Genomic DNA, 72,089 nt, shown 5'->3' with positions numbered 1-72,089 from the left:
AAAACTGATATTTTTTGTTTTTTCTAATCTACTTCAATGTACCCACCTTGGTACCACTGTAGGATCTAAAATAGTTCAAATAATACAATTTCTGTTGTACAGAATACAAATACAAATAATACAATTTCTGTTGTCAGAACTCTACTTGAGATCATTTTTCTCCCTCCCTCGCTCTTGCATGAATCTTAGAGGAATGCAAATTTGATTGTGAGTTGTATCAGTTATTGCCCTAGGTTATCATGTTAATCGAAGGAAGGCTCTGTTGAAAAGAAAGTTGCAGGGAAATACATTAATTAGGTATGTTGCATGTATAATACTTCAGGTGCTTGTATTACACTTACTAAAGACAATGAAGATGTAATAAGATATCCAGGCTTTGCTGTGGAGGCTGGTTTGTATTCATTGGGTATGGGCATTATTATGTTCAGATCCAAAATACATAATATTTTAAAGTCTGTCTCACAATTCAAAGAAGCATTTTTACTTAAATTGGACTGAATGCGGGTTGCAAAAGATCAATGATCTTCATCATCAAATAATATTATAGTCCTATGGGTATCTCTCTCATACATCTAACAGCAGTTCGTGTGCATGCATGTCCATATAAAGAGATCTTTCAAATGATACAGGGAGAAAGGGTTAAGCCCTTTGAATAATGCCTAGTTTTTAAGGACTGTAAAATATTGGGGGCAGGTCCATCCCACCCATGAGGAAGGCTGAGGCACCCACTTTGGACACTAGAAGTCCAAGACATGGTACCATCACCGTCAACTCAACCACCACACTGCCTCTACTGCCAGCAGAGAAGCAGTGCTAGCAGTAGAGCCAGCATTGGACAGTATCTCATATAATCTCACTAGGCAACAACAACTACAACAAAATCAATGCTTGGACACAGAGGTTTAAACCATGGACCGGTGCCTGGAACAAAGATGGAAACCTGCAAGCACAATTAGGAGAGGAGCAACATCACATGCATGGCATCAGGCAGAGCCAGAGCGGAGCCAAACAGGGAAACCATGTGGCTTCAATGGTGAGTGACTCCTCCTCTTCCTCCTCCTGGCACCACCACCAATGGGAGGCTGATTTGGCCCTCCTTCCCCGCCATGGCAGCAGGAGGAGAAAGAGGCAGCCACTGGAACTGTACCGCACTTGGCTCCGTGCTTTGCCTCTGCACTTTTTGGACGTGGGTGGGGGAACGGCCTTCACCCAAAAAATATTGGGTTGGGGCAAAGAGGCTCGGCCTCTAGGAGCTGGTGTTCCTAGTATGGAAAGAGGAGGGCAAAAGTTAAGTGTGGATAAACCCTTAGCCTAGGGATTACCCAGCATAAAATGAAAAGGAATGAATGAGGTATAGTGGTTGTGCTTTACTATGAATATGTTGACTTGTGCTTAAGAATTCTTTGCCCTGAAATCACTCTGAAGCTTGGAATACTTTCCCCTTATCCCAAGATTTTATTTCCATTTTGAAATTAGAGAAATAGGTTCTACAATGTCTTTCATATTCTTAGCTCCAGTCCGTTTCAATTTCTCCGTCCATACTTATGCATCAATTTGCAATTTTTTTAAAAGCCCTCACAGAAACCATTTTAGTTTGCATTTATCCCAAGATACACATTTTAGTCTGCAATTTTGCCTGATGCACACAGATTTGCAAGCCATTTCCCCTAATGCAATACACTTCTGTATGCTATTTTCACCATATTCAGTTTAATATACACTTACCCCTAATATATACAGTTTTGTACACATTTTCCACTAGAAAGCTGCATCGCAAAATTAGAAGAGTGAATTTTGAAGGATGACTGTGTTTTGGTTCATGTATTCTTATGAGAGGTGTGGATTAGGTTAGATATGTGTTAAAATGCACAATTAACTGAATTTCTCTCCCATCTCTAAATGGAATGGTCCATATTTCATCCACTGGGGCGTATGTAAGGCTGGATGATGTAGGTTTCCACAAATCACTTTTTAAGCTTTCGTATATATGATGGTGTTAAAGGAGGAGCAAAGGATAGATGCATTCTGAAACAAGAGGTACCAATATCTGTAGCCAAATATTTTTTAATCATTTTACTAGGCACCAATTAACAATCTGAATCATATTCGTTTCAGTTATGCTCCAACTGCAACTACACAAAACTATTGAAATCTAAAGCAAATTAGTTATTCAGCCTTCTGGAATACTCAGCGGTGCTAGGATAGTTGTTGCTGTTGTTATTCATAAAATCACCCTGAGCTTTATTTCCTTCTGAATTTGTGATGATGGAAAACCTTAAAAAGATGGGAAGCACTTAAAAGTTCATGAATTTAGAATTTACCAAAGAGAAGATGGTGACCATAAATTCAATCAGGCTCAGATTATTCATTGTTGCTGTGATTTACGCTCGCTGAAGCTCCCAGAACAGCATGTTGCGCCTATCAAGCACACAATATAAAAATGCCTGCCAAAGTATGAAATATCTGCCTTTTTAAAATGCTCAAAATCTTTGCATGCCAATAAATGTATTAGCTGAATATCTACCAGTAAATGCAAAGCAGAATCTGCTCCCGGAACAACAAGAAGACTCATTTGTTTAGAGGCTTATTAAAAAGAAGCAGCACCAAGCCACTCGGGATTTCTCTCAAGGAGCCCCATTGAAATGTGGGGCTTTGCAAAAGCACATCAGGAGTCAGCTCTCATTTGTTTTCATGGGAGGCACTCCTTATGGATCATGCCCATTATGTTTAAAAGCATGACACTTCACGTAAATGCAAAGCAAAACTTCCCACAATAATCAAATTTGTTTGGAGGTACATTAAGATGCCCAGCTCATCCAATGAGAATGACTCACAAAGAACTCGGAATGAAATAAGACTTTTACAAAATCATTGCTTTGTTCACCTCTTTTGCCTCCAATTTGTCTCAGTGGCAGTTTTGCAGGAAATGTTGCTGGTGGTTTTTGCATTTTTAAAATATTTAAAAACATGGGGGGTCGTGAACCAAATGAGATGTGGGTGTGGGTGAGTGGGTCCCCATGCCTAAGAAAGAAGTTTCTGGCACTGACCTGTCTCCAGAGTGTTCTGATTTTAACATACTTCTGCTGCCTGCAGAATGATGTTCAAGGAGAGAAAGGAAGGCTCCCCCCCCCTTTTGAATGAAAATTGTTCATGAGCGCCGCTGCTCAGTTGGATTTACTATCCTTCGACACCTGTTACCAGGCACCAAAGAAACTAGTCAGACTGACAGGCCCTATGGAGCATTTCAACTCAAGAATGACAGGACAGAAATGCCTGGAGGACCTCATTTTGAAGAATGAAAGCCTCCTTGGTATAGAGGAGAAAGTGAGCAAGAAAGAAGGGGGGGAAATTATGAAGTGGTTAAGAAAGCCGAGGTACAGCTTGTGAAAGAGAGTCATAATTTAAAACAATGCAAGGATAATGCCTGCATGATGGTTAGCTGACGTAAATGAGGCAGTTATTGTATCCTGAGAAGAGAGCAAAAACTGTTCATTTGACTGACTAAAAGGAAGAGGGAGCATTTAAGCAAGAGATAAACTGAGGCTCCTTTCAGAATTTGTTGCCATGTTTGCCCCACAGAACAAAAGAGTATTATTATTTATTAGCATTTTTAATTGCTTAATATGCTTCTTATACAGTGGTACCTCGGGTTACAGACGCTTCAGGTTACAGACCCCGCTAACCCAGAAATAGTACCTCGGGTTAAGACCTTTGCCTCAGGATGAGAACAGAAGTCGCACAGCGGCAGCACGGTGGCAGCAGGAGGCCCCATTAGCAAAGAGGTACCTCAGGTTAAGAACGGACCTCCAGAATGAATTAAGTTCTTAACCCGAGGTACCACTGTATGCCCCCCCCCCAAAAAAAGCGCATTTATTTAAGAAATTTTATAACTTGCTTAATCAGTACACTCCAAGGCTGAAATTCTAACTGACAGTTGTTGCCTGGTGTGGCTGAACTAAGTGGAAGGTAGGGGAGGGGGGCAGAATGTTGTGCCAGCCTGGTACAGCAACTGGGCCCACTACACTGTCTCATGATAACAACTGGGCTGCTTTGGGATCCAGCGGATCAGGTAGTTCTATTAATTTCAATACTAGAACTTATTTGAATACCACCCAGGAAGCACAGGACATACCAACTTTCCAGGCATTCTGGCCCTTTTGCGTTGCTTCAAGGCTGTAACATGAGAACCGGTGGTATGTTGCCACTGAGAAACAATTTTCTAGTGGCAATCAGGGAAGATGCAGGATGGATGTTGAATTGCTTCCCCTCTTTCTCTGATACCAGTATACAGGAGTTTATGATCTCTCCCCTCATCTGCCGCTTTCATATTTCTGGCGCTAAAATTGACAGACGTATTGCGTGTTGAGGTCCCCAGGGCCACCCCAAATAACTCACACATCACACAGAAATTTTGTTTAAGGTTTTTGGCATAATTTTGGCCACAACTTTAATAAACTACAAAAATGTGAGTGGTTGCTTAGGCATTGGTTGCGACTATCTGCCCCCCAGTGGGGGACAGACTGACATTCCTCAAGCCTGCGAAAGTCAGAAAAGGGGAATACATTTGGGGATAGTGACGGAGCAGGGAACCTGCCCTCAGCCCTCCCCAAATGCAACCAGGGGCTCTTGCGTGGCCCCAGCCCCTCGACAGGGTTCGGACAAAAGCAATGGTGAGCCCCTGTATTCCTTTAATGGAATCCCTTGCAGCAGCAGCATTAGAGGGGCAGGCACAGCCACTCCATGCCCCTCAACCTACCAAACCATAAACCAATGCCTAACCTCAACCTTACAAGTTGTGACGATTTGCTACGCAGTAGGCAAAAACCAAATGGCCCCAGCCAATTAGCCAAATGTACAAAATTCCTACCAGGCCCCTGCCCCAAGAGCAGACGACCCCATGACAGGCATAGCAAGGTCAAAGCGAACATCCCTAAATATAGGGGGGGCAATCCGATGCATGGGGCGAAAAGAGGAAGCTCTACGCCTCGTGCAGGGAGTTTTAACATTTCTGACTGTCAATCAACAAATGGCAACATTAACTTCTTCCCAACAACAAGGGAAGCCCAATCACAACAGTGGCCAACAATCAATTAGCCCACCCCACAACTTTGGAGTGTTCTGTCGGGCCCCACCGCAACACACGCTTTCAATGAAGGAGAACACGCTTTAGTAGCAGCTGCAAAAGGTAGTTATGCAGATTATTATTCAATTGACACCCAAATCATTTTGGCAATAAAAGGGCAATGTTTGCGTGACAAAATCCTCCAAACAGAGCTAATATAAACATTAGTGGCTTGAGATACAACAAGGTCATCCTCACCACCCACTGTGTTTCAAGTGGCTTTTGTATGTTTCTGAGTGGTGGTGAGGATGGCTTCACTTGTTGCACCTTTCCTTATCTGTTTCCCCATGCTTCTGAATACCAGTTGCTGGAAATTTGGGGAGTAGAGAGTGACCCTGTGCTGAAATTCTGCTTACGGGTTTCCCACTGGCACCAGGTCATGAGAACAGGATGTTGGGCAAGATGAGCCATTGGCTTAATACAGCAAGACTCATATTATTATGAGGGGAAACACATCAAACTGGAGTGTTTCTCAAAAGCTGCAGTCTATAAATGAATTTTGGCCAATGTCATGTGTACTTAGCTTCAAATCCCAATGATGGGAGCACCCTGGAGCCCGAGTAAACAGTAATGTGTACACAGTCATTGATGGCACCAAATATTCTTTTTTGTAAATTGCTCTTTAGGATGTCTTATTGTGTGTATCAGTCTTTTGCTTCCACTAGAATGCATTGCCAAAGGAAATCAATGTGTCACCCATTATTAGGGCTTTAAAACTATTGTTACTCAGTAACTTAAAACTGCTCTGTGCTTGTAGTTTTATTGGTTTTATGCCAGCTCAGAAAATGGTCCCTCTCAGATATTTTGCAATATTATTACTCTATCTACCAGCTCCTGTAGGTTGGCTTTTTGCCTCACTCCTCATGCCCAAGCAGAAAAGAATTCTTCCATGGTTTCTTGCATTAAAGCATTTTAAAAATGCAATCATTTGTTGGAAAGTTTTGTTTTTAGTCAGCAACAAAGCACAGTTACAGCCCTTACTTACCATCAACGATCATTTCTAATTATTTAGTATTGTTATCATAAATTCTCATTATATCACTTGACTATTTGAATATGGAACAACCAAACATACCAACTAACCATGAAGCTACATAAAGGCAAAAATTCAATAGGTAAAGTTTTCTAACATGAAGATAAATTTTCCTGAAAGTTGAATTTCTGCCGAATTTCTTTGCCATACCAGGGCCTACCAGAAAACAATGCAATTCCACTTTCTCATCACCAGGTAGCAAACACATTAAGAGGAATATACAAGTTGGGGTGACTTTGGCTGGGGGGAAACTTGATCATCCACATCCACCCACAATTTTATCGCTGCATTAATGAGGATCTGATGCACATATGACTATATACAGCATGAAATTGGCTGCAGAAAGGTTTTTATACAAGCAAAGGCTGTATAAAAGTACTCTAAAAAAAAGATTGCAGCAACCTAGCTATGAGGTATACGAGCAGTAAAATCCTACTGAATTCCGTGGTATTTAAGCATGTGTACGTATGCACTTGGATGGTTTAGAAGCTTAGAAAACAGCTCTCCTTCCTGCATTCTTGAATCACCCAAGAGTAATTCAAATCAATCTTGAAACTTCAGTGTAAACAAAGGGCTGCTTAAAGTACATTAGGGATATACTTTCCAAGTGAACACACATTAGGCATGCTTGCATGGTTTGTGTGGTGCTTTCAAGCACCATTCCACACAGATCTGAAGTGAAAGGAGGGATTGCAAGAGAGATAAAGAGAGAAGTTGTCAAAGGAAATACAAGTTTTGCAGTGATCCTGTCTGACTTCACCACTTGAATCTTCAGCAGTATACAAAGGAAAATAGGCATTCTCCTGTCAAGCTGGGGTGTTAAGAGATCTCCCAGGCACCTTAAAAAGGAGCACTTCACTAGAGATGCCCATTTGTTATTAGCCTACCACCAAAGACCCAGCATAACATCCATGGATTTTCCAGGCAAGGATTAACTTCTATTCTGATAAGAGAAACAAACTCCACAGCTAGGCCTCAATATGGAGAGTTCCTTCATGATTTTCTTCAAGGAAAGTGTTATGTACTGAAGTTCTCACCCTGGGCCAGCAGGGGGATACTGTAGATAGTTCAGGTCTACATATGCAAACAAGGGATCGAAAGCAATGTTCAGTGATTGGATAGTTACAGAAAATGGTTACTGTTGCCTTCTAGTGGAGCTCTATATAAGCAGGCTGGCTGAACCCTTCAGTTCAGTTCTGTTCTGGCCTGTGAATAAACAAGAGCTGTTTGAAGAATCGCTGTGTCGTCTGATATGTTCACCCACAACTTAACAGAAAGTTAGATAGGCAATTGAATAATCATATTTGTACTGTCTTAAGACAGTCTTCTCAAGTCTGCATTATTTTTCATAACTTACATTATGGATTCATAATAGTCATGATGTAGGCAGAAGTGTGGTACTATGGTAGGGTGACAGTGATTACCTGACTTCCTGGCTGCAGAGTTGCGACTGTTTACTAAGAGGGTGACATTTGACAAGCACACTGATTGAGCCAGTATGATGCTCCTGCAGATGCATAACACTAATCCCTGCTGCTGCACACCAAGGAATGCATATGGTACAGCTGCCCATTTGAGATGAAAAGGAATAAAAGAATCTACCTTATACCAAGTCAGACCATTGGTCTATCTAGCTCAGTATGCTCTACACTGACTGGCAACAGGACAGTAAGGATTCAGGCTAGGAAATGATGGAGACTGAACCTGGGACCTTCTGCATATGAAGCAGAAGTTGTACCACCTTGCTTTGGCCCATTCCCCAAGAAAGGCTGATTGGGATTAGATTGTCTCTGACAGCAATGCCAGCCTAGCCATTCACTCAGAGCAATCTGCCAGCCTCAAGAAGGATTATCAGGTTCCTGGGTGTTCCTGTAGAACAGTTTGTTTCTATGCTCATGCCAGTAGAACTCTGTATACATGGACATGGCATCACATATATTACTTTCTCCACATAGTTAAATCTCTGCAGCTACCAGGGCTGCTCTTTGTACAACAATTTACAAAAGTCTCTGGACTAGTAGATCCCACAGTGCACCTGTGTTGCTTTTGAGGCTGCTGCTACCCACTTTTAAGAGATACTCAAAACTCATGTCTGAATACCTTTCAGAGAAATAGTTCAGAAAAAGATCTGAATACTTTTAAAGTGCAATCCTTTGCTGCCATCAGTAGGACCTACTTCCTAGGTCCAGATATGTTCAGGATTGCAGCTAGGAACCGTGTTGCTCTTTTTGCTTCAAGCAGCAGTGAGATTCCCCAAACCTATCTCTCTGCTGCTTATCCATACATTCCATACCAACTGCTATTAAACACGGCTATTCGTATTTACATATATTTCCCGTTAAACTGCCACTGCCAATGAGTGTGGCATGGAGGACATAGTTTAGATCTACGAACAGCAACTTCAGCTTCTTTCCAGCCAGCTATTACTTAAGAAGGAGCAAGGATTAAATATGCCCCCAAATAATAAGCTCGTCTAAAATGTTCCTCCCATTTTCATTATGCAATGCATTGCACCAAGCAAATTAACAGCCTTAAAAGGAATACTTCTTCTGCCACTGTTGGATGCAGCACTAAGTTCACTTATCCACATATCATCAAAGAAAGCAGAGAGCAGCATAAAGAATCTAACGGGAGCAGCCTGTTTAAGCTTTTTTCTATCCATAAAAGGTTTCCTGAAGAAACGATTATCAGTATTTGGCATGAACTGAATAGTTTATAATAACTGAGTGCTGATACAACATCTTGTAAAGTTTGTAAATTACGTCCTTCAAAGGCGGTGGTCTTTGAGTTAACTGTAAGTGTTGCTATGACAGTAGCATACTGAGCACAGGAAAAATGAAGCTATAAACAGCGTCATTGCTAATTTTTGCACTTTACCTAATATGGGTAAAGGCACATCATTTGTCTTCTAGCTGCCAAGCTGTAATGTCACACAGGCTCTGTTTTCAAATGCATATTAAGAGAGTCCACTGCAGTGTCAAATTTCTTAGCATACTGTATCTGCTGTTTTGTCCTCCAGAAAACAACTTTTAGACTGTAGTCCTAAACTCATTTACTAGAGAGAAAGTTCCATGGAACATAGTGTGACTGGCTAATGATTTCTGGTATGATACAAACAAAATAAAAATAATTATGCATTGGTAATTCTGTTTTTCATAACATGCTCTTGGAACAGGAATGGGGCACCTGTTTCCATCCCAAGGGCTACTTTTCCTTGTGGGTAACCTTCTAGGGAACACAGTCAAGTGCCAAATACAAAAGAGGGCAGCGCAAAAGATGTGACTCTTACCTTTGTGTAATAGGCTGCATCCCAGGTATAAAAAAGTCAGAAGTGTTTACACACACATCTCTATATTCCATCTAGGCAAGAGGCACCATCACATTTCAAAGACACATTCCAGCTAGGCAAAAGCACAAAATGCAAAACGGTGTTTTCCTATGCACTCTTAGACCCCAAACAACAAAGCATATCAATCAGATTTAATATGACCAAGTCACTTACACTGATACACACACAGATAATCAGCTTCAGTGATTAATTTTATTTCCCGAGCACTAGGCTCTATTTCACTCACCCCAAATTCAGAAATGTGTGTGTCTTCCAAGAAATAAATTCATCAACATATGACATCTTCTGTCCCAGTATAAAGGTGGCCTTCCTTTACTACGAACCATGGTAAAATACCCACACACCCCTGAGATTGTGGAGCAAAGCATAAGCTTCCATCTCTTTATAAAACTAGCACCACAGATTAGATCTAGTATCTGTAATGACATCAGATAACTGGGACCTGTCAAAGTTTAAAGGTCACTTAACTGCCAATCAACTGATTGGAATTTACAGCAACATTCAATTGGCTGGTTGGTGTACAACAACCTCCTTTGAAACCACACCTACAGCACCAATCAGCTGACTGGCACTGGAATCATGCCTTTGAAGAGGTTTGCTGTAGAAAGAAAATGCTTTGTTTTAAAGTGGATGAATTGCTTCCCTTGACATAGGAAGAGGTTTGGATTTAAAAGAGGTGGGGTTTCAAATCCAAACTGCAATGGGGAAACTTTTCTCCTCTCTGCACAGGAAGTGGTTTGCATTCAGAGCATTGGGTGGGTGGGGTATTTCCCTCTGCTGCACCAGAGAAGACATTGGGGAAGGAACATGTGATGTTGTGGGTGGGGATACTTAGAGCAAGCTCACTCCTTGAAGCCATGCTGTCAGACAGGGTGACTAATAACACTTGTTTCAGTGTTCTTATATATCCAAATGATGGAAATGAATCACTGTAAAATTCAGTCTTAAATCAGGGGGTGTTTATGATGTTAGTGACTGCTCACCAGTGTTGCTAGGAACCATTTTTTAAATTTTATCTTATTACATATGTCATTATCTCTCTGCCTCACCTTTCATGGGCTGATCGATCATACTCCTAAAGTGAAACCTTGATGTATGAATACAGTCAAATATGGAGATTAAAGCAAGTGTTGTGGACACAGCAAAGGAGGATCCGGTTTTTGAAAATTAGTGTTATGGTGACCTTGAATGGTCTCTTAGCTTAACCTACCTCACAGGGTTGTTGTTGTGAGAATAAATGGAGAAGAGCAATGCACACCACTTTAAGTTCCTCAGAAGAAAAGTAGGATATAAATGTAATCCATACTTGAATAAATACTTGAAGGTGGAACAAACAAATTCTTTGGCAGTGGGGGGGGGGTTCACTCAGTGCTGTAAGGAAAGGACTGCTAAAATGGTCTGATCATTTTCTTTTGTTAAATACATAGTTCTGGCTAGGTCTGCTAAATGCCCTCTTTCATATATAAGCTACGGGCAATATGCTGCTGTGGAAACTAAATGTGAAAGTGTTGCAAAATGGGTCGTGTCTTTCTTCCCCCTCCCCCAGCAAGGGGCAAATTCAATGAGATGTTTCTGTATTTGAAACAGAATGATAGACAGGTGAGTCTGCAGCCAATCTGAGAAAGAGGCCAGAGCTGTGGGTTTTATGGGCTATTTAAAGGATCCCAGTGCCACCCCCCCTCACAAAAGCAAACTCCTAATGGAGAATCAGTGTGTTGGGGTGGTCAGAGTGCTATATCTCCACTTTTGGTCAACCTCTATAATTGTAAATGAACACAAGTATTGTAAAATGCCATTAAGCCTCCAGACATCTTTCAAAGGTAAAAAGTGCTTGAGTACATGCTGCACCCTTGGAGTGATCACTGTTTAGAAGATTGGGACATCAACTCAGAAGCATCATTGGAAACACTAATATCTGGTCACTTTGTTTCTCAGTTTATAATGGGATCTGTGAAGGTCATGCCAGGCACTTCCCAAAGTGGATGGCATTCAATATCACCACTATGCAGACGTTCCTAATACACAAGGGTCCATTATGTCTTTTCAACCTTAACTTCAGATATAAGGGCAATAAATTAAGTAGCAAACCATCAGAATCAAACACTAGATCAAGCAAGGGAAAGGAAAGAAATGGCTGATGTTTCCATCTCTTAGAAAGGGAAAGAGAAAAAGAATCTCCAATTCAGAAGGTTGGATAGAATTTATTTTTCCTTCCATGTCCAACTCTGTACTGAACAGCTTGCCTCCATTCCAATAAATAGAAAATTAATTACGGATGGAGTGATGACTTTCTTTTTCCAATTTACAGCTAGTGCGGGGGGGGGGAGGGGAGTGTATTCTTTGGTGATTACAGAGTGGAGAGCAAAAGGGAAAGGAGAGCATGCAGTCCAAAATGTCTGTTTTGCTGGGATATGATTGATATCCTACCACGGAAGAAATTATTTAGCTCTTAGACCGCTGTGAAGTGTCAGAAATTGTCTGTGGATTTTCTCTGGCCTTACTTACCCTAGAATATTAACTATCCTCCTGAAATGTTAACCGAACCAATTTAAGTCATTCTATAGCCTTTGTATGTCAGTCTGATGAGCTGCTTGCATTCTTGATCCTGAACCTATTATTCTGCCCTTTCATTATAATATCACTTGTTATTGCAGTGACTTCTTTGAATGAACGGAAGAATTTGGGTCTGCAGGAGTGCCGCAGCATAGCTCATAATTGAAAATGCTTCCCTAGACTTTGGATTTTGATCAGGCTAAACTACACAAGGGCAATAGTCAAGTTAGCTTAATAATAGCCAGAGGAAATGCCTCTAATCTAATTGGTCACAGGGCATCTATCACCACAGCCAATTTCTTTAGAATTAAAAAGGTGCTTGTGGGTACAGTAGGCTCTTGGAAGGTGTCCAGGGATTTGGGGTGTATGTGTTTGCATGCAGGGAAGGGAGGAGTTGGAGCAGGGAAGAACTCTCCATCTACAGGCAGCGAGCACGCTGAAGTAATTTCTGAAGCACACTGATAAGTGGTGCCTTTGAATTTGCATTAAAGAGCTCAATAGTTGCTACCTGGGAGAACAGCTCACGCTTCTAAACTGACTTGTGTCCTGTAGAGATTAAGGACACAGGCCTGCAGGAGATTAGCACGTCACTTGGTTTAAGTGACACCCAATCCATTTTATTGACATCAGCTCTATCCTGCAAAACAAGCACTTTTTGAGGGAAACATAATGAAAATTTTGTGTGGCTTTATGGGCTGGCGTATAATGGCTTTTCACAGGCTGTTGCAAGCTGCTGTTGGCAGGGCCTGTAAATGAAACCAACAGCACTTGTTATAGGTGCCAGTCTGGCACATGCCACTGCATACTAATAGGGCCGAGAGAATGCCCCAAGAAGCATTACATTGCTTTTTAATTTTACTGAAGTCATGCTGTGGACTGTGGACATTAAGCTTCATTCATTGCATTGGGCAGACTATTACTTCATATTGCTGCAATTCTTATTTCTCCCTAGGATTCGATGGCAAGGCCACACATGCCTCTGATTTGATTTCTAATTGTTAGATTTTTCAATAACCTGCCTTTGGGACTCGAGGCTGCAGAATGGGAATCAGCTGATAGGTGTAGAGTTCCCTTGTATTTCCTTTAATGCCCTTGTAATCATACAGACTAGCATAGATGGCCACTCGCTGCTATGGTGCTGCATCCTGGCAATGGGAAGAATGGCTGAATTGAATCTGGGTTCTGGGCTTGGGAGATCTGACATTTCTGCAAAACACAAATGCCAGTTACCTGGACTCCATTATTCCGAGGAAATAAGCTTTTGCTAACACCTTGGGAAACAAATTTGCCATTATTTCCCTTGTTTTTGATCTGTAGGAAAAAAGACACCACATGTATTGAGGTTGATACAATACATGAAGGCTGGGCTATATTGGCATGGAATGAAAGCTGAAAGCTAACACACAAGAAATTGTCGTACGAATAAGGAAAACAAAACAAAATACCCCACCATTAACCTGTTCCATTTCACATACTGTTAGCTGCAGCTAAAACTTCAGAAATGTGTTCCACCAGAGTAAACAAAGTATAAATCCTGCTGCTTTTTATGCTAAGTGTTTTCACTTGAGCGACAATAAAAAAATTATTTTAAAAAAGAGGTTAGGAGCTGAATTTAAATTGAGGTATCCTTCATGCATTTGTTATTAATGGAGTAGGAGTATGATTGATTTATCTTCATTTTCAAGGAAATAGAACAATTTTGTTTTTGCTCCTCCAGCCCTTGATTTGAAATGAATAATAAGGTGTTAAATATAAAACAAGCTGTACAACAGGTTTTTTGATCCTGAGGCTTCATGCATAACCAGGGACTGGGGCAGGGGGAATTAAAGGTGAACCTACCTAATTCACACATTCTGGAAAAATACAGGAACCAAAACACAGCCATCCTCCAAATTTCACATTTCCCTGATTTTTTCAATGCAGTTTCCAAGCCAAGCAATGAGTAAAATAAATAATAATAACAATTGCATATGCTAGGGTACCCCACCCTAGCAGACAATGCATACAACAATGTGTATATTCGAAATCCACACTAAAATATTTATTAATTTTCAGTGGGACTGAAAAACATGTAATTCACCGAACATGGGTGGAAATGAGTAAAACTAAGTTTAAGAATAGGGAAAATGTGTGCGAGAGAAAATGAAATGGACTGATTTGCCTATTGCGAGGCAGAACACATGAGCAAAAGTGGTCATATTCCCCAGGTGTGGTAAAGCAGTGGCAGGGAATGTAGTCTGAGCTATTTGCAAATGTCATGATCAAATGGTACCACTTGGAATCTGACTGAGACTCAAGAGATGGTTGAAGGGAGGCCCAACTTGACCTTTGCCATCATCAAGGAAACTAAGGGATACTGCAGGGCTGGACTCCTAGCTCTCAGAAAGAACATTATGGAACATGAGGATGGTTGAATCTGTTCAATTGTGTTTCTCATCCCACCCCCCTTACTAATCTTCAGTTCTCCACATTTCTGCATCAGTCTGAGGTGTGTTTCTTTTACGTTCTCACAAAATCTGTCAGCAGTTTTCCTGGTATACACACTTCTGCAAGTATTTTCCACTAATACAATGCATTTTGTATGTTATTTTCATCCATTTTGTATGCTGTTTTCAGGAATATGGGCATTTTATGCACTGTTTTCTCCAAGTGACACATTTTTGTACATATTACATAGTTAAAGTAGTGCATCACATCGTTAGAAGATGTGTGAATTTTGAAGAATAACTTGCCTTTCAGTCCATATATCCTTTTGGAAAGTGTGGATTCAGTAGTTTCACATTAAAATTTCTACCCAACCTCTACCCTCCCACCACCCATTTGCAATAACCTTTCCCTATGTGAACCTGACCTTTCTCTATCTTTTCCTGCATTTTTGGACTGCAGCCTGCTGGCTGTAATTGGTTTGAAGGTTGCATGTTTTATCCAATGATGGCTATTGTAATTTGCTGTGTTGGGTTATTTCATTTCCACTGGAGTAGTTGCAATGGACAGTTGTAATGGACGTGATAAACATTTTACTATGGTATAGCAACTGAATAAGTGTGCAGACAATACCCAGTTAGATTGCCGATGCAGATTACTTTGTGAGCTCTTTTTATAGATTCTCATACTATGTTCCACTCCTGCAGGCGGGAATGAAGAGTCTTGCGATCTGGCTGGGTAAGGTCAGGCAACTCTTCTGGTTGGGGTTCTACTGCAGAATTTTTACAATCCCACTTACAAAAGGAGTCTAATCCAAACCAATTTGGTCAGTTTCAATCCAAACGAAGACATGAGATGCTCAGAGGAAAACGGTGCCGCTCTCTTTGTTCTGTTAATGATCACAATGAAAAGAAGACTGCATGCTGTGAGCAGCATACACTTTTAATGCTATTGCTGTCATGAATTTTGTGAGTTCAAAATAATTGCCTAAACAGCTGCTTCAAGAAGCACTTATTTCAAAAAACAAATGACAAGCCCTGGATGTCTGGCTTGCTGCAGAGAATGGAAAGGTGGCATTCAGAAGGAAGCAGCGAATATAAGACAATGAAGCTGCACTAAGAGTAAAGGGAGAAGCACATATTCAGATTCTGTGGGGAAATACAATGAGGTCCAATAATCACCATGCATGTCACTGGGATAAGGAGTGCATGGGTCAATGTGATCTGAATTCCTAGCCAAAAGGGCAGACACAGCACTAAACAGTAACAATAAAGTGTTGCTTCACGTTGTAAAAAAGAGAGACAGAAAGAATAGAAAGTAGGGAAACCATTAGTGTAACATTGTGACTACTTTTGGCTCAGCTAGGTATAGCTACCACCCAAAAATTACAGTGGTACCTCGGATTACATACGCTTCAGGTTACAGACTCTGCTAACCCAGAAATAATGCTCCAGGTTAAGAACTTTGCTTCAGGATACGAACAGAAATCGTGCTCCGGTGGCATGGCGGCAGCAGGAGGCCCCATTAGCTAAAGTGGTGCTTCAGGTTAAGAACAGTTTCAGTTTAAGAACGGACCTCCGGAACGAATTAAGTACTTAACCCGAGGTACCACTGTACATAGCTCAATGCAGGGCCAACCCATACATGAGAGGACTGGTTTGGACAATGGGATCAACAACGGCAACAGATCCCGATTTTACCCCCTCCCTCCCTTTGTTCCTGATGTAGATCTCTCATCCCCTGTTCCCTGGCAGGGAGGAGGTGCTATTTTGTGATTCACCTCAGGTGCTAAATGTCTCATGCCAGCCCTGGCTCGGTGGTAAAGTTTTGTATGCAGAAGGTGCTGGGTTCAATTCTTGGCATCATCAGGTAGGGCTGGGAGGGACCTGAATCTGAGAACCTGGAGTGACACAGCCAGCCAGTATAGCCAGTACTGAACTAGCTGGGACAATGTTCCAACTTGGTATAAGGCAGCTTCTTATGTGGTCTATAACTAAAATATTCTGATGCCCCTATGGCTTAGGATCAAGTTACCTCTGTGAGTATCTTCTACAAGAAGAACCTGACCATGTATTAAGACCTTCAGAAGATAGTCTTCTTTGCATCCCACCTATATCTGCAATATATTTGGCAGAGTCAAATACACCCCTGGAACTTTCTTTTACAGGGAGGCCTGTATAGCCTCATCATTGATATCCTTCCATCAGCAGGCAAAAACCTTCCTATTTAAGCAGGCCTTTTGCCAGCTGGTCTGATTATTTCCTTGCTACTTGTTGGTTATTTCAGCTTAATTGACTGCTGGTTTTCTTATCTGCTTTATGCATTTTTTGAAATATTATACTTTGGTTTTATGTTTTATTGTGATAAGCCACCTTTGGCACTGGGTGCGAGAAAGTGAGGTATGGATATTAACATTGGTCTAGTCAGTGGCTTTCTTCTATAGGGAATGTTTCTGAACTTACACACAGAGAGTGCTTAACTGATTAACAAAGTGTAACAAAATGAAGCCCAACACTTTGTCCCCTTCAGAATCCCTTCTCCACCAGAGAAAGATGAGTAACACACTCCTGAGCTGATGCACAAAAAGGATATTTTCCTCTTGATTTCATTCTTTTCTTACATTAACTCAACAGAGGAGACCATTTCAATTCATACCTCTTTAAGTCCCTTCCATGGGCATCTTGCCTATGTGTAAAATGTACAAAAGGTCAGGACCCCAGATGATTGTCACTTAAGTTCTGACTTCTGCCCCACTGCCCTTGGAATACAACATAAAATTGGACAGTTGTGAAGAATTGCTTGCCTTCTTTCTCACTAGTCTTGGGGAAAATCTGCTTTTCCTCTTCCAATACAGCCCATGCCATCGACATTAAGAAAGATGCTTCATGTTCACATGTAAGTGACTAAAACCAATTTTAGGATCTTTATCAAGCGTTAGTGCTAATTAGACAATGCTGCTTATCTTTTATTTTTAATGCAGCATGCTGCTTCTCTTTTAATTACATGAAGCCTTTAAATAAAATACTTTAAAACAAAGGTGTCTATTGGCAAGCATTCCAGATCATCTCACTCACTAGTTTTAGCCCTTTGTCTGTACTACAAACATTTAAGGCCAGATGGGGAACATTTTTCTGTCTTGCCAGCAGTGGGCAGGGCCAGAGGCAAAAACGGCCAGGGCAACTAATGTAAATGTTGCTTTTGCACAATAGCCTAGTTTATTCTCACATATTCCTCTCCATCCTCCATCAAGGGATGTAAGAGTTCAATGGCACATATCTACTAGGCAAAAACATTCAGGGAAACATTACACAGTGCTAGAGGAAGGGGGGAGAGAAAGAGTCATGGGGAGAATGGGTATGGCTTGGGAGAACCCAGATGACCAGACAAAGAGTTCTGGATGGTCACCCTCAGGCCCTGGGCTTTAAGCTCTCCACCATGGTTTAAGGAAAGTAAGGTAAAAATAGGAATTTGTATGGTCAGATCAGAGGTCTCACTAATAGTATTTTCCTATTTTAAGTTTAATCTCCACAGCTCTTAGGTGTCCTTGGCTTGAAGCAAGGGAGCAAAATGGGAGATGGTGGTAGCTGCTTAGTAAATACTAGCACCTCAGCCTGTTTGACTTAGAAAGGAGTAAAGACAATCACCCTTTTGTCCCACTGAACATTTTATTTAATTTAAAACAACAGCAGGTAAATTGTGTTAACATGAACATGTGTGAATGCTGCAGATGCCATCTTAAACAAAGAGAGAGAGAGAGAGACAGAGACAGAAAGAGAGAGACAGAGAGAAAGGAAATTGTTCTCCTAAGATGGTGCCTCCCATCTCTCAACATTCTTCAAAATTACTGTTTTAATCATATGCGCATTTAGGCAGGTCTAACTGAATGATTAAAATGCATGTCATTAATTAAATAAGATTCCATTAATCAGGTGACAGTCCTAATAATAAACAAATGCAACCATGCATATTTGTGCAGAGACAATGCTAGCTCAAGGAAGGGGAAAACTGAGGCTCTACAGATAGTATTATCAGCTCCAGAGGTGATTATGGGAGTTTTAACTGAACTCGTTCTGTAAGTGAAGGTCTTCCCATCACTACCAGGAAGATCGCCACCTCTTTCATTCATGGTGCATGAGGCAAAGGAGGCCTGGGAACACTACTGAAACCAACAATTTACCATTTGGAATTAAAAGTTAAAACAGATTATAACCATAGGAGCAGAGTGGATCCTCAAAACACACATCTCTAGTATCAAAGCTCAGGGTAAAGAGGTATATCTTCAGCATTCACCAGGGGCTGTATAGTAAAGAAGACAGACACACCTCTGTGGGGAAGAAATGTCACAACTTAGGTGGTGCAACAGAGCATGATCTCTCCTAGGCCATCACTCACTCAAATTTTGGAGGAAGGTGGAAGTACCAAGAGGACCTTCTCTGCAGATCTCAAACCCTGTATAGTCTGCAAGGAAGGAGGCAGTCTTTCAGATATTTGGGGCCTGAGTTATTGAGGGCTTTAAACTCAATCATGAGTACCTTCAATTGAATTTTCAACAAATGCAGTCAATATTTTTGTACAGGGATTATGCAAGTTCTAAATGAAACCCCAACCAGTAATCTCACCATTGTATTTTGGATCAGCTGAAGTTTCTGAGTCATCTTCGGAAGGAAGGCCCACAGATAGAGTGATGTTGTTATATATTTATTTCTATCACACCTTTCTCCCTGACGAGATTCAATAACTAGGTAACATTGCAATAATCCAGTCTGGAAGTTACTCAAGCATGGAGTGTCATGGCAAAGTCATCTCTGTCCAAAGATCCAGTTACAGATAGGTAGCCGTGTTGGTCTGCCATAGTCAAAACAAAAAAAATTCCTTCCAGTAGCACCTTAAAGACCAACTAAGTTAGTTCTTGGTATGAGCTTTCGTGTGCATGCACACTTCTTCAGATACGAAATACGTATCTGAAGAAGTGTGCATGCACACGAAAGCTCATACCAAGAACTAACTTAGTTGGTCTTTAAGGTGCTACTGGAAGGATTTTTTTTTGTTCTGTCCAAAGAGACAGATACCTGTCTCAGCTACCTCTCCTGATTCAGATGGAAAAGAGATAGAGCTGAGTGTATTAGTGACATTTCACTGATGACATCTCCTAGTGGCTTCATAGAAAAGTTAAATAGCATGGGAGATAAGCTGGAACATTTTGGGGCACCAGAGGAAAACACCCATGGTGTCAAACAGTGGCCTCACATAACTACTTTCTGGAAATGGCCCTGGAGATAGAAACAAAACTGTTGCAGTACAGTGTTCTCAACCCCCACCTCCTTGAGTCATTCCAAAAGGATACCATGATTAATGGTATCAAAAGCTGCTGAACATCAAGGAGAATGAGCAGAGTTGCATTCCCCACATCTCTTTCCCAGTTGATGCACTGAAGCCTTTAACTGGCCCTAACTGGGCATTCAGTCAGTAATGTATTTTTGAAAGTCTCATTCAGTTCAGCCGGTTTGAGAATGCAGCACCCTTTGTGTGCATGCTGCGGAAATAAAACATGCTTAGGATAGTGTATTACTGTTGAGTTTGGCAAATTAGGCCAATAGTCAATCCCAGTTCAACTGCTATCGAAGACTGGAACAGGGCTGGGATCATCCTTGAATGGGACCTCTATCTTAAAAGCAAGCACAAGGCAGTGAAATTAGCAGTATGAGAGCTCGCTAAGCAAACTCGTGTTCTTTGATAAGGCGACCAGGTCTGTGTGCGTGTGTTGTATATCTTCAAATACAGGCAGCAGCTTCATTTCCATTTAATTGCTTCCCACAGTAGATTCTGAACAAGTAGCAGCTTCTATTTAGTATAATTACATATATTTTTGCATGCAGTTTGCACTGTGAAATCTCACAGAAATCTGTAGTTGCCAATGGAGTGCAAGTATTTAAAACCACATGCTTGAAAGAAGCAAATCAAAGTTTTTAAGCAAGTGGAAACATCTCAATTCATGTGAGAGAACCAAGCTGGAAGCTCATGTACTAGGGATCGTTTGCCCCATTAGGCATGATTGGAAGAATTGGTGAATATTCAAATTCTGGAATGTGATAAATACCTGCATTAGGTCAATGAAAATATTACAGAACAGGGTGCAAGTTTCTGAATTATCCAGAATTCTTAATCAGGCTCAATGGTAAACTGATCAATTGCAGTGGGAGAGGGGAGGGTGGTTGATGCTAAAGAAAGTAATATTTTACAACTCCTTTAAATATCAATTTTTAGATTGCTGCAACCCACACTGAGACCTTATGGTGAAGGATGGATAAGAAATTAGGCAGCAGCAGCAGCAGCTCTGCATCAAGTCACACTCTCAAGATGGAAAGGGAGACGAGGCTACAAATACTCAAAGGAGCTTTTATGTGCTAGGCAGGTATCAGGTCACACTAAGGTTCCCTGGGAACAAGAAGCATTAATAATGGCTGATGTCCAACCTCTGAAAGTACAAAAGCTGGTTGTTACCCAGGTCTGTTTCTTTCCTTTGGACATAATGCACAGGTTCCAAAGGCAGAAAACAAGAAGCCTGAGAAACTAGGCAGCAAAGGTGCAGGCTAATTTTAGGTGTTGTGCCAGGGAAATTGTAGGTGTTATGTTATGCAAAAAAAGGGAAAGGAAAACAGACAGAGAAAATTAGGTACCTTTCGTAGCAGTTGGAGGAATGCTCCCATACAGAATAAAGTGTCATTTTCAAGTGCTAAACAATTATCATTTGAGACTCTAAGTCATGGGGTGTTCAATGAAGTTAATGGACTATGCAGAATTAGATAAACTAACAGGAAGGATTCGAAACCGGCGGGACCAGAAATTCACTGAAGACTGGAGTAAATTTACGGACTACTTGAAAAGTATTTGTGAAGATCAGACGACGTTTGTAGGTTTGCCAGAAGTTTTGTGACGAGTATTATTGGAAGTATTGCAAAAATGGAGAAGGGGAAGGATGATTTGTTAAGAGATGTAAAGGCAATATGAAGTTAAGAAGTGGTTAAAACGGTGGATCATCAGAGGTGCTGATGGAAGTCTAAAAAGATTGTATAAGTGATAAGTTTTGTGGTACATTTTATAATTTATATGTTAAAATCAATAGAAAAAATAATTTAAAAAGTCACGGGGTGTTCAACATCATCTCCAGGACCATCGGTTCAAGAAATAATGGGCTGGCACACTAGGAAGACCCATGATCTCTTTCAAGATCACAACCCCACACAACACTCATATTTACTTTATTGTTGGATAGCGCTCCCTTTCGCCAAACTATCAATGGTATTGTCTGTCAGTGATGTTATTCATACATCTGGAAAGCTGTTGGGCAAAGTGGGATAAGTTCACCCCACCCTTCTTTCCAATCCTCTGTAATTCAGGCCAAATCAGCATCTTCATCCAGGATTAAATCCTGGATAGCAATGTTTTGTCTTGTTTTCACTGTTTGTTGACCTGGCATTTATGAGCAGCACAGCATAACTGACGGATTACTGACATGTCTGCCGTGAACCATAGGATTGGATGAAGGATTGGAAGGTAGGATATCATGATATGTCTAAGTTGGCTTCTCATCATGTGATGCATCAGTGTCTACTACCATATCTTCTCCTGCGCAGGGTTCTACTGATATGAGCATCCATGCACTCCATGGTGCATCTGTATCAGCAAAACCAAATGCCTTCATCTGCCCCAGTTGCAACAAATCATGTCTCTCCTGTATCAGGCCCTATAGCCACATCAGGTGCTTCAACCTTCCAACAGTTTGACTTCACACCCTAAGGCGCACTCCTCCATTGTCTCCCAAGGCAAATGGATGCCAACAGTGGCAGCACTCCAGTCTTATCTACATAAATATCTCTCTCTGCCCTACACCACATGTTTGACAGACAAACTTAAAGGCCAAAAAATTAGAATATTAAAATAAGAGAGAACTGAAGATCAATAAGTATAGGCACTCTAAAGCCTAAATGGCAAACCCAGTTACCCCACCCCAATGTGGTATACTCCTTATCATGATGCTTGCCATGAAATGGACCCTGAAAGCTCCTGGCTTCCGTCATTACAATGGTGATAGCCAGTGCTATTTTTCTAGAAAAATAGGTGCTTGAAGTTACCATGAACTCCTCCCTTGAGCTCATATAATGGCAATGGCACCCACTTGAGAGGTGTCAGAACTGAGTTCTGGCGAGTTCCAGCTGAAAAAAGGCCCCAGCTGAAAAAGCAACTTGGGAGGGGGTGAGATTGTTTTAAGGCTTGTTTAAGGCTAAAACTTATTGGCCATGCTGTTGCATCTTATTCTTGCTTTTTCCTGACTCCATATGCAGAAAGAAGTTAATGGAAATGTCTCCTTAGTCTATCATGAAAAGAAAGTGTACTACATTTGATAGGAGTAGGGGGGGGGGAAATCTTCCTTTGGCTATCTTTCACCAGCAGGTAAAGACATTTTTATTCCAGAAGGTCTTTGCCTGCTAACTATCGGTTGTAAAGTTCAGGTTTTATCTGTGGTCTCTGCCATTGATGTATTTTTAATGTTGTGTATTTAATAGACTTTTATTGTTGTATTTTTTATTGTGTTTTTTATGACTGCAATTTTTAGATTGTTGTAAGCCACTCTGAGTAGTGCACTCTGTAGGCACTACAAGGGCAATATAGAACTCTCCAAACAAATTAACAAATAGCTGGATTCTGTGCTGGTGCCCCAGATACAGCTTATGCTCTTGCCATGTCTCATAGGGAAGGAAATTCACATCTCCATGCCTTCCCAGTCTGTGGCTTTCTGGGGCTCTTGGTTTCCCTCATTATTTGTGTAGCTCCTAAAGGTAGATTTATTTAAGTGTCCATAGCAGCCTTCACCAACCTGCTTCCCTCCAGATGTTTTGAATTGTAGCTCCCATTATTCTCAGCCATATTTTCTGAGGCTGATGGACACTGCAGTCCGAAACATCTGGAAAGCACCAGGCTGAGAAAGACTAGCTGTAGAGATGGGTGAATTTCAGCTTCTCCCAGTTTCTCATTTTAAATAAATAAATAAATCTCAAGTTCAATTCTCTGCATTTGCACAACAGCTTGTGGTTATTATTTTTAAAAAGTGCTGCTGAAAATTCATCAGAATTTTGGTGCACAATTCTTCTAACATACATGCTTGTATGTAATGTTGCCTAATATACACATTTTTGAAAATCAATTTTCCCTAATAAAATACACTGTATATACTAAGATATACATTTATACATGCACAGTTTACCCTGGTATGTGTATTTTGGTACACATTACTTAGCTGGAAAACTGCATTGTAAAATTCTGACAAAGGCAAACTTCAAGGGATAGCTGCTTTTCAGTTTAAGTAAGAATTAAAAAGCTTCCTCTTTAAATGTGAATTGTATCAAATTTCTCCCTCAAGCCCAACTGGTCCATTACTAGCTGCTATGGACCAATTAACGAGATTCATCTAACAAGGGAACAAAAATGATACTCTTCATAGCATTTCTTCTACAGTTTTTTTTTTGGGGGGGTGGTCACCTTATGGTGGTTCTTGGCAGTTCGTGTAAATTATATTGAACAGAATTTTAGGTTAACTTGTTCAGATTTACATGACCCAGTATATATATATATATATATATATATATGGTTTTGGTGTCCTCGGGTGTCTTCCCGTGTAAAAGTTGGGGTGTCTAGGCGACGTTTCGACGAGGTCTCACTCGTCATCTTCAGGCTGGTGCTTTCGGCTTCTTGTTACTGGAACAGAGCAGGATCTCAGTGTTTGAGTTCCTATAAATACTGTTGAGGGGGTGTGGTGTATAGCCTCCAATGTTCTGGGCAGAGAGGAAGTTCCCAGGCTAGTGTGCCTTTTCTTCTTTTGTTCCTTAATTACTTGAGGGATATCTTGAGTGATTTCTTGAGTGATATCCTGAGTACCACTTAGGTGGGTCATTAGGTGTGGATTAGTTGCTAAAGTCTTTGTGTCTTGACCTCTTGAACTTTGTGAAGAGTTTTTCTGAGAAGATGGCTGTACTGCACTTAGTTGTGCTCTGGCTTGGCTTCGTGTATAGGGGCGAGCTGTGGTTTTGTGGCCTGTGTCAGCCAGATCTGTGTAGGGATTGCAGGGGGGTGCAGCATCCGGAGGTGCCACCATGGTTTGGCTACTGGATGGTGTCTGTAATTTATCTGTGGAGAGGGTCTGGGTTTGGGTTTGGGTCTGGTGTGGTTGATTGGTGATGGCGTTCTGTGTGCCTCTGGATCTGGTGTCAGTTTTTGTGGGGAGGGCTAATTTCCAGATGTCTGGCAAGCGGGATGTGTCGTCACGTTTGTTCATGTTGTGAGGGTGTTTCTCTATCTCGATGGCTTCCATGATTATTCTCTTGTGGTGATGTTCCATGTTAAAGAGCAATTTGGAATCTGCAAAATTAATTTCGTGTCCTGTTTCTTTCATGTGTTGGAAAAGAGAGGAAGTTTTTTCTTCTTTTTTGACGGCATTCTTGTGTTCTGCGATACGTGCATTTATTCGTCTGTTTGTTTGTCCAATGTACGTGGCTGGGCAGACTTTGCAGGGTATTTCATAGACCCTATACACGAAGCCAAGCCAGAGCACAACTAAGTGCAGTACAGCCATCTTCTCAGAAAAACTCTTCACAAAGTTCAAGAGGTCAAGACACAAAGACTTTAGCAACTAATCCACACCTAATGACCCACCTAAGTGGTACTCAGGATATCACTCAAGAAATCACTCAAGATATCCCTCAAGTAATTAAGGAACAAAAGAAGAAAAGGCACACTAGCCTGGGAACTTCCTCTCTGCCCAGAACATTGGAGGCTATACACCACACCCCCTCAACAGTATTTATAGGAACTCAAACACTGAGATCCTGCTCTGTTCCAGTAACAAGAAGCCGAAAGCACCAGCCTGAAGATGACGAGTGAGACCTCGTCGAAACGTCGCCTAGACACCCCAACTTTTACACGGGAAGACACCCGAGGACACCAAAACCTGCATTCCTGTACCCGTGAAAATCTACGAAAGCATATATATATATATATATATATATATATATATACTCAGTGAAAAAACTGCTAGGAAATATCTGGGCCTCACATCAGTTTCTGAAAGCAATGTCAGTGAAATGTTGTGTCCTCTTGTTCAGATTTTAACATTCAGTGATTATTGACCACGATCCATAATAAATGTGAAAAATCAGCATTTGTAATAGGATTTTCTTATCTCTATAAAGCATATCGGACATGCAGTAGTGCATCACAGTTTTGATTTACATCCATTTCGGTGCATGAATACAAATGTTCTAAGATTTTTTTAATGTGCTGCTAGTTCTTGCTGCTTAAAGGAGAAACAGATCCCCCCCCCCCACTATTTGTTATTAGCAATTCTACTGAAGCAGTAATCTCAACCAACACAGATCCAGAATCACGCTACACTGAAGGAGCCTAAGCATTTCTAACCACAGCCAGCAAAAGAAATATGCACTTATGCTCAGAAAATAATATGCTTCATCGGGACTGCAATTAAGCAGCAACCTAGAGTAGCACTACAGTAATTTACCCTACATGCCTTGCTAATATTTTGAATAAAGCTTTTACTTTCTGGTGGTGTAACATCTTGCCTCTCTAGTTCTTTGGGTGCCTATTAGTCTTTGTGAATACTGGTTTTGTAAGTGTGCATACCACATTATATGCAGAAGAAATTCACAGAGTGAAAATTCACTGAGTTTTCAAACCAACTTCCATTGGAACAAAACCTTCAATTTAGCAGGTTCTGTGGATCAAGTAATCCAGGTTGTGCACACACTCACACCTCCCTATCCTCCATTCAAGCAAGTAAGAAGCATTATCACAGTTCAAGGACACAGTCCAGCCAAGGAGGCTCAAACAGAGAGGCATTGTACGTCTCATTTGGACCACAGGCCTGAGGTTCCCACTTGTGATACAGAGAAACTGCACAAGTCAACTGTCTGGTGAAGATGGGAAGGCATGCAGTTGCCCTATTATACCATCCCCCCCACTGCCCCCAGAAAGTAAATAGCTTATTAAACTGCACCAACACCTTGCAAGCCCTAGAAACAGAAGGTAAAATGACACAGTGGCTGCCTATTAAGGTAAGCCTTGCAGTGCTTTGCACTTCTGATCAGGGAGGCATGTTGCTTTCTCGAAAGATTCAAAGAGAATTGAACATGTTGGTTGTAACCTAAATATCTCTAAATGGTCTGGGACCAAGTTGCTTCACAAATTGTTATCTCCTGTGATACGGGTACAGTTCAGGTCAGCAGAGGTGTTGTGAAAGCTGGCAAGATGTTGATTTAAGTGAGAAAAGGAGCTGGGAAGAAGCCTACTTTTACTGCCAGTTGGATGAAGAAGCAGGGTTACATTCTTTTTCTACATCTACAAAAGAAATTAGTCTCAACTGCTGCCGCAGCAGGAACACTGAGTAACTGGGCTGAAGAACTTTGAATGAGACAGTTTGGGAAGATTCCACTTCCCAGCTCTTTTCTCATAGAACTGTATATTTGGAGGAGGTGTTGCAGGCCATGTAGCCTCGCATCAATACATCCCTAGACCATCCCCTGGTGACTGATTTCTGCTTAGAGACCTCCAGAAAACGAGAACTCCCACCCCATGATTATTGTTTCCTTTCTCTGATTATTCCTTTTACAGTTAAGAAGTTTCTGCCAAAAGTCAACTAATCAACCCTCCTGTAAGTTATACTATTATACTTAATAGTTGTTTCCTTTGGGGAAACAGAGGACAAGTGTTCACTCACTTTAAGTGGCAGCCCTTCAGGGATTTGAAGAAAAACATGCAGTACTACCAAGTAAGAATGCATGAATTTGTTAATTTTAGTTTCACTCAGTTTCACATTGTTCGAGTCTCCACATTTCTATATCAGTTTGTGATTTTCAGAAACAAAAAATGGCCCTCATACAATTTTGTATAATATACTTTTTTCAATTTCCCCCTAAAATAAAGCATTTTTGGTGTTATTTTCACCAATACATGCATTTTTATTTACACTTTTTGGTATGCAATACTTGGCTGGAGTCAGGAGTGCCAGCTTGGTCCTACGACCATGGGTGCCCAGGGCTGTGGGTGCCATGCAGCATGCATGGCCCTGGCACCAAAATTTGTGGGTGCCTGGCCCCTTCATGGGGAATTTTGTTGGTGCATGGGCACCCATGGCCCCATAAAGCCAGCACTTATGGCTGAATTACTGCATTGGAAAATTCTGAAAAGGACGAATTTTGAAAAATGGCTCTGTTTCCATTTTTGTATTGCTTTGGAAAAAGGGAATTAGGTAGATTCACCATTAAATGCATCAGATTTCTACCCCACCTCTATTGCCAATTTAGGCACATTCACACATTCACTAACTGTTCATTTGAACAGTTTGGCCTAATTGCAGTACTTTGCTTTGTCTCTTAAATTTCATCCTAGTTTTTCATTCTGTCAAAAGCCTTTAAAAAATTTATTCCTGTTTTCTAGGGTGCTAGCTGCTCCCTTCAGCAAATACTCTTCAGCTCTTTAGTTCTTCATTCCTGCCATTGCAATAACGTGGATGAGAGGGAGGACTGGGCACAGTAGGCCTAGCTTCTGATGCTAGTAAATCATTAGCTCTCTGCTGGCTTATTTAGAATTCCCTGCAATCACAGAATGGGGATTATATCCTTTACTGCTGGGCAGCGACACAGTGCTTACATTCTCTGTTGTAGGGAAATTAGAAATACTTGTAGTCTGTGTAGCTTGACGAGAAATGTAATATTGCATATTGTGCCATGATATGTGATAAGCGCCCAAGTGAATGATGCCTGAAGGCCCCTTCAGACTGGTGTGGGGTTTTTTGTGGATGTTTTCTGCAATGTATCATTTCAACAGAAAACCAATGAGACATACACAGATTGGACACAAAGGAGTATGCCCACCCCAAAACTTTTGCAGGCAGAAACAGTATTGAAAGTGAGATTGAAGAGCACTCTCTGGCTATAATCATGAATATGGATCATGGATGAACAATAAAGAGGATGTCAAGAAGGGCAGTGATTGTCAATGTATTATTTATGTGTTTGATTTTATTTCTGGATCTCTGTTCTGGATCTCAGGATCTCAGGGTGGTTAATGAAACACATAATACAGATAAAAAATAAAACATTAATCAGACCATTAAACCAAATTCTACAGCAGCCTTAAATTATAATATCCAAGTAATCATCTTTGCTCAAATGCCTACATGAAAACATGGTTTTAAGTAGATTTCTGAAATTCATCAGTGAAGCAGGCAGTCTCTAGAGGAAAGATGTTCCACTACTTGACATGATAAAGAGAAAGACATAACTTAGGCTGGAGAGAGTAACTATCCAACCATATTCCAGAGCTTCTTTTTTTAAAAAAGAAGAAGAAGAAAGAAATATGCACACATAACAGGATATGGCTTGGACCTTGAAACCAGCTAGCATTGCCCCTGTTCTGTAGAATATAGGGTTGTCCCGTATTGATATAGTTTTGTCTTGTTCAGGTCTTCTCTCTCTCTCTCTCTCTCTCTCTCTCTCTCTCTCTCTCTCTCTCTCTCAAGTTGGGGAACCTCTCCCAATGAATGTTTTTGATAGGGTGTGTGAAAAATCAGGAAGAGCAGCTTATTTAAGCTTCCTTTCCCACTGTACCCAAGTGCCCCATGCTTCTTTCAGCTTATGTAACCATGCACGTTTGCTTGATTTGCAAGGCAGCCAATGCACCATTCCTCTGCTTTCCTAACTCTAGCACCCTACACTTTCAATAGCTTCCTTTAAAACCTTTCATCTAAAAAGCAAAACCCTGTGAAATGTGTAGGTGATTGCCCTTCGATGTGTCCTTGTGTTTTCTAAAACCTTAAAATGCTTCTCTTTTCTTTCTTTTTCTTTTTTGTAGGAATAGACTGTAAATGCCACAGGGCTGTAAAAACAGATTCTCCCTTCTGTGAGAATTGTTTGCAAAAGATGGAAGGTGATGTGTCCCTGATATAAGACAGCTGTTTCACCAGTGGTTTGTCCTCTAATGCTTCCCTTGGCAAATTAAGGACTCTGATAACTGAAGTGAAATGTATTAGGAAGCCTAATGCATCTGGACTGCTTTGAAATGAACAGGAGACAGAAAGTTTTGCCAAAGTCATTCTCCCTTTCCTCATTGCTTTAACATTATAAGCAAGGCTCACTGAAAAAGCAAGTAGCTGCCTTCTGAGTTTCATGTTTATAAATTCTTTTACTAATTTATGTCAAAACTTCTTCAAACATATGGCCTGTGTGCCATCAAGAGCACATGTGCTACTCCTAGATATAAAACTTTTGGTTTAAGTTGTTTATTGGGAAACATAAGAATTCATTACACAGAGAGAATTGACTATTTACATATACAATATGCAAAAGATTATTGGGATAACATTTGGTATGTGAGATTTATGCTTCAAACAACCCATATGCTACTTAGGATTCTTCTTGAAAATATTCTCTATTGGTTAATAATGCAAAACTTTAATTTAAGAAAATATATAGGACTACAGGCTGTCGTGTTAATTGCCTAAGTTTTATGCAATTAAAAATAAATACGACCTGTAACCAAACAACTGCAGACACCACGAAGCATTGTTAATTTGAATGCATTATTATTCCATGTTTAATGGTGTGCTTTGGCCGTAACTACAAATCCATGACACCAATCAGAACAAATATAAATACAAAATTTCAAAATTATACTTGATACAACTATGCATAAAACATTAACCAAGTACCAAACTATAAAAAACTAAACATTCTTTACACAGTTATCTCAGAAGTATTAAAAATTAATTTAGGACAGCATTTGCTTCCACAAACAATTCCCTAGTTTTGCTAGCTGCCGAAGTTAGCAAATGCTCTGGCAAGAGAACAAGAGGGAGAGAAGAAAATCCTCAATTACAACAAGGATAACAGACTCTGTATGTGTCTACAAGTTAAATGCACACATATATTGTATGGTGCTTCCCTTTTGTATGAAGGCCATTTAACACAAGTGCATCTTTTGAACACAAGTGCCTCCTAGATTGTTTTAGGTGGCAGGGAACATCCAAGCATAGTTGAGTTACAACAGCAGCTTCCTTGTCCCGTGAATTTGCCAGACCAGAACACTGGGAGGGAGAGGAGAGGAACCTGCTAGAGCAGTATGCACACTCTAGTCACCCATCAAGTCATTGTAAATTCCAGACAAGAAAGGAATACATACCTCTGTTTGGATGCTTTCTTCCAGTCTTTAAACAAAGTTCACTCCAAACAAGGATAAAAAATGTGAATTAATTCTGAACTTCATCTGTAGCATGATAGTTTTTTTCTTTTCTTTTCTTTTCTTGAATAACATATATTTGATGACACTACTGTGGGTTGACTTCAGCTTGGTAAATTCCATTGTGTGAGCAATGACCCACAACCTCCCCCCAAGTTGTTGTTGGGGGGGACCCCTTATGAAGCTACACTTCCCAGTGCCATTAACAAACTAAAGCTCCCAGGATTATATGGGGGGAGCCATAATTGTGAAATTAGTATAAGTGTATTTTAAATGTATGGAGTAGATGTGGCTGCACTACACTGCACATCCCTCATACCCCATTCCACCCCACATCTGCACCGATGGGTTGGGAGAAATCCAGAGCAGATTGTGGAGGGAGAAAAGAGGCACCATTGCATGGAGGGAAGCTGTTCCTCTCCAACAGGGCTGAATTTAGGTTTGATGAAGCCATAAGCTACTGAAGGCAATGGGGCCCTTCATATAGCAGGCTTACTTACATCATAGGAGCCTACACAACACAAAATACTGTTGCTGTATGTAGGTTGTATTTTGCTTTTTAGCTTATATTTTGGAAATGTACACCCATTTTTCCCCCTTTAATTTTTGGGGGGTCCCCAAGAGAGAGGGGCCCTAAGCTATAGCTTGTTTAGCTTATATGTAAATCTGGCGCTGCTCTCCAATACAGTGGTACCTCGGGTTATAGATGCTTCGGGTTAGAGATGCTTCGAGTTACAAACTCTATTAACCAGGAAGTGGTTGCTCCAGGTTAAGAACTTTGCTCCAGGATAAGAACAGAAATCGTGCACCAGCAGTGCAGCGGCAGCAGCAGCAGGAGGCCCCATTAGCGAAAGAATGCCTCAGGTTAAGAACGGACCTCTGGAATGAATTAAGTTCTTAACTTGAGGTACCACTGTAATGACTTCATTAAATGCATCCCTCTGTATTATGGGTTAAAGCTGGGGGTGGGAATCTTATATGCAATCAGAACATAAGGTAATGGAGGTCCCTAAATTGTTTCGTTCAGAAACTAAAAATCTATTTCTCAAGATAAAAATAATGTTTATCCTTTGAACGATGTGCTTAAACATCCAAAAACTCTCCCTCATCTGAAAATCTATATTTCATGATATGCTGCTGAGGTAGGCCTGTCATGTGATATGCACTGCCGCCACTGAGTTTTGCTTAGCAAATTCATTTTAAAATGCTTGTTTCTTAGGATTAAAATGCCATATCCCCTTCTCTCTCTCTCTCTCTCTCTCTCTCTCTCTCTCTCTCTCTCACACACACACACACACACACACACACACACAAGCTCACACAAAGGATTATAATATTAAACTAATTTGCTCTTAAGAACATGGAGAATCACTGCAATATAATTATACCAAAATGTGTGCTCATCATAAGCCCAGAGCAATATTGTTGTCAAATCATAAATAAGGAATGCTGTCCTGCAATCTCTGCAACAAAACCCCAAGGCAAATTACCTTCACTAGTTGATAATTTATTTCATGTGGACTGCTGCATAAATAACCCAAGCTCTGCCCTTTTGAATCACACCATTGTTTTGGAGAAATACAATCAGTCCATATCCATGCCTCCTATCCTATTAGTTGGATGGTTTGTCCTGGCCACTTAAAATGCATTGCACTGAATTTTGGAACATCTTAAATTTACATGGTTCAAAAGCAACAACGCTGGGCTGAATTTTACTGTGGGGTCATTTCTGATGTCCTATTTCTAAAATATACAAGCACTCTTACAATTGGGACTTTCTAAAAGTATCTGAGAATAATATCAAGCCACAAAATGGATGCATCAAATGAGATAAATACATATGCCCATATAAGAATAAATTCTGGATCAGAACCCATGAATTGTACTTCCAGTATTAGGAAAGGTAGGGAGCAAAATAACTCTTTAACTGTATAAGTCTGTCTAGGTATACGCCTCTCTTTTTTCCATGTTCCCTGCCTCTAATAGCCATGAACTCTTTCAACAGGATTTTTTGTGTTTGTTTGTTTTTAGCTTTTAGCTTTGCTAGATTATAACAAATGTTACATTGATTTATTTTCCTTTCTTTTGGAATACTTGAAATTCTCCTTTCCTGATTATCTTTCTTTCTTCTTAATGGTTCTGGCCACATGGCTAGTTCAATTTTCTTGCCAAATTCCAAGATGCACTTGCCTCTATCTTTGTAACAGAGTTAAAGGCAGTTCATTCAAAACACCCATATGCAGGAAACACCAACCTTTCCTCAATACCTAAGGACTCTTATCATCAATAGCTGCTTCAAGATACGGAAATTTATCTGGTCTGTGTTTGTCTGAAAGCTTTAAAAAGTCAGAGTGTCAAGCTAGTGAGGTAACTCAGAATTGTATCAACATCTGCAACAGAGTTCACATCCATGTTTATCCCTTGATGACTGTAGTGTTATATAGATGACCTGAGTATATGAAAAAAATCATTGCCAATTAATAACCAGAGACAAAGCTTGGGCATAACCCAAAGTCACTATAAACATAGCGTTCTCCTTGGAGGTAGTCCGCACACTAGTTGAGAGTATTTAAGAAACCAAGAGATAAAATGTATAAATTACCCCTATAGCTACTACTCAATTGTGCAGGGACATCTTTGTTTATGTATCTGTAGATTTTTGTACTGTTGCATCATTGCTGGCTGCTAGCTCCATTCATTTTAGTGGGCCAATATAATTTCCTTCTGAAATGTGCCCTGTATATTTGGAATTGTATTCTGAAAATTCTTCTGGGAAACAGCCTGACCATAGTCTATCAAAATCAGATTCTTACCCTTAGCAGACGTTTGTTTGCAATGATAAAAGGCATTTAATTTCTTCAGCTGAAGTCTTTTTGAAAGAACTGTGCCTCTCAAGTTAAACAAGACAGGAGTCACAGTTTAAAATAGTGGCCAAAAGCTCAGAGACAGCCCTTGTCAGGATGACTCTGCACTCCTCCTTTAGATGGATGACAACCTAATTACAAATAAAGTGATTTATGTAATAGATAGTTAAATGTTAAATATTACAATCACTTCACAGCCATTTAAAGCCAAATTTATATGGCCTGACACATATTCATAAATGTTGAGTTTTATTCCTCACCTGTTGTGAGGAATAACAGCCACTCGTTAAACATTTTTGATTACTATGTAGCAAATGTTATTGGAAACTTTAAAACAATATGACAGTGAAATATTGTGGGCAGGAACATCAGTGTTCAAACATCAGAGAATGTAGTACTTGAAGACAATTTCAAGGTAAAATAAACTCCAGCGTGAAATTCATTCTTCCAATGTTTTCATTTTTTTGTTTAGGTTTCTGGCTCAGGACTTAATCCACAGCTGAATATCTTGCATGTGGGACTTCTTAGAACATAGTGATTATGACTATGAACATGGAAACATATTCATATAGGCATGTTGCAGAGAGGTGACAGGATATTAGAATGGAAGTCTGCAATCACAACACCACACATCACCCTATGTACATTAATTTAACACCCCAGCTGTACTCCTGAAAGCATAAATTATCAAAAGAAAACAGTTTCTTAAATTCTAAGCCACAAAATTATAAGCCATGGGAATTGTACCAGAAGGAGAGAGAGATGCTGGGGGAACAAATGCTACATTAATCTTTTGTAAATATTATGGAAGAAGAGAAATGTTAATCTAGAATGCAGACTTTAGATTCATGCTTATGGGGAGAATAGCTTGTTATTCTCACACCTAATTGGGTTAATAAGGATGCATTCTTATTGTAATCCTGGAAAGGAAAGGAAATAAACATATTAAAGTAAGTTCCATTGATATCAATAAGGTGCCATTATAAGAAAATACGTGCAGGTTCAAAAATCCAGCCTATAAGAAGCACTTAATTTTTTAAAGAACACATTTCCAAAACAAAACAAAAAGCGTCAACTCAAATCTTTCATGTTCTCAGAAGTTATTGTATTATTTTAATGCCTTATTGTGATATTTGCATTTCACCTTGGCACAACTTGGGGTGTTGTTAAAGGGTGTTCCATGGGAACCGAGTGCATATTTTGTGATGGGCCTCAGATGTCCTGCACCCCCTTGTTAACTTTGTATATATGGCACTTGGGCACACCTCAAAGCATAATCAACCCTTTATGCTTATAAATTAGCATATTCTGATTTTGTACAAATTTGTGGCCTGAGTCCTTTGAATACCTCACAACGCTCAGCTCTGTAATACTACTCATGCATAGATGGTGATGAGTAAACTGTGTGAATGGGCCTATCAGTTGGGTTTTGTACTAAATTGTCACCTGATTATAAAGTCCCAGCTGTGGCTCAAAAATGTTGATGTTCTTTTAATGGTGGCTGGAATAGACAATTGACCTGCGTAGGTGGAGGACCTAGGCTTCTCAGGGGGATGTGCAATAAGTGCTTGGAATTAAGAGGGAATGAGAGAAGAGACTGGTTCTGGGGCAATTATCTCTAAAACACAGTGCTACCTTGCATGAGTTAAACTGCTTTTCGGGGAATGTCTGTTTTCTTCTACTTGTGTACTTTTCAGTACATAATAAGGTGGAGTAGCTGTGGCTCAGTGATAGATGATCTGTTTTGCCTGTAGATAATCCTAGCTTCAATCCCCAACTCCTAGGGTTGTGGGAGCTTCAGCCCCCACAATAAAATATTTGATGGGGTTAGGCCCCCACAAAGATGATTGGCATTCCCATTCAAATGATGTGTGTGCACTGCATCATGTGATCGATTATGTGGGGATGGGCTTACCTGTGGCCCCACGATATTTCATTCAAGTTGGCACCCCTGCCTGCAGATAGGAATGGGAAGGTCTCCCATCTCAAACCCTAGAGAACTTCTGCCACTCAGTGTAGACAATACTGAGCTAGATGGACCAATGGCCTGACTTGTTATAAGGCAGATTCCTGTGTTCCTATGTATGTCACTCTATTTCTATATGTGTCAATTAAAGTAAAATGTTATGAAGACATCATAAGTCTCCAGTTCATTCAAAGGAAGCTCATATTGCTTCTGCTAGATTTCTCACCGCTCAGATTACAGGCACATAATGGTATTTTCCACATTTAAAATCAGAAACTTTTTTTAAAAGCTTGTATTTGGAATAAACAATACTCTCTGTTGCCATGAGTTTAAGATTGCTAAAATGTTTACTATTAATAACTGCTCGCTTGGGGACTGCAAGTAATTTTATAAGCCATTACTGTGCAAATATTAAAAGTACAATATTGGCAATTGCAAATATGAACTCATCATTTTTTTGTTTAGCAAAACATCACAAAATCATTAGAAAAATATTGCTGTTCCAAAGGATTGGCAGCTTTCTGCTGCTTGTGGTATGTTATTAGTCATGACAAAGCTATGAAACTTTTATTCCAATCCAAAATGTTGAGAAAAAGGTTTCCTGGTTAAGGATAACGTCCAACATTAGTTTCCAGATTCATACCTAGAGTAGACTGATTTAAATCAATGGATTTAAGAAATGCAAGCCCACTTTTCTCAGTGGTTCTACTCTAAGTATGACTAACGTTGACTAGCACCATGATGTCTTCTGGGATTACATCCTAAATGCAGTAGTTTTTTTAGCTGAATTAAAATCAGAAGCATGTCTCATACTTATGCTCTCATAACAATGGGGAGCCGGGTGGTATGATTTAATGATGAAAACAAAACTACCATTAACATAATGTCATTATACCAAATAATGGTGTGACCATACTTAGAATATTTGTAGAATTTTGGTCTCTGCCCCTTGAAAAGCATGTTGTAGAATCAGAAAAGATTCAGAAAAAGACAACCAAGTTGATCAAGGGGCTGGGTGCAACTTTCCTTTGAGAAAATGTTTTAAAGTGTGGGGCTTTTAGTTTACAGGGGGAAGACAAGCAACAAGGAGCAAAACAGGTGTATAAGATTATGCATGGTACAGACAATTGGATAGGGAGAACTTTTTCCTCATTGTTTTATAATACAAGAAGTTTTGTTGTTGTTGTTTAGTCGTTTAGTCGTGTCCGACTCTTCGTGACCCCATGGTCCAGAGCATGCCAGGCACTTCTGTCTTCCACTGCCTCCCGCAGTTTAGTCAAACTCATGCTGGTAGCTTCGAGAACACTATCCAACCAAATACTAGAAGTAGCAGGTATCTTTTATCAATATTCTATCACTGAGAATAAAGTTGGGGGGTTTCAAGTTGTTCAAAATGGTTTCGCCAGCCTGATCCACCAAATGGGCTGGCAGTTCCCTAACCCCCATCTATCCAGTAATCTACACAATGATAAAGCTGTGATACTGTCATCATGTAGCACTGATTGGCAAGCCATCATCCTACAGTGGGAAAAAAGGCTTCATGCTTTACATTTCCTCTAGGATATTCATGAGCAGTACTAAAGTATAATTGATGTTAATTCTACAAGCCATGTTACTTCAGTGGAAAAAGGCTGTTATCTGAACTAATAGGCAGAGCATAAGGTCTAAATCAGTGTTTCCCAACCAGTGTTCCGCGGCACACTAGTGTGCCGCGAGACGTTGCCTGGTGTGCCGTGGGAGGGAGGCGGGCGAGTCGGGCGGCAAGAGGCCTTAGGCGCCCTGCAGAAAGGCGTCCTCTTTGTGGGTGGGTTCTCCCCCCTCCCTTAGCGCATCGTATTTAGTTGGGGATTCTGGAGAGGGGGGCGGGGGCGCGCTGGCCCCGAGCGGAACAGACGCGCCGTCGTCCCCACCTCCCTCTCCTCAGTAGCTCCGAGCCGACTGACTGAGGGTGGGACGCGGCCAGCGGCGTCCTCTCTCTCTCTCTCTCTCTCTCTCTCTCTCTCTCTCTCTCTCTCTCTCTCCGCCTCCCAGCACCGCTTATCCCGAGGCGGGCGCGCGCCTAAGGCTGAATGGGAGCAGCCTGGAGGCTTGGCGGCCTCTCAGCAGCTCATGACGGGCGTCCCCGAGGCGGGAGGTGCTGAGCAGGGGCTCTGCGAGAGGGCGCGAGGGATGCGTGGTGGTGCCTGCGCGCGCGTGACTTAAGAGGGCAACCTGCTGCCTCTCCTCTCTCTCCCCTCCCTCCCCTCATGGGCACGGAGTCCCCGGCACAGCTTGACGCTACTACAGCTACAGCTGCTGCTGCTCCTGCTTGGATGAAGGCGGCTGCTTCTTCCTAACGCCCAGCCTCTGAGGGACCGCAGTCTCCCGCCCTTTTTTGGGGGGGGGGCGGGATGCTGAGGTAAAGGATCCCCTCGCGCGCGGGCGGGCATCTCTTTGGGCAGGGCGCATGTGGAGGCTTAAGGTGGGGAGTGTGGAGGGGTTGCCGCTTGCGAGGGGAGGGTTCATATTGTATTGGGCTGCGGTGTGGGCGTCACGGCTCTCCAATGGCCAGCCCGCGGAGGAACATTGAGTTGGAGCATTTCGAGGAGAGGGACAAAAGGCGCACTGAATAAAGTATTTTATAATTTTTCATATTTCTGTTTACTTACTATTTCATAATAAAGTAATTATAAAATACTTTCTTTGTGTTTATTTGATTCCTATTAAAGAGAGTTACTTTATATATAGTCAATATGGGCACAGAGTTAATTTTTTAAACATTTTCTAATGGTGGTGTGCCTCGAGATTTTTTTCATGAAACAAGTGTGCCTTTGCCCAAAAAAGGTTGGGAAACACTGGTCTAAATGGATGGGGAAATCCCATGACAAGAATTTCAAGAGAGATAGATGCATTTATTGGCGATGTGTTTACCTGGGAGAGCTGCTTCCAGCTCATATTGGAGAGACTTCCTGACAGACATTATATTAACAAGTACAATATGAAGCCAGGAATCCTGGAAGGTTTTCCAGTGTTAAATGTAGACAGTGGGCATTAGAAATGTACTTAGCATTGCTTTAGTGACCTTTTAGCTTTTGAGAAGGGAGAACTGTGGTTTGAAAAGGGTGGTGATTGTTAGATAAGGCTGTTTTACTGAATGCTCTGTTCCTGGCCATTTACACAGATCCCTGCATTCAATGGTGACATAATGTACAGCTAAAGCCAGAGCTAAGCTTCTTATATAAAGAGGAACAATCTGCATGTTTGCCACAAAAGCCCCCTAGTTTCTTGGCTCTCAGCTTGCCCTAAATGGATGGTGTGATTTCTCCTTAATGTTTAAATTAGTTCTGTTAAGAAAAGTAATTTATGAAACTACCCTGGTTGCTATATCTTTTCTTCTCTTCTGCTTCTTCTCTTTCTTCTTCTTAACAGATTGCTCCAGGCTGTTAGGCAATGCTGAACTAGATCCCTCCCCCCAGAAAAATAATCGGAAATCAATGGAGTATAAGATAATCGCATGAGAGAATGAGATCTGCTTTGAAACTTGGAACCAGCCAATAACAGAAGGAATGCCTGTTCCTGCCAAACCTTGCTGGGAGCAGCTGTTGAAGCTCTGTTGCAGCCATGGCAGGGCTGGGAATGCCCCCTGCCCCAGCTTTGGCATGGTGGAAGGAGGTGCTTCTGCCAAGGTACATTTCTTCAGCACTTTGCAATCTCCCAGGTGCCCTGTGTTTTGTGTGCTGAAAAAACTCAATAAGCAGAGTTACAGTATGTCTTCCGTAGGCTTTAATTGATGTGTGGGCACCCAGGAATGTTGTGGAGTGCAGACCACAGGTGAAATAATTTGTAGAATGAAATAAAGGATACACATAAGCACCCCTTGGCCACCTCAAATGTACGGTGATATTGACCAAAAAAAATGCATCTGACCTATGAGAATTTCACCATTTCCCCCCTCTCAGCTTTTATAATTTTCAAATTCATTTTTTTTTCCTCATTCAATGAGTAAAAGGCAGAACAGGTTTTCAGTTAGACTAATTTTTTTAAGAGGTACATTAGAAAGCAGAGTCCATAGAAGGCAGCTGTCCTACCACTATCTATATTTCACTACAGTTTTCAGATACAGAAGAACATGTGCACTGGGCACCCATAACCTGGGGTCCAAGTCTGCTTCCATAGTGTGATGTAATAATTGGTCAAAAAGAATGGCCAGGGCCCCACGAGAACTGACTCTGAGCAATAGAATATTGTCCTGAACCTTCTGTAATGTCAAGTGGCCTCCACCAGGCTCAGAGGCTGATTGGTAAACAATTTCATATGGAAAATCCTTTGGATGGTTGAGAGTTTGTTAAAAACAAGACAAGACAAAATGTGGTTTTATAAAGTTTCAGGGGTCACCTTGCAAAGTGAGATGGTGACTTGCACCGTACTCCGTAGGAGTTATTGTACAGAGGCAAAAAATGAAAAGGAGAGAAAGTTCATCTCTGACCTTCTGCTTTCCTTTTAGATACATAAAAATAGATAGATACTTGCATACATGGTATTTATATACTGGTAAGTTTAGTGGGCTACAGAAATGGATGGTGGAGGAAGCATATAAAGGGTAGGGTGAAAGCTAGTGTTCTTAGTCTGAAATTAAATATTTATCATTGGACTGCACTTTAGTCCAAAGAATCTGAAAATAAATTCATGTCACAAGCCAATTCAAACTTTTTTTGAGAATGGCTGGAAACAGGATTTCTTACATTCTGTATTGGAGTTGCACTATATACAGTCATACCTCTACTTATGTATCCTTCTGGATATGGAATCTTCGGGTTATGGCTACGGCAAATCCAGAAGTGTATACTTCTGGGTTTCGCTGCGCACATATGTGCAGAAGTGCTCGATCATGCCATGCGCATGTGCAGAAGCATGCCTCTCTTCACGTTATTTTCAGGGTGCAAACGGACCCCCAGAACAAATTAAGTTTGTATCCGGAGGGTCCACTGTAGTTGGTAATGTGAATCCTCACAGTTGTTCAACTTGTAGGTCACACAAGGTTAGGGCCACTATAGGAAGAATGATTATTTATAAGCAAGCATTCTGGAAACCTGTGGAGCACAGAGTCCTTTAGCAGTTTCCAGTATTCCTAGACCCTTTTCTATTCCTTTCAGGAATCACTTCCAGCTTCAGGTGATTTTCTTTCCTTGGAAGAACTTGGTGGGGTTGGGGAGTGGATCGGACCAGCAGGCAAATTCATTATCTCCCCCATCCTTAATGGAACAAGCAGCACACCACAGTGGTATAAGGTGACCTGATGCCTGCAGGGCTCTTGCAAAACACTGCACACCACAGCTCTTTGAAGGGGCTTCCCATGACCCAACAATCAACTGGTTTCTCTATCCACTTTCTTCACACCACACACCATCTTATACATCCCCTCTTACTGCATTTCTTTTCTAAACTTAAACGTTCCTTAAGAGTTGCTTCAATCCCTTGATGATTATTGATTGCCTTTTCTGAACCTATTTGAGTTCTACAATATTTTTTTTTAGTTGACCTCAACTATGCACAGTACTCCATGATACACTTACAAAATAATTTACATTAAAAAGTTTGTTCTAAACAGAATGTGCTGCAAAGAGTGATTTACAAAGATTTGCCCCTAACCATTAGCTTCTTGTAGCACTGGGCAAGAAGCGTTGGGCATTTAGAGGCTAGCTCTAATATGAGGCTTGGGGAAATACCTTCATTCACTGCAGAGCAAAAATGTTTTGTATTTGGAGAACATTTATAAATGTATCTTTTAGCCTTTTCATATTGGACAAATCTACCTCTTTGTTGTTCTTATTTAAAATTCTTTTAGTGGACCCTAAAGTTTTGTGCGCTTCCAGTTTAACCTTTGTGGCCCATCCTATACTATTTATCAAATTATATTTTTTCCTCTTTCACCATTGTCCTATCTATCATACTTGGAGTGCTCGCCCTCTGAGCAAGCACTGGGTCATTTCTGTGTTCTCTACAATGCTGAGCACACAGTTGGCATTATAAGAATGTCAAATACTAGCAGTGGTCATAATAATGTCAAGTAGCGTAAGTATATTCCTGTTCTATTTTTGTTCCTTGACTGACAGACAGCCACAATCTCATACAGTTATGAACACTGAAGTACCCTCGAAAGCTGTGGGGTTTAAGTGGATAAAATTTATCTGTGTTGTGGCCTATGGCTGTATACACACCACTCATTTAAAGCATCCCCTCGAAAAAGAATCCTGGGAACAGGTCAGGGAATTGTTGCTTTGTGTGTAGTAAACTAGAGTTCCCATTATTCCTTTGGGGGGGAGGGTGTACCTTAAATGTGCTTTATGGTGAGTATGCAGCCTGTGTCTTTTGTAGACACAGAATTCTGCATATAACATTTTTTTTTAGTTAATTATCTCAATGAGTGATAGAAAAGCCTTCAAGGTATATGTATTTAGAATTATTAATTCTTAGTTAAATGGTTGTGAAAATGATATTAATGCTTGTTAAATGTCATTTTCAGTATACACATTTCTTGCTGTTGTCGTTTGCTCTAAAGCTGCAATCCTGCACACAGTGCACACTTACTTGGAAGGAAGCCCTGTGGAACTCAGTAGGATTTACTTCTGGGTAAACATGCACAGACTCAGGCCCTACAGCTTTCATATTTTTATATTAGGATGAAAAATAGCAAAATAATTCCACAAAAGCAAAACTTAAAGAGGAATGTTGACTTTCTAGTTAATAAAAGATTATTTAGAAGCCTGGTCCAAGATCCTTACTATACAGCTGCAGAATACCTGCCGATTTCATTGCCATGCAAGGTCAGTAAGTCAAATACAGTGGCTGTATTTTAAAAAGGTTGAATAGCTTTATGATCATTGAGACCATTTATAGCTGTGAAAGCTCAAATACAGTTAAATGTGACAAGGTCTCAGGCCGTAGGGCAAAATTATATTGTAAGGCTTTAAAAAGATTTTTGCCCTAGATAGGAGGAGGTATTATATATATATATATATATATATATATATATATATATATATATATATATGGAATTGTAAATATATTTTCACTAGAGTTTTCTTTTTTCCCCAAGAAAAAGATAAAGAAACATAATATAGTATAAATGTGGACGCTAACAAAAATATAACAATTAGAGCAAATGTATTACATAAACAGGAAACAAAATCTGTGGCACACTGGTTATATCCAAGGTGCCTATCTAGTCCAATCCCCTGCAATGCAGGAATATGCAGCTGCCCCATATGGGGTTCAAATCTGCAACCTTGGCGTTATCAGCGCCATGCTCTAACCAGGCATGCTTAAATAACAACCATCCTCTTCCAACTCTCCAATTCTATGATTCTACAACAAAGTCATTGTCATACATATAAATGAAGCAACTTATGGACTAATGATACATAAGGCATAGACTGGTAGACTCATTTGACATAACCAGTCATCTTTTGTCATCAGCAGTTGGCAATTTAGGGTGGCGCTGTGGGTAAAACCTCAGTGCCTAGGACTTGCCGATTGTATGGTCGGCCGTTCGAATCCCCACGGCAGGGTGAGTTCCCGTCCTTCGGTCCCAGCTCCTGCCCACCTAGCAGTTCAAAAGCACCCCTAAGTGCAAGTAGATAAATGGGTACCGCTTTATAGCGGGAAGGTAAACGGTGTTTCCGTGTGCTGCACTGGTGCTGGCTCGCCAGCTGCAGCTTCGTCACGCTGGCCACGTGACCCGGAAGTGTCTTCGGACGGCGCCGGCTCACGGCCTCTAGAGCGAGATGAGCACGCAACCCTAGAGTCGGACACGACTGGCCCGTACGGGCAGGGGTACCTTTACCTTACCAATGAAGTTATTGTGCTTGTCTACTTAAACAATGGAACTTCTCTTTCTTTTGCTTTCCTTGCATGCCCGTGTACAGGCACATACACTCAGATCCTGGGAGCTGGGTGTCCTCAACGCTACCAAATAAATGGAGGCTGAGGCAAGAAGAGAAGGAATGGAAGTTCTGTTGCAAGTACATTGACTTCACTTGAAATGACCTCCAGTGTTTGCTACCAACAAACACCAGGGCTAGTTCCTGGTATTTATGGATTGTGAAGGACATTTCCTATGACAACAGTTTCCAGAAGCATATGCAGCTTTGTTGCACAGCAAGTCTTTCTTTTCAGGGAGTCCAGCTAAGGTGCCTTAGGAATCATTGTAAGTATTGCTCTGCCAACAAAGTGGAGCTCCATTTGCAGGATGGTACCTATGCTACAGAGGAACCCCCAAAATGCTTGATGAAATTCCATCTGGGGCAGGGTCCAAAAAGGAGCATGTGGGGGAAGATCTTGGACCCAAGAAATCCCAAGCCCCCTTGTTTTTCCCAACATTATCCTCAAAAGGGCTGAAAACTATGCCCGCCCTGGAGTTGACGTAGTTAATTCCTCTTCTATTGGTGCCAATGGGAAGCTTTTTAATTTGATGGAAGAAAATAAAGAAAAAAGCCCCCCCCCCCACTATGCTTGCAGAAAACTAGTAGGGCATAAACCTTGGCAGTAGCTCCACCATGGACCCCCCTCCTACACAATCCATAGTATTGTTTTTTGTTGCAACAATAAAAAATAAAAAAGGCTTGCTGCATCTTAAAAACTAACACATTCATTACGGCATATTTTTGTGAATTACAGCAATCATCAGATGCATAATATTGATTCCTGCACTGCTCCATTGAAGGCAAGCTTGAACATCCTATGACCCACCAAGCTAAATGAAAGACCACCATCCATCTACAAGTGTGGCCCACAAGAGGCTCAGTAAGTCTCTCTCTGTTTATTTATCCATGCCTGGGACTGAATAGAAAAATACTGTTCTATTTCCACTTTCTCCTTATCTTTGATCCAATGCATCTTCCTTCTAGCTGCTCCCAGTAGTGACAGACAGCATCTATTGTCCTTTGGGACACTAAAGGAATTCTGGTATAATATCACTTAAATATAAACTGGCCATTTCCTCATTTTAGTTCGGTAAAAATGGGAAAGCAGCAATGCAGCACCATAAACATTGATAATTCTCTAGTTTGACAGATGTTGCTGCAGGGATCTATACTTGATCCTGTTTTCTTTATGGTGTTTAATGATCAGGAAGAAATGTTACAAAGCAAGCTAATTAAATTTAAGGATGCTACTTGGGTTGAATGGACTTGTTTACAGTGAGGAGGTCACAGAATTCAGGTGTGAGCTTTGCCAATGCAAGGACAAGCACCATGTTGTGTGCTAGGACATCGTAAGATGTTTATGGACACATCAAGTGTGCACTTATGTGTTTCTATGTAACAGTAGTAGTCTCCAATCCAATGTATGGGCATCAGATGATGGGAAATAGGATTATCAATGATGGGAAAAGAGAGTATAAATGCCGCATGACAGGGGTAGACAATGTGGTACCAGTCAGATCTCATGGCCTACATCTCCCATCATTCCTGACCATGCTGGCTGGTTCTGATGGGAGTTGTAGTCCACACCATTTGGATGGAACCACATCTTTATGTGGTCTACCCCTGCTTTATATAAATTTCCTGGAAAAAGTTCAATTTCATATGGAGGTAATGAAATTGCTGTATCACCAAAAGGCTGTGACTCAATGATTTTATAACATTTTCTGGGGGATCTGCATGTATATGGTGATATACCCAGGGTTTCCTAAACTTGGGTCTCCACCTGCTTTTGAACTACAATTCTCACCATCCCTGACCACTGGTCCTTCTAACGAGGGATGATGGGAATTGTGTTAGTTTCTGTTTCCTCACTGTACAGTTGCTTGCAGTCACAGGACTGTGTTTACATTCCAGAGTCCAGATACTGTTGGAGTCTCATGGGAAAGGGAGACGGGATGTGACGTTACTGGTTTCCAGTTTCCTTTGTTCCTTTGTTCCTTTGTGTTCAGTTGCTCTCTGCTCTCAAAGGGAGAAGATGGATATTTCTTTGCTCTTTGCATAGCTTAGTAATAAAGCATGGCGTGTAGCCCATACCTATCTCATCCTTCCTCTGTGGTGTTGTTTTAATGCTCTGCTGGGAGGGCTCAGAGGAAGATGAACCTTATCAGCTCGGACGAACGGAACTGAAATCCCAGTAAGTTGTAGTCCAAAAAGAGCTGGAGACCCAAGTTTAGGAAATCCAAGTTTGGATTTCCCAATTTTGAGAAATCTATTTTGATACTCTTACACCAGATTGCATGGCAAGGCCCCAAACCAGCCCCTTGTTAGAATAAAATTCACACTGACACAGAATTTTGGTTTAAGATTATTGGGCAAAATTTTAGGCCACAACTTTATTGATTACAGAAATGTGAACGGTATTGGCTTAGGCATTGGCAAAGGACTATATCAGACTCCTGCCCCCTTTGCAGGAAGTCAGTAAGGGTAAATCACCCAAAGAGGAAGCCACATCGGGGGAACCTGCCTGTAGCTCTCCTCGGTGTCCTCAGAGGCCTGGCATGGCCCTAGCACCTCAAGTGGACTTCAGACAGGACCCAGGCCCTGGATTCCTTTAACAGAATACCCTTGGTCAATGGAGGGGCAGGCAATGGCTGACCTCCCCTCCCCCACAAATCAATGAGCCAATACCTAACCGCCAAACCTTACAAAGGTGTGACGATTGCTAAGAGGTAGGCGAAAACCAAGTGGCCAGTGGCAATCTGCCAAAAAGGAAAATTCCTACCTGGCCCACGTCCCAAGACAGGCGACCAACCAAAGTCCAAAGCAAGGCCAGAGGACATCTAAAATAAAGGGCGGGTAGGTGGGTGTTTGGCAGCGCAAAGCAGGTGCCTGACATGCGTCACACTGCCACTTTTTTATCCCTCCATGATCACCCCACACAAAAGTGATTGTCCAAGAAGCTGGGGTGATTGTGGTGCCACCCTGGCATGATGCCATTACTCTGCCCACGCCAGGGGAGGAGGAACCAGCTTGGGGGTCTGCCCACAACCAGGACCATCCTTAAAGATGATCCCACTTATCCTTCTACAAAGATTTCTGTAGAATGGATCCACCCTGAAGGAAATGGAAAAAAAATATTTATTTAAGAAATAAGTTTTAACTCTCTTCTATTTACTGAACAATAATGAATAACTCTTTTCCATGTTGCTTCCTCTCAGAAATGAATCTTCATGTTAGTAGACTGAGCCACAGAGGCAGCAGGAGATGGATGTTGATTCTGTGTAAATGTATCACAATGGGTTAGTATGAATGAAAAGACATATAGAGTGATTGCCAGCAGTGTATGTCTCTGAGAGACAAGGGAAACAGGGCTGCAAATGCCAATAAGGTTTTAGTACTAACCTAGCAGCTTCTCTGTGTTAGACCCTTAAGTGTCAGTTTATGTAGGTCATTCTGTAATTGTCAAAATGTCTTTAGGATGGGGTATAGGCTATTGCTGCCTCTCCTATGGTGGCCTGACACCCTCTCTGACTACACTGATTTCTGTAACTTTGTACAACTAGCAAGAATGACAAGCATTGCAATGTCAACTTACATCCTATGTTTCTCCAGCAGTAAGTTGCATGACATTACCCCTAGCAGCATCCTTGCTGCACACAATACTGAACACCATTTTGCTGGCCCTGCTATTGTTCTAGATTGGAACTCGATTGGAACTTTAGACAGTATATACAATGGGCAGGACCCTCTAGGTGCTGAGCACTGCCATTGCTGGTTAGGGCTGATGGGAGCCAGAGGCAAATAACAGCTGTAGTATTGCAGGCTCCCAAGCCCAGGTATTGGTTTTGACTTCAAATGGTATAAATACATTGCTGCTATCTTTATCTTCAGTTGCTTGGGCTGTGGCTTCCAAGTTAAATCTCCTCAATATATTGCCTAGAAATCTACTGCTGTGCCTACGAATTATTTTAAGATATACCCTTGATTTGGTTCCAGCTGTGCATGGGTAATGGAGAACAGCTTCAGTATGAACAAAAAGACCTAACAGACCAGATGGAAAGTGACTTTGTTGATCAGTGTTCATAGCTGAATTGTAATATGCAGACATGAGTAAGCTTAGATGAGCCAAGATAAGAACACTCCCAAGGTCTTTGCCATTTTTTTATTTCTATTTTTATAAAGTTGTTTATCAGATATGTTAAGTATTTAGGTTTGATTTGCATTTCTATTTTCATTTCCCATCGGAAGTGACTCTTTTCTTCTGGTTTGATTTTCCTTTCTTTTTAAATCAACAGCATTTAACATTCGTTCCATCTCTTAGTGTTTGTGGCTTCCTTTTCTTCAGGCAATTGTCAGATGCTGGAAAGTCAGACAAAATGAAAAGTAATCATTTGCGAACTGAAGTTGGGTGTTACTTTGTGTGTCAGCTGGGGATGGAGGAGAAATTTGGTTCTATTCACACGCTAGTATGCGTATGCACTTCCTGAAACAATAAGTGAAATGAAATACAACTATCCCTCATAATGTACATATCTCTGAATTTCTCAGTGCAATTCTCCAACCAACAAAAGTGTACAAAGATATAGATAGATGGTAGACAGACAGACAGACAGACAGAGATGATAGATAGATAGATAGATGATAGATAGATGATAGATAGATGATAGATATATATTTAAAGGGTACATTAAAATGCATCATTTATTTATTGATCTGTTCATAGGATTTCTCTTTTTTTTTTTAATAAAATTTTTTATTAATTTTTCCAACACATAATAAAGAACAAACACGTTACAAAACAAAGACATACACCACATTAAACATATACTGACTTCCCCATACCTCCCTTTCGCTGCATCCTTGTTCCAAAATTCTTTAGCAACCCTTTAATCAGTTTATCTATTAGTTCCCTTTCATTAAATTTCTTTAAACTTAATATTTACAGCTGTATTTCTCTACTTCTTACCCCTTGACATCTCAACATTCCTCAATTTTACAACAGTTTTTAAGATATAATTTGAACTTCTTCCAGTCCTCTTCCACTGTCTCTTTCCCCTGATCTCGGATTCTGCCGGTCATCTCTGCTAGTCCCATGAAGTCTATCACCTTCGTCTGCCATTCTTCCAGAGTAGGTAGTTCTTGCATCTTCCAATACTTTGCCAGAAGAATTCTTGCTGCTGTGGTAGCATACATAAAAAAGGTTTTGTCCTTCTTTGACACCAATTGGCCAACCATGCCCAGGAGAAAAGCCTCAGGTTTCTTAGGAAAAGTCCATTTAAGGACCTTCTTAATTTCATTATAGATCATTTCCCAAAAGGCTTTAATCTTTGGGCAGGTCCACCAAAGGTGGTAAAAGGTACCTTCAGTCTCATTACATTTCCAACATTTATTATTGGGCAAATGGTATATTTTTGCTAGTTTGACTGGGGTCATGTACCACCTGTAAATCATTTTCATTATGTTCTCTTTTAAGGCATTACATGCCGTGAATTTAACACCGGTGGTCCATAACTGTTCCCAGTCAGCAAACATAATGTCATGACCGATATCCTGTGCCCATTTAATCATAGCTGATTTCACCGTTTCATCCTGTGTGTTCCATTTCAACAGCAAATTATACATTCTAGACAGGTTCTTAGTATTGGGTTCTAACAGTTCTGTTTCTAACTTTGACCTCTCCTTCTGAAATCCTATTTTCCTGTCCTGCTTAAATGTCTCATTTATCTGACGGTAATGTAACCAATCTCGAACTTTGGACTTTAGTCTCTCAAAACTCTGAAGTTTAAACTTCTCACCATCTTGTTCTAGGATTTCACAGTATTTTGGCCATTTAGAATCCATATTAAGTTTTTTCACCGCCTTAGCTTCCATTGGTGACAACCACCTGGGGGTTTTACTTTCCAACAAGTCTTTATATCAAATCCAAACGTTGTATAGTGCTTTCCTAACAATATGGTTTTTAAAACTTTTGTACACCTTTGCCTTGTCATACTATAAATATGCATGCCAACCGAAGTTATTATCATACCCTTCCAGATCCAAAATGTCTGTATCTTCAAGAAGCAGCCAGTGTTTCAACCAGCAAAAAGCTGCTGATTCATAATAGAGTCTTAAGTCCGGCAGGGCAAAGCCCCCTCTATCTTTTGCATCAGTTAAAATCTTAAATTTTATTCTGGGCTTTTTGCCCTGCCAGACAAATTTGGATATGTCTTTCTGCCACTTCTTGAAGCAGTCCATCTTGTCTAAGATCTGTAACGTCTGAAACAAAAATAACATTCTAGGCAATACATTCATCTTAATAACAGCAATTCGACCTAACAAGGAAAGTCTCAATCTTGACCATATTTCTAAATCTTTCTTTACTTCTGTCCAACATTTTTCATAATTGTCTTTAAATAGATTCACATTCTTAGATGTTAAGTTCACCCCCAGATATTTCACTTTTTTTATCTCCAAACCTGTTTCACTCTGAAATCTCTCTCTTTCTTCCATTGTTAAGTTTTTTTCCAGCACTTTCGTTTTCTGTTTATTCAGTTTAAATCCTGCTACTTCACCAAATGTCTCAATTAGTTCTAATACTCTTTTGGTACTAGTATCTGGCTGTTGCAAAGTTAAGACTAGGTCATCTGCAAATGCCCTTAACTTGTAATTTTTAACTCCGACCTGAATACCTTTAACCAACTGGTCCCTTCTAATCATATTTAACAAAACCTCCAGGACTGATATAAAAAGCAAAGGGGATATTGGGCATCCCTATTGTGTCCCTTTTTCTATTGGTATTTCTTCCGTAACCACGTTGTTTACTATTAGCTTAGCTTTTTGTTTAGAATATATTGCACCTATACCGTTTTCAAAACCTTGGCCTACCCCCATCCCTTGGAGATTCTTCTTCATAAAACTCCAGCAAATATTGTCAAAGGCTTTCTCCGCGTCCACAAAAATCAAAACAGCTTTCCTATTAATATCCACCTCTAATAGCTCCAAAATGTCTATAATGTTCCTCACATTTTCTGACATCTGTCTCCCAGGAAGAAAGCCTGTCTGGTCCTTGTGAATCTCCTCTAACAGCACTCTTTTAAGTCTTTTTGCCAGAATGTCTGCAAAAATTTTATAATCCACGTTCAGTAAAGATATAGGGCGGTAGTTCCTGACCTGGTTCTTTTCAGTCTCTGTTTTCGGTATAAGTGAAATAAATGCCTCTTCCCACGATTCGGGAGCCTTTTTCCCCTCCATAATTTCATTGCATACTTCTTTCAATGGTTGTATTAACCATTCCTTCAACACTTTGTAGTATCTTGCAGTCAAACCATCTGGTCCTGGAGATTTCCCCAATTGCATGTTCTGAATGGCACCCTTTTTTCCTGTACTGTAATTTTCTCATTCAGGATCATTTTACTTTGCTCTGAAATTTTTGGTAGTCCATGTTTTTTGATAAATTCATCTATTTCTTGTTCATTTACAGGCCCTTGTACGTAGAGTTTCCTAAAGAAGCTTTGAAAACAATTACTTATCTCATTTGGCTTGTGGATGATTTTCCCATCTACTTCCAGGCATGTCACAGTGTTCAGTTTTTGTCTCATTTTTTAATTGCCATGACAGAAGTTTCCCACATTTGTCTGCTGATTCAAAGGTCTTTTGTCTCATTTGCTTTATTTTCCACTCTATCTCTTGATTCATCAGTTCCATATATTGCATCTGATAGTATTTTATTTCTCTCAAAATTTCTTGGGACTTTGGTTTAGATCTGTTTCTTTTCTCTTTCTTTCATTTTCTCCAAAAAATTTTCTTTCTTCTCATTTTGTTTTTTCCTCTTTATGGAATTCTGCTGAATTAGGAAACCCCGCATCACGGCCTTGCTAGCGTCCCAAATTGTTCTTTTCTCCACATCTGTTCTCAGGTTTATCTCAAAGTAATCTTTTAATGTTTTTTGGGCCTTCTTATAAATCTCTTCATCTCTAAATAGGGTGTCATTCATTTTCCATCTAAAGGATCCAGTTGTTGTTAGTTTCATCTCCATCTTTACCGCATTATGGTCGGAGCAGGTTTTTGGGCAGATTTCTGTTTTTTTCACTCTCGGCGCCAGGCTACTAGTTACCCAAATTTGGTCAATTCTTGTCCATGTCATTTTTGCTTCAGAGAAAAAAGTTCCCTCTCTCTCAAGAGGGTTCCTTGTTCTCCAAATGTCAATCAGGTCCATAGTTTCAGTCATTTCAAAAAATGTCTTTGGTAATCTCCCTTCTTTAGAAATCACCTGTCTCTGCGCTTTGTCCATATTTGTAGAAACAACTCCATTCATATCTCCCATCATTACAATTTTATAGTCGAGAAAATCCATTAAAGTCTCATGCAACTTCTTGAAAAATTCAGCCTTCCCTTCATTTGGTGCATAAATTCCTACTATCAAAACTTTTTCTCCTTGAATTTGAATTTCAATTGCCAGGAACCTTCCTTGTTCATCCTTGAATATCATTTTTGGATCTAGTTTTTCTTTTGCATAAATCACCACACCTCTTTTTTTAACTTTGTCTGATGAGATAAATTCCTGTCCCAATCTTTTGTTTATCAAAAGTTTCCTGTGTATCCTGGCGATGTGTGTTTCTTGCAGACATATTATATCTAATTGTTCTTTCTTTAAAATATGGAAACCTTGGCGTCTTTTTCGGGGAAGGTTCAAACCGTTGCAGTTCCAGCTCAGAAGTTGCAGAGACATTTTGATCTTAAGTACCTATTCCTCCGACTGCTCCAAGTTTTTGTTCTTCCTCTGTTGGTATTGAGGGGAGTCCGAATGATAAGTTTGCAATGTCCGTTATTTCTTCTTCTCCTACCGTTCCTTTCTGCAGATCCTCTGAGTTTTTCTCCAAAAACTGTTCCTTGTCTTGAACTGTTCTTATTTTAAACTTCTTGCCTTTGAAGTTGAAGGACAGGCCTTGTGGAAACTCCCACCTAAATGGGATGGAGTTTTTCTTCAGCAGGTCTACCAGATCTTTAAAAAGGGTTCTCACATCCAAAATATATTTAGGAATACCCCTGAAAATCTGTGCCTGAGAATTCTGGATGACCAGTGCCTTTTGGTAGTGCAAATTCAATATTCTATCTCTTTCTTCCTTTGATCTCAATGTAATTAGGCAGTCCCTTGGTTTCTTGCCTTGTCTCCTGCCCAGCCGAAAGGCTGTGGTTATTACGATCTCCTCATCTGTCTCCAGTTCATCTTGCCAAAATTCCACAATTTTCTCTGTAAGGAATTCCACAAGGTTGTCCCCTTCACTTTCAGGAATTGATCTTAATTTAAGATTCTTCTCCTTCCTCATAGGATTTCTCACTGCCCTTCACTATAAGGTCTGCTGATGGGTTACAGTAGTGTAAACATATTAGCATAAATATCATGTAACAATCCAGTGGTGGAAATTGCTTACAAAATGCCATATTAGGCAAAATAGCAAACAAAAATGTGGTTGCTCTTATAATGAGGAGGCCTCCAGCAAAACTGGGGTGCAACCTAACGTTTTCTCCACATGCAAAACAGAATTTATGACACGGGGCCTTCCCATCTCACCCTTACCTTTGTATCTCCCTGAGCACTCCTCAAATATGTTATTGTGTGTTGGGAATATAGTGGGATATGATCAGCTGGTGTCCCTTACAGCTGGAAGACAGGAAGACAATAGGTGGAGCCAGAGTCAATGTGAAGCTGAGCCTACTAATTCTAGTTTTGTTCCTAGCCAATTCCCTGATGAGTTCTACAAGAGCAACACTGAGATGAAGAAGGAAGAAACTGACAGTCAAAGCCACCCTCTGGACTCATTGTAAGTAAGAAAGTAGGAAGGTGGGACCCGCTGGTGACAGACGGATGTTGCTGGGGCTCTGACCAACCTCCACAGGAGCAGGGGGACTGTAGTGTAGACAGAAGAAGAGTTGCTAAAAACCACTTCTTTCCCTTAAGTGAGTTGTGCAGCAACCTGAGAGCCAAGTCATCCTACTGACAATGTACTGTTGCGAGACTCTGGAAAACAGCCACAAAAAAGACATGTTTCCAGAACATTTCAGCATCTGCACTCTCATACCATCACTTTCTTATCACAAGGGATTTTGTGAGAGGAGAAGAGAGGAAAATACAAGAAGCAGCTCAAGAAATTGCTTAAAGAAAGAATCTGCTTATACCATGTGACTTTCGGGATACATTACATTAAGCAAGGACTGTGTGGTTGCATAGTCTTCATTCATTCCTTCCCTCCATTCTGTGAATACTTAAGCAGGCATGTTGACCTTTGCATGAGTAAAGTTAAGCCTCCATGCAATCATTCTGGAAACTAAGAGCTAATTAGCAGTTTCTTCGTGCAACAAAAGTTCGTTCAGTTTGTTATTTTTATTTTTTTTAGCCGAGCACTGTTAGCTGTCAAAATCAACTAGGTTATTAGCATTGGAATCAGAAACACTTGTGATAAGAAAGAAAGATGGTAAATTAAACATTCATATTTTATCTCAGTTTCTGAAATATATGTTCTTAAGTCTACTTTGAAGTACGTGATTAAATTCTCTGAAGCCTTTTTATCTCCTCTTGATTGCTAAAATTCCTATCAGTGCCAAAATGCATAGCTGGTACTATATATAATCAAACTTGTTTCTTTATCTTCAAAAGTAAGATCTAACTTGTTATGAATAAACATAAACAGTGCGCCTGTTTCTCGTTCATTAAATATAAGTTTTAATAGAAGAATGGGGCATGCTCAGCAATGGCAGATGGTTTTGCATCCAGTCTTCCAAAGTAGACTGGGATGCCTCTGGTCCAGTTTCTCGATATCACAGGTCTTTTGTGGGTGGACTGGTACCTACATTATAGCATTCATTCATGCATGTTCAAGCAGATGACAGGGGTGTATTTTGTTCTCCCCCTTCCTATTTTATCATCACAACAATAGCATTGGGATAGGGGTGGGAATGTTGTTGGGGTTACAGGTAGGTAGCCGTGTTGGTCTGCCGTAGTCAAAACAAAATAAAAAAAATCCTTCCAGTAGCACCTTAGAGACCAACTAAGTTTGTTACTGGTATGAGTTTTTGTGTGCATGCACACTTCTTCAGATTGGGCTCCAATATTTTTGGGCGGGGAACAGACTTTTGTCTCTTGTGGCAAAATTTGTAGCTCTTCACTGATTGTGCCTAGTCAGATAATTTACAAAGGTTCCTAGATCGGAACCACATTTTCCTCACAACAATAGTGTTTTGGGATAAAGGCAGACAGCCAATAATATGGGGAGCAAATCAGCCCAGTGGTATTTCCCTGTCTCTATGTGTGAATAACTGTCAGCCTGAAGTGCCTGAAAATGGGCAGAGAAATTGAAATCTGGGTGGGGGAGGAAGATATAACCCAATACAATAAAAAAAGGAAATTGAAAAATAAAGTAACAGTAATAACAAAGCATAATAATTTACAATTACTGGCCTATCAATGTAATTTACAGAGTTGCCATGAGATAGTATTTGGAAGAGTCTGCCAAAAGAATGGCAATTTGCATGTAATTGCCTGTAATGTGTCTCCTTTTCCTTTACTGAGTTTTTTGTATTTCACATGTTACTGGGATTCAATTTGCCGTCTGTTTGCTTTGCTTGTCTTATATAATACTGTGTGGCTCAGATATGAAAATGGAATTTTCATATTCATGTCATCTGCTCTAAGGCATCAATGTAAGAACAAGCCTATACTCTGGTTTCTCAGTGTACAGTAAAAACCCAAATGAAATAAAGAACGAGACAATTAGCTTACATGCAAAATCTTGTATTTTCAGCTTGGTTTGAAAGTATATCCCAATACGAATATTTTGATATGAAACAGAGGATAGGAACTATGACTGGGTAGTTAGTTATACATGTATTGCTGATGAAGTAGTTTTACATGGTTACTTTACATGGTCATTTTTGTGTTCATGCAATGTCCTGTATGCTTACTGAGTAGGAAAACAGGTTCCAAGGCCACCAGCAATATAAACAGTTATTCACAATGCTAACAAAGTTGAGGAGGCCTCCCCACAATATTATGTACACAAGCACCCTTGGAAAGAGGGACCCAGTTTCCAAGTTAATCTCTGTCAGCCCTCTTTGTCAATTCTCCTTCTAAAGCAAAACACTGACAATATCTTACATTTTCAGTAACTGGTGGTGAGGAAACACTACAGCTTGGGTACTAATTTCCATGTACCATATTCCACTAACACAAAGGGTCTTTCTTACCTCTCCCTTTCTGCCACCTTTCTCACTACCCTACCAAATGTCGTGCTGAGGGTTGGGGGTACCCTCTGTGACAGGGTGGGATGTGCTCAGTGAGAAGTGCAAATCAACAAAAGAACACCGGGGGGGGGGACCACCACTCTTGTGCTCACATAGCAAACCTGTTATCATGTAAATACCTTATTTGAGTTAAGTCATTCCCTAATTAAAACACAACAACAACTTTTTATATGTAATGCAACATTCCTTGGTCAGCAATGTCACTGAAGTCATATGGTCATATAGTCCTTTAAAAATAAATAAAGGTGTAGACACTTGTAGTTGTGTGCAAACACAACCAACAGTCTAGTAGTGTACAGATTAACTACTGTCCCTGTACAAGGTATGAACACACAATCCTGGGTAAGCAATGTTCAAATACCCAACTTCTCAAATAAATATCTGAATGCCATGTATGACCATTCTAAACAACAAACAAACAAACAAAAGTATGTAGATATGAGCAGCTTGAACAGGTCCAACCACACACTGTCCTTTTAAGATGTTGATAACTGCCTCTGAATGAGAAGATTTATCACTGATGTGGGCACTGAGCTACATAAAACTCTAGTGAGTAAAATATAACGCTTAGCTCTTTCATCAAGGTCTCACCTTTACTTAATGTTCTTTTTTCTTAGTCTATGGGGTGGTGGATAGGGTGGGACAGAATCCTGGACCCGTAGAATTTTATGATGATTAAATATTACTTTCATAATGGTAGCTGACTCCATCTATTAATTCTTTAATCTATCATTTTTTTTTGTACACAGTAAGAAAGCAACATAATTCAAAGGCAGAGCTATGTGTGTGGTAAAAGTAATATATGGCCCTTCATTTCAGGTGGTATATATAACATATTCTATGGCACTGTAATGGAATGTATTTAATTTTCATCCATCTTCCTTGACATTTTTAGAGTCCTGAGGACACATGGTTTAAAAACCTTTTCTGCACCCACAACTAGAGATGAGATTATGTAATCCATGTGACTCCATTGCCTATGACATCATCAGAAGCTTCTATGTATCCCTGACCCTTCCTCAAATGAGCTTCTGCACAGATGCTGATCAGACAATTGTGCAATAAGTCTTAAAACATAGAAAGTTCCTGTATTTATGTGTAGGCTTGCTCAAGTAACTTTGTCTATCTTTTGATAAAAGATGGCTAACATAATTTCTACACTTATATCCAAAGAACACTGCTGCAAATGAGAGCACATGGTGGTAGGCGGTAGTAGGAATGGATGGATCTGTTTCAGGTTTGTGCTAAGGTATGAATGTGTTCATTCATAAATCCATTCCATCCCATTTCCTCATTAAATATGCAATTTGGAATAGTTCTGGGCAAATGTGATTTGTAAATTTATTTTTAAAAACATATTTGATAATAAAAAAATTTTTGGAAAAAAAATTATGTTTCAAATATGTATACACATTGCTAAACATCAAAAATGCATAGAATCGTAGGAATGTAGAGTTAGAAGGGCTCCTGAGGTTCACTGAATCCAAAAACCCTGCAATGCAGAAATAAATTGGACAACAGATAGCTCATTTGGTTGAGCATGAGACTCTTAATTTCAGGGTCATGGGTTTGAGCCCCACATTGTAGAAAATATTTCTGCATTTCAGGAACTTGGACTAGACGACCCTCATGGCCCTTCCAAATCTATACTTCTTTGATTTTATGAATGGGTGCACTGTTACTAATAGAATCCTCGCCTACTTCCTGGACCATGCACTATTAGTAGAGCAGACATCATGTTTTAATGCATTTTTGATCTGAGAACTGCATTGCAAATATTGTAGAAGTGTGAAATTCAAAGGAAAATTAAGTTCTGGTCTATGAAGTGCAGATCAGGCCAGTTCACACAAAAATTCACAGAAATTGAATTCCCCAAGCATCTCTAACTTATAATACTGGAATTGCTAGAGCAATAAGAAGCAATTGATTTCTATCAAGAGGTTCAGTGTCATATAGTGGCTAAAGTTGGGTTTTGATGTGGGAATTTAAGGCTAATTCTTAAGCCATGAAATTCACTGGTGGGGTTGAGCAAGTCAGGATGTCTCAATCTAATGTTCCTCTCAGGAGTGTTGTGATGATAAAATGGGGTAGCTCCTAAGACAATGGGACAAACCCAAATGCAACATAAACAGAATGCTGCAATGCATGCGGCAGCCAGCATGGAATTGTGTTTAGCACGTTGGTGTCTGCATGTGTGAATCTGTCCACTACTGCTAGGCAACTACATGGAACAATGCACCTGAAATCATCTTTTGCAAACTTTGCAAGCTAGTGCTGGGCTGAAATCTATGCTTCAATTTCTCAAGCCAAGGGGGTGGGAAATATTCCCTTGTAAAGGCTACATCTGTTTTTCTGCTTTATTTACAGGGCATTTTAGGATGTCTTTAGAGGCAGGCTGAATTCAACTAGCATTGTCGGAGAATGCAAAGAGAGAGAGGAACGGAAATTTTCAATGTTTGCTTGTTTGCCCCATGTCCATAACATAAATTAATCCAGAGAATATGATGTTTATTCACTGCTGTTGCTGTTTTCAGTCTGCAAATTGATGCCCTTTTCCCATTTGCATTTCCTTCCATTGAAATGAATGGTGAGAGATAACAACTACGTGATTAATTACGTAAAATTACACCACAGAAGACAGGAAGGTGAATAACATAACTTTGTTGGAAATAGAACCACAGCAGAAGAGAAACAGCACCGCAAAAAGAGTACAGTGAAGGCACCTGCCTAATATCAATGGAGAGGTAGTTTCAGAAAGCAAATGCTGCCTCACTGAAGGACTGATTTCTCACAAGCGCAGAATGCACATTATGTGGCACTGAAAAATGCCATTTCCACATATCTGAAGACTGTTCATAAACTTCAGCTAGTGCAGAATTCAGCAGCCAGGTTGCTCACTTGAGCAAGACAATTTGAGCATATTACACCAATCCTGGTTTGACTGCACCGACTACCAATTAGTTTTTGGGCCCAATTCAAAGTGCTGGTTTTGACCTGTAAAGCCTTAAATGCCTCAGGACCGCATACCTCAATGACCGCCTCTTTCCAGATGAACCTACCTGTGTGCCGCCTCCTTGAGAGGTCCAGAGGGTGGCAACATGAGAACAGGCCTTCTCTGTGGAATGCTCTCCCCAGGGAAGTTTGCCTGGCACCTTCATTATGCACCTTTAGGCGCCAGGCAAAAACATTCCTTTTTAAACAGGCCTTTGGTTGACCTGATGTTCTATACCCTTTTAAAATGTGGCTCTTTTGGGGGGCGTTGTTATTAGATTATTATTTTGATTTTGATTTTATATATTGTGATCTTTTCTGTGAACCACCCTGAGACTTCCGGGTATAGGGCGGTATATAAATTAAACAAATAAACAAAATAAATAAATAAATATCGAAAAAAGTCAAGCAGCTATGCATGGTGCAGGCAATCCTACGAGTAAACTGGTCCCAGCTATTGAGGGCTTTATATACTAATAATAACACCTTGAATTTCTCTAGTAACAAATCAGCAGACACTTCTAAACAGGAATTTAATATGCTAACAGGGTTTTTACTGCTGTCAGCAATCATGCAGCAGCATTGCAGAAATTTCAGTTTCCAGATGAAGCATAAGGGAAGCCTTACACTAAGTGCATTGCAATAACCCAGTCCTGAAGTCACAAAATGCATAGATTTCTGTCCTGGGACAGAAATGGCTATCCTGAGTCAATAATGGCCACATGTTAGCTGAAGCTGATACACTGTACTCCTAGTCACAGAGGCTACCTTAATGTCATAAGGGGAAATGCAATTGTTCTTGGAGATGTTAAATGTTGATAGTAAAAAGAAGCAGGTCTAATACAAAATGCCATTAAAGAATAATCTGATTTCCCTTCCTGGTAAGATTAAGCATGCAAAATAAGCATTTCAGAAGATATGACTTGGATCAATAGAAATGATCCCCAACCCTGCAACACGCAAATCCAGATGTCAGGTATGATAATATAACAGCAGTTGCCGTAAATGATCCAATATGTCAGATGCTACTGAAAGATGGGTGGGGAGTAAGATAAAATTCAGTTGAATTAGCCTTGCTGAGATAATTATATCTGTAATGATGCCCATCTGTATTTAAAATATTAATAACAACCCTGCAGTAAATTTGTAGTAAAGGGGAGACCCTGCAGTAAAACTGTAGTAAAGCAAAACATCTTTGAGTGCCTTATTATACTCCTTCATTCAAAGGGTTAAATAAAGCAAACAATGCTTCAGCTCCCATGTCATCAAGGTATATCTGCTTCCTTCCTTGCAAATGCACTACTTGTACATCATGAAAATAAAAACCGGTGTGTGTGTGTGTGTGAATACTTTTAAAGAGACAATGACAAGGCTGAAGCAGACACAGAGAAAGAAGAAGAAAGAAGTATCATTGATGTGTGGATGGCAATTAATCCAGCCATAGAAAATCAAATTATAAGTAGCAGTTTAAATATAGTGTAGTGGCAACGACTTAATTATCAAATCCCTTCTGCATGCCTGATCTGAAAAATTAACACAAGGTTGATGTTCAGGCAAAAGCTATATTTTACAACACCTTTGCTGAAATTTTTGGGTGCTCAAGGCATCGAACCATTAAGACTGAGAGAATTTATATTCCTGAAGACTGAACATATACACTACTGAAACTGAAGATAGAAGAATCATGCCGAAGGCAGCGGCTTTTTTCTATTTCTGGAATTCCATTCCTTCATATTATGTGCGATTAGTCACAAATGGATTCTTATGCATCTTCTTCGGCATCACCCTTCTCATCTCTGCTTGAATGGGACAGAGTGTTGTACAATAAATAGCATTTGCTTGTTTGTCACAAGATTCTCTCCTTGCCATTAAAGGTTTTGTAGGCATTGAAATGCCACATGCAGTGCTATTCCCTTGTTCATATAAATGTCACTTCGGAATGGTTTATTTCATGAGCTCTGGAATGTACTTAGCTGTGGCAAATTACCATCTGATGGGCAATTTGCTACTATTCGTGCTTGCCTGTGTCACCTGCCCCTTTTGCAGTGGTTTCCCTGTGACTGCTGCACTTTAAATTGAGGAGTGGGTGTAAGTAACTTGGAAGGTGATAATAGAGGTCACACCATTTAGTGGGATTACATTCTTTCTGCCTTTCCTTTTCCTATCCTCACCCAGCTTCCGATTTTCCCCTTTCTCCTCCAGCTTGGTTTCCTGCCCCCTTGGTGGTCTAACGAATACCAAATAGCAGATGTTGTTCCTTCGATATTGCAAACCAACTTAGAACGTGGAGGCTGGAGTGTGTGTCTTCACATGGGGCAAGCAATTCCCCCTGTTCTTCAGCTGTCACTAATTTGCTTAGCCTGCTGTTCTTTTGGTCACGAAACATTTGCAGTTCCACAAATGCATAAAGATTACCAGTCCTCTAGTGGGGGTATTGCAAGGAATGGAGGAGATGGAGAATTCTATCAAGAATTTCTGTGGTCCCTTTAGGCTGTTGCTTCACAGCTCCCTTATATTTATCACTGTCCCAGTTGGTGTCTCTGCTTCTTCTGAACCAGTCCTGAAATCATTCTATGAAGTTAGAGGAGCTGGAATTCACGAAAAGTGTAGTGAAGTTGAATATTGCAAGTGTCTGTAAGGACAAAGCCCTTGCTCATTAATCTGAGCAGAGCACCACAGAGACTCTCTCTTCAATTCACCTGATAATTCCCTTGGATTAGCAGCTGCAGTTGACTGAAAGTGAGCAACCTGATTCTTTAGAGATTTCATGAAAATCTCAGTTTCTCTTTTGGTTCACATGGATTTAGAAAATGCAAGCTTTTATAAAACTAAAAGTAAAACCCCATGCCCCTAAACACACACACACACACACACAGAGAGAGAGAGAGAGAGAGAGAGAGAGAGAGAGAGAGAGAGAGAGAGTTTTATAAAGTTTGTTGCTTTCAGGTTTCATGCAGTATCTGGTTCTACTCAGCTCAGCAAATAACCTTGCTTAAATTGAAACATGGTGCAGTTCCCTAAATCAGTAACCATAGTTCTGCAGGTTGAAATTAAGAACTGGCCGTTCTATTTGGCTTCTTTTGTTACTAAGTTATTAATGTAGGGCCAATTTAAACTTCCCAAAGTGCATGGTGGTGATGCACTATTGGCAGGTTTGGTTTGCTTATGGAAAAGTTGCACAATTTTTTGACCATGCACCTATCTCATAACTCGGTTCACAGTAAGCTATGCCATTGCAAAGCTGCTGAAAACAAAGTTATGACATGGTGGTAAATATTACAATGGGTGAGGTTCAACATAGTGTATGTGTCCCCTGAAGCAATGGGGTTTCTCCTCCCTCTGCAACACCTTGATAGAACTGATAGTCCCACTGTGAAACTAAGTAGACAAAACTGGATCTCACCCTCTTTTCTGGTTTGTCTTGTATCTTCATTGGGTTTGTGTTGTCATGTGACCTGCTTTAGAGGCTCATTTTCACAACCGAAGAGACAAGCAAACAATATTATAAATAACTAATTTCAGATTGTGTTGCAGCAAAACCGACAAAGAATATTTTGCTAATTTAGAGACTCACAAATTTATTATGGGATAAACCTTTGTGGCTTACAGCAAATTGTGTTTATAGGGAAGCAAATGAATGACCCCTTTACCATGTGCTCAGCTCAGGTCAGGTGTCTTATTACTATACTGTCCTCCAGGACCCCAATATCTCTTTCCTGATCATTCACTACCAGTTCAAACCCAGTCTAATTATTCTCTTGTTGAAAGGCAGTCAGAAAACTACATTCCCATATCTCCTTCTCCTCACCAGCTGTTTTACTTTTATGGGCACATGGGAAATGGAACTATTTTTAACAAACAGTCCGAAACTTCATTTGAAGCTGCTTCTGGGAAGCCCTGCTTCCTCTCGGACAAAGCTCAAATTGTTCAGAAACAGCCTATTCTGGTTCTGGATTCAGGCTTCATCTTAAGCATCTTAAGCATCTTAACACAGATGCATACCTGTGTTAATGATCATAGCAGTGCATTTAAAAGGAGAGTTGGGGGAGGCAGAGGGAAAGGGAAAGAGATGCTCATATCACAACACCATGCATGTCTACTCAAAAGTATCTTCTACAGTATTAGGTTCATTAGGGCGTACTCTAAGGCAAGTGGTTATAGCAATGGTGGGGAACCTTGGTCCCACAGGCCTATCTTGGCCCACTAGTAGTCTAAGTTGGTCCATGAGATCATTTCCCCCAAACTACCGGTATATCCATCCATCTGCTGATGGCACTCCTGCTGCCATCTAATGGGCAGGAAGGCAAGTTAAATCCTGCTTTGGCTACACGTGCCTGTTCCCAGCAGGCAACAGGATTGCAGCCTTAAAGTCCGCATTATTCTTTAAAAGAATTCAACTTAACATTGTGCGATTGCAGCTCATTATTGTTGCTTTTAAAATATGCCATTTCCCTCTTGGCCTTTTAATTTGAATACTGCATAAGGATTTACGTATGGATTCCAAGCCAGTACAACTCCTTGTTCCTGGCTACTTTGTTTGCCACTACGTGACTGCTCCTTGGGGTCAAAGGAACAAAGCTCCTCTAATCACTCAAACTGCTGGGATCCTCTGTTGTTCACTGATCCCTATGGTGTCAAAGAAAGAACATTTCACAATCCTTGCATTTCATTTTGTCCCATTCTTCCCCATAAGCAAGAAGCAACCACACTTTTCCTTTTAATGGGCTTCAAGCTATGCTGAATATAGTTCCTGAATTAAAGAAAAAACTTCATCCTTGCATGAGAACAAAAAAAGAAAAGAATTTATTTTCTCTCCTTCAGAAACACTTGTAACTAGTACCTTTTTTTATCATCTCCTCGCTATGAATGCACTTGTGATGAGCTCAGCCAAAGGCTGAGCCAAAGAACGCAATAATTTTGATTTTCAAATGAGATTTAAACGAGAATCTTCCACAGTAGCACAAGGGCACTTTGTAGTATGGAGGATTTTGCTTGGAGAGCAACACACAAGACGGAATGAATACTACAGTGGTACCTCAGGTTACATATGCTTCAGGTTACATATGCTTCAGGTTACAGACTCCACTAACCCAGAAATAGTGCTTTGCTTCAGGATGAGAACAGAAATCGTGCTCCTGCGGCTCGGCAGCAGCAGGAGGCCCCATTAGCTAAAGTGCTGCTTCAGGTTAAGAACAGTTTGAGGTTAAGAACAGACCTCCGGAACGAATTAAGTACTTAACCTGAGGTACCACTGTATTTGATTCCATAATTTGGTCAAGAAATTTATTATGGTAAAGGACACAAAATTGGGAAGGGACTCACTAGGCTGCCATTATTGCTTTCTGTATTTGGTAGGTATAGTTTTAATTGGATGAGATTCCTTATTAGGCACATACACTTGGCAGCTTTCCATTTTGGTAGGAACACAAGAGCTGTTCCTTGAACCTCCCCCAAGCATAACTCTACATTGAGATTAGTGCAGGTTAGATAGGCCACAATGGTGGCAGCAATATGATGAGACTGGAAGAGACCATAGTATGGTGTAGCATAATGTGTCAAGCCATTGGCCCATCTAACCTCAGTATTGCCTGATTTGATTGGCCCTACAGCAGCTCTCTGAGATCTCAAGTTCTATTTCAACATCTACAACCTAATCTTCTCACTGGTGATATCAGGGATTGAACCAAGGACTAGAGATGGAGATTCCTGAAAACTTTAATGTTGAACATATCTGCCTGGTCCTGTCCGTCCCCCCCTCAAATTTCACCTAGAGCCTTAATTTAATGAATATTGAGTGTATCTTCATGGTTTCACTAAAAATACAAAAACCCTCACATATTACCGGTATATTAATATATTAACAAGACAGAGAGGTTGTTTTCTCTATAAAAAAAGAAACTGAAAAAGGAAACAATGGAGAAATAGCATTTTTAATAAGAAGAAATAGCAGAGATGGGGATAACACAGACACCAAATAAGTAACACAACACAATCTTTCCAGACTCCTTTCTCACGGTAGTCAAACTTTGCTTTAAACTGCCCCTTTCCCCTCACTCACAGTGTCTCCCTGCTTGCCTTACTGAAACCTCTGCTGTTGTTTAAAACCACAGTTTTATGACCCTGGCCTCAAGTTTTCCTCCACTCAGCCATAACATCAACATGCTAGGTGTGGACATAAGAGCAGGGAGAGCTATGTGCACATGTGTGAAATACATATAAGGCATGCATGCCATTTTCATCATCAGGAGGGGGCAGGGTAGAACAGGGTAGAACAGGACAGGATGGGGGGGTACAGGGTGGGGCAGGCTTATACACATCCCACTAATGTGCACGGTGCCTCAGAACGCAATCCCCGCTTGCCTGTATTTGTTAGTATACTTACACATCTATACTATTGACATACAGTGGTACCTCTGGTTACATATGCTTCAGGTTACATACGCTTCAGGTTACAGACTCCGCTAACCCAGAAATATTACCTTGGGTTAAGGCCTTTGCTTTAGGATGAGAACAGAAATTGTGCGGCGGCGCAGCAGCAGCGGGAGGCCCCATTAGCTAAAGTGGTCCTTCAGGTTAAGAACGGACCTCCAGAACGAATTAAGTACGTAACCAGAGGTACCACTGTATAGTATAGCATGTGGCTTGACTCCTTTATACATACTATACATATAAAAATGTTTACATATAATTTTTCATTAAAAAAACCTGGCAATGTACACACAGGTTGGACACATGCAGGCACAAAAGGTGGACTAATATAAGCAAAGCTCAGTCAGGTCAGGACTGCCAAGATCTATGTATAAATTCATTCAAAATGGATTCCTTCTCCATCTCTCCCTAGGAGCTTCTCCATTCAAAGTTATAAATATAGCAGGAATTAAATTCACCAAAAATACTGTATTTGATCCCCATATGTTTGGATATCTGCTATATACAACTTCACATTATAATGTTTTGCAGTCGTTCTCATTGCTGCTCTGGTAACTGTACTGCTATATGTATGCCATTAATCAACAGCATGACTTTAGAAAACAGTAATATTCACAGGAAGTCAGTGATGTGAAGTGTGAAGTCTCATCAGATGGAGTTCGGGCGCACTGAAGAAATTGGTGTGGCTGTGAATCTTTCTCTCAGGAATTTGATTTTTCGATTACAACCTGGAACGCTTTCAGTACTGTATTGCCTATTTGATGAATAATCCAAGTTTCTCATCAGCAAAAGCTGGGCTACCCATTCCATACACAAAATGAAAATGTGCAGATAATTGTTCTGATGCCCAAAGCAGTGATATTGTCCATTCTGCTAATCTCCAATGCTCCCCACACAATTTGCCCACTCTAGGGATAAATGAATATCTCCAACAACTCACTTGAGCTTTGTATTTATATTCACAGTTTAGAAATTACCTCAGTGGCATTACATATAAGGGACTCTGAAGCCGCAGCCACAAGACCCCACCATTTCTACCAATCCTGTCCTGCCATACTCATGTTAGATAATGATGTCTAAGCCAGGAAAACCTATGCTCACGGATTTTCCAAGGACCTGTTTTCCTGCCTTATATGTATTTTGCACATGTGCACATAGCTCTCCCTGCTCTTATGTCCACACCTAGTGGAGGAAAACTTGAGGCCAGGGTCAGCACTTGGCATCTATAAGGGTGCCAAGCCCCTTTACACGTGAAGTGAGCTTCTGTGTCACAGTCAACATTTAAAGGGAAACTGAAAGGAGAACTTTTCTGCAATTCCTTAGTTGTTACTTGCTCTTCTAAATGCAAATCTGTGTGATAAAGCCAATACCAATGGAGGCTACCTGAGAGGTGCTGGAACTGAGTTTCAGTGAGTTCCAGCAGAGGGGAATGGCCCTGGGTACAACATTGTCAAGCTCAATCTCTCATTTCCATGCTGCCTAGATCATTACCCTAGTTTATTACTATCTATGGAAGACTTAAGTCCCATTGAATACTGAATACATTTGGTTAAATGAGCATGTGTAGGAGAGAGAGAAGGAGCACTAGCTCTGTTCAGTGTTGCTCTCACCCTCCAAAACTTGGATGGCAGCTGCAGGGGGAGCCTGGTCTACTTGCATGCAGGAAACCCAAATAAGCAGAGCAGACTATCTGCTGAAGATGGTCACCTTTCAACTTGTGGAGGTGAAGGAAACCAGAGGTGGAGATAGCAGGCTGGTTCACTACTCTCCTGATATATGGGGTCCTGCTATACTCAGTAGGAAAATAGTTTTGGCTGTTACTTAGCTCTTCACTAAATATCCAAGCAGCTGAAAAAGCTGGATGAGAATAAAAAATACATTCACAATCCGATCAGAGGTTTCTTTCTTTGCTTCACCTAATAGTGTTTTCTGTATTTATTTGTTTAAAGTTTTTAGGCTGCTTTTCAGGGCCAATCCTTCACACAATGGCATATGTGTTAGAAATATACAATGCTAAAGGGTCTCGAAAAACAACCCTGATGTCATATTGTGAATTTATCTGGCAGAGCAACATGTGCTTGTTGGTCTGTTTTGCCCATTATTCACATGTTTTCTTTCCCTCTCGTCCCCCTGAGAATTGTACTGCTAAGTTGAGGGGTTTGAATCATTGCATCTGAGTGACAGCCCATCAATTTGCCAGGTGCTAAATCTCCAAGGATGAAGTACAGTGCTAATAAACACTTTTTAAAATCATTATTTTATTTTGTTCACTTGAATGCTAGTGTTGGATGATTTCATTCACAAATACTGCCAGTCATATTTTGCGTGGACATGGAGGGTACAAAGACCTTGACAGGATGAATACCTGCTCCTTTGGGCATTATTCGATGGATATAGCAAGTAGCTTTTGTTCATAGGTTATCGTATTCCACTCCCCCCCCCTCATTTTTTTAAGTCTCCCAATGCTACTGTCTGGAAATAGGCCTTTAGATACGAGCTGCAAGAGAAATAGGGCTGTCAGGTTGTCACTCAAACATGGCACCTGTCCTCAGATCCACTTAAAGCTTTGAAAAGTCTCTAAGGGTTGATGTACCATACCTGGATAGCTCAGCTGGATAGAGTGTGGTGCTGATAATCCCAATGTTGCAGGTTCAATCCCCATATAGGATAGCTGCAAATTCCTGTATTGCATGGGGTTGGACTTGATGAACATCATGGTCCCTTCCAACTCTATAGTTCTAAGGTTCAGCAGCTAGCTTCATATTGATGTGATCAAGTGATGGGCTAGTAAGGGAAACAAAGGAAAAGGGCTCTGTGTGAGCAGTAGCGGACATTGGGTGGGATCTTAAATTTCAATTTTGATGCACCATTATTATTATTATTATTATTATTATTATTATTATTATTATACCCCACCCATCTGGGTGGGTTTCCCCAGTCACTCTGGGGAACATCTATCTGACATTTAGAAGACATCTGAAGGCAGCCCTGTTCAGGGAAGTTTTTAATGTGTGACATTTTAATGTATTTTAAATATTTGTTGGAAGCCCCCCTGAGTAGCTGGGAAAACCCAGCCAGAGGGGTGGAGTACAAATAATAAAGAACAGTTCTAAAGAACAGTTGTGGTGCCCCTGAGGTTCTGCATCCAGTGTGACAGAACTGGTCATTTCCCCCAAAATCTGCCTCTTGTGTGAGACAGCAAGTGGGTGTGTAGGGTCTTTTTCCCCATCTCATGGTTAGTTAGAAGACAAAGCTAAAATCTAGAACTGAGTTGTAGGGAAGTAATCTAGAGGTGAAGCAGCAATATACAGAGTGTTAGCGCAAGGTTTCATTTCTGTTGGAATCGAAGGCTGCAGTTCTGGGAGAAACAGGACACTTTGGGGATATTAATGCTGTGAACCCCTCCATTGTAGACTCAGGTTGTATATATGTGGAAATAAACAGTGTATCATAAAGACACCATGGTCTCTGCTGTGCATCATTTCCAATAGGGAAACCTGAACCCCGGGTAAGTGCCTAGAACCATGGAATCTCACACCACACAGAGATTGGAGTGGCAGGCAAAAATATCTCCCTATTTCTTTATTTCCATGGTCTTTTCATGTCAAAAATGTTGCCTGTGGATCACTGAAGTGCTCTAGGTTGTGGCTGTTTGTTTTACTAAAACAGAGCAGTAGAGCTATATCTATGTATCATATATCTTTTTATTTATTTTGAAAATTCTACAGTTACCTAAATAACAACCACCACCTTAGAGCTCTTCAGAACTCTATATGCAGAGCTATAGACAGTCTCATACTGCAAAGCCAACTGGAAACCCAGAAAGGCCTATCAAGAGGCCAATACTGCCTATTGGATGATGCAAACAGCCAACAGAAAGAAAGGCTGATGTGAAGCTGCAAAGTTTTTAAAGAAAATGTACAAGCAAGAATCAGCATTGGATTTAGGGTAAAACAAAAAAAATTTCTTCCAGTAGCACCTTAAAGGCCAACTAACTTAGTTGGTCTTTAAGGTGCTACTGGAAGGTATTTTTTTTTTTTGTTTTAACTATGGCAGACCAACACGGCTACCTATCTGCAGTGGCGTAGCGTGGGTTGTCAGCACCCGGGGCAAGGCAAGTAATTTGCGACCCCTAACCCGTGGATTTTAGCACTTGAGTGCGAGCGCGCCCCCCCCAGATGTTGCGGCCGGCCCTCCTGCACCCCCCACGCTACGCCACTGGGGCTGGGGGCGAGCGAAGGAGCCAAGGACCCCCCCTTAAGGCTCAGCAGGAATTTATTAAATGTATTATTTGCGGAGCCCCCGCGAGCCGAGGCAGCCGAAGCCCCCTCCCCTCGGGCGCCTCCCCGCCCCCTCCTCTCCTTGGGCTGTAGGTGGAGTCCGCGCTCCGAGACGCTCTGGATCCGGGCTTGGCGAGCGCCTCTCCTCCTCCCGGCCGGGTCCGGGGGCTTCCAGCCGCGCTCCGTCCTCGCCCCCCCCCCCCGCGGCTGAGACTTGCGCTGAGAGCCGGAACTACCGGTGCCCCCTTCCGCCAGGAGACCCTCGCCCGCCCGCCGGCTTCCTCTCGGAGGGTTTTGGGGAGCGCAGGGCGCGGCGAGGCCCCTCGGAGCTCTCCTCCCTCCCAGTCGGCAGAAGCAGCCGCCGCCTGTGGCTGGGCCGAGGGGATGGCGGCGGCGTCGGGGTGCGGAGGCTGCCCGTGCCCGGCCAGGCGGCGTCGGCGCTGCTGCAGCGGCTGCTCCTCCTGCGAGCAGTGAGTGGAGCGCAGCGGCGGCGGCGGTGGGGAGCCCGGTGGAGGAAGGAACTTGTCCCTTCCCTCTGGACTCGCTCCCCCCCAAATGTTGCGCCCGGTGCGGCTGGCACCCCTGGCACCCCCCACGCTACGCCACTGCCTATCTGTAACTGGATTTAGGGTAGTTTGGATAATCTCCTGTGCAGAGTGCCAAGCTGATGGGGTACAAAACTGAGATGATCCATAACTGAGAAGATCCATTTTGGGACACCATATGTTGGCCTCTCATAGGAGGCCATATTACAAAAGATTGCCAAAGTCCAGCCCTGCAAGAATATACACTATTTGACCTATTGCTCCACCCCAAAACAGGCCCTAGACATGTTTCCCCCTTTTTTTGAAATTTAGTAGGCTCTTTTGCCTGTAAAATTCATACACATTGTCCCAAAATTATGAGTGCTTTAAATTCCCAATTTGAGTGAATGGAGAACACAGACATTGTTTATACAGAGCAGCTCAGAAGGGTGAAATCAGAGTGGATTTTTTAAAAAGTAATTACTGAGAGAATGTGGATGGTAAACTGAATGAGGCTGGATGTCTAAGACAGGAAAGCATTTAAAAGAAAACAAATAAACAAGCACCGCTCTCTCAATAATCCACAGTTACCCCCCACCTCCCAAAACAATTGGCTTTTAAAGTAGGGTGTGTGTGTGTGTGTAAATGTGCATCTCATTTCTCTCTTGATGCATGTACATACTTGCATACCATGATGAGATTCTAGTTCAAATGTGTGAAGAAAAATGACCCAGCATCTGATAATATTTGCATTTTATTTTTACTAATGACCTCATTTTTCAATGCCACAGATAAGCTTCGGGACAGCCTCATCCCTGCGATTCATCAACCCAGGCCTGCTTTATCGCACAGTTGTATTTAAGGTGGTGGGGGTAAACTTTTGCAATGCTTCATAGCTTAGTGATTTCAAGAGATCAGCATTCATCATTCTGTATCTTGTTGGGCAAGAGTTCTCCCAGAAAACCTTGGAATTGAATTGATCTTCCAACTTTATTAAAGCATTGGTACAGTGTTGAAGTGTTATTGGTCATGCTTGTCTTGCTGTCTGCTTTCAATTGCAGGTCTTATTGTCAGTGTACACATACAGTGACCATAAGCACCTACAATGGAGCGAGATGTCTGACAATTGCTTTAGAGAGCCACAAAACCTCTGCCCAAGTCCTTCTGCAAATATCTCTCTAAAACTTTGATTGCACCTTCAGTTGTTTTTTAAATGACCAGTACTGAAATGAGAGAAGTTTAAATTTATTTTAGCCTATATGCTGCTTTTCTACTATGTTCATTTAAAACAACAATGACATAGGAATAAACTAATGAGAACAGAATGAATTAAAATAATCTATACTTAATGCACAACTAAGGTAAAGCTAAAGGTACCCCTGACTGTTAGATCCAGTCACGGACGACTCTGGGGTTGCACGCTCATCTCGCTTTATAGGCCAAGGGAGTTGGCGTTTGTCCACAGACAGTTTTTCCAGGTCATGTGGCCAGCATGACTAAGCCGTTTCTGGCAAACCAGAGCAGAACACAGATACGCTGTGTTCACAGATACCTTCCCGAACACTGAACACTGGAACACTGACACCAGAGCAGCACACGAAAACGCCGTTTACCTTACCGCCGGAGCAGTACCTATTTATCTACTTGCCCTTTGACGTGCTTTCAGACTGCCAGGTAGGCAGGAGCAGGGACCGAGCAACAGGAACTCACCCTGTTGCGGGGATTCGAACTGCTGACCTTCCGATCGGCAAGCCCTAGGCTCTGTGGTTTAGCCACAGTGCCACCCTCGTCCAGTGGGTGCAATGCGCAACTAGTGCAGAGTTAAAATCATAGGAACATATGAGGCTGCTTTACAGTGAGTGGTCTATCTACCTCAGTGTATGGATTGGCACCAGCTCCCCAAGTTGCAGATAGGAGAAATTCCCAGCCCTACTCAGAGATCTCAGGATTTGAACTTGGAACCTACATATACTAGGCAAAATTGTGTGCAAAAAGTGTATATTTGGTAGAATACATATAAAAATGCATACACATTACCATGCAACCTTTTCTTACTTGAAATTCGCAAGCAT

General features: G+C 40.9%; 1 long non-coding RNA gene across 1 annotated transcript; it reads left to right on the top strand.

Moving 5' to 3' along the window:
* Positions 1–39,809: 39,809 nt before the first annotated feature.
* On the top strand, positions 39,810–58,301 carry LOC309378241. The gene is made up of 5 exons (XR_014171916.1): positions 39,810–39,892; positions 44,269–44,394; positions 46,733–46,813; positions 53,234–53,317; positions 58,161–58,301. It is a non-coding gene; the product is annotated as an uncharacterized lncRNA (long non-coding RNA).
* The last annotated feature ends 13,788 nt before the right edge of the window (positions 58,302–72,089 follow it).

This window comes from Podarcis melisellensis, assembly GCF_964234715.1.
Source record: "Podarcis melisellensis genome assembly, chromosome: 9".
NCBI lineage: Eukaryota > Metazoa > Chordata > Lepidosauria > Squamata > Lacertidae > Podarcis > Podarcis melisellensis.
The sequence above is the reverse complement of the archived record's forward strand: the minus strand, read 5'-3'. Positions and strand labels throughout refer to the sequence as shown.